Source organism: Numida meleagris, chromosome 11 (genome assembly GCF_002078875.1).
Source record: "Numida meleagris isolate 19003 breed g44 Domestic line chromosome 11, NumMel1.0, whole genome shotgun sequence".
Classification (NCBI taxonomy): Eukaryota; Metazoa; Chordata; class Aves; order Galliformes; family Numididae; genus Numida; species Numida meleagris.
In genome coordinates, this window is record NC_034419.1 from 8,870,434 (window position 1) to 8,932,034 (window position 61,601).

At 50.2% G+C, this 61,601-nt stretch overlaps 2 protein-coding genes across 2 annotated transcripts; both read left to right on the plus strand.

The window, feature by feature from the left end:
- IP6K2 (inositol hexakisphosphate kinase 2) lies at nt 718-20,287 on the plus strand. Its single transcript, XM_021409411.1, has 6 exons — nt 718-861; nt 12,733-13,029; nt 15,152-15,374; nt 16,088-16,263; nt 17,917-18,092; nt 19,509-20,287. Exons 2-6 carry the CDS (start codon nt 12,828-12,830, stop codon nt 20,004-20,006), a joined length of 1,275 nt encoding a protein of 424 aa, XP_021265086.1. The 5' UTR covers nt 718-861; nt 12,733-12,827; the 3' UTR covers nt 20,007-20,287.
- Nucleotides 25,427-60,516, plus strand: NCKIPSD (NCK interacting protein with SH3 domain). The gene is made up of 13 exons (XM_021409472.1): nt 25,427-25,693; nt 36,407-36,519; nt 37,217-37,418; nt 40,730-40,817; nt 42,845-43,473; nt 46,912-47,082; nt 48,031-48,117; nt 49,010-49,148; nt 54,066-54,146; nt 55,378-55,506; nt 56,947-57,039; nt 58,208-58,380; nt 58,946-60,516. The coding sequence occupies exons 1-13, from the start codon at nt 25,523-25,525 to the stop codon at nt 59,147-59,149; spliced, it is 2,280 nt and encodes a 759-aa protein (XP_021265147.1). The 5' UTR covers nt 25,427-25,522; the 3' UTR covers nt 59,150-60,516.

Here is a 61,601-nt window from a genome sequence, read left to right on the forward strand (position 1 = left end):
TTCACAGATTAAAACAAGCTGATAATCTCCTGCCACAACTGCCAATTCCTTGGGTAAATTACACACGCGTTCGCTCATAGCTAGCTTCAGTCCAAAGAGACCCATACTTAAAATCTTTAAATACCCATGAAAATGCCCATGCTGGGCCGCTCCGGGGCCGGGCCGTGCTCCCAGCCTGCAGCAATGCGGCTGTGCCCCCGGACACAAAGGGTCCTTCCTCCTGCTGCGTGCGCTGCAGAGCACAACTGTGTTGGTCTGCACAGCGTTTAGCTTGCTGACCTTTGTTTAAATGCAGCGTGCAGTAATTTGTGTCTAAGAGGAGTTGCTCTGTCTCATTAACGTGATTAAAGCGGTGGCAGGGCGTCGCTGAGCTCACTGTCAGAGCCTGCTGCTCAGTAATTTAAACCATAGCACTCGTCGTTCACTCGACGGTGGCCGCACCGCCACGGGCCCAGGAAAGGGCTGCTGTGGCGGTACCAGAAGCTTCAGGCCACCGGCCCCGAGGAGCCACTCTCCTCACGGGGAGGCTGGGGAGCCCCCGAGGGGCCACTGCTCCTGAGTGAGGGCCCAGGACCGTGGCATGCCGGCCGGTGGAGCGCGCCCCGGCGCGCTGAGGAGCCCTAGGCCTCCCGGCCCCGCGGCGCCCCGAACCCCGGCCCCGGCTCCCCTAGCAACAGCGCCGCCGGCGGCCGTCCAATCAGCGCGAGGCAGGGCGGACCGAGCCAATAGTGTCGGGCGGGCGCGATGGCGGGGCGGGGCTTCGGGCCGGGGTGGGGGAGGGCAGGCCCCGCTCCGCGCCGCCATTTTCACGTCTGAGAAACAAAAGAGGCGCAGCCGCCACCGGCGCCGACTTGACCGCAGGTAACGGCGTGGGCCCGGGCCGCCCACCGGGGGTGCGGGGCTCCGAGGGAGCCGTGCTGCCGGGGGTGGGGGCGCGGTCCGCGTCGGGACTGTGTGGCGGCGGGGGGGCTCTGGGCCGCGGGAGGTGGGGGCCGCGGCACTGCGGGGGCTCCGGGCCGTGGGGAGGGGGCGGCCCGCGGCTCGGCGGTGCCCGTCCGTGCGAAGCGGGAGGTGCCGGCGTCCCACGGGCCGGGCGGCGCTGCGGGCGGCACAGGAGGATGCGTTGCGTAACGCTGCGCCGGCAGTGCCCCCGGCTGCGTGGAATCGGAAGTGCGCGGGGCGGCCGGCACGGCGCTGGCACGGCTGGCGGGCGGGCGGGCGGCGTTCTGCGTAGCGGCGTTACCGCTGCTGGTGGTAACGGCCCGGTGCGGGTTGCGCCCCGATGTGTCCTTGGCCTCGTTTCCACCGTGAGAAGTACACGAGTTTAGCGCACGTTTCTCTCCTGGCACGGACTGGAATTTAATTGCCCTTTGCTTCTGGTCTGTCAGCTTTTATTTTTTTGGCCCGTGTCCGTGCTCAGGGATTCGGGAAATGCGCGCTGCGCCTGTGTGATTTCGTACCTGTGTGCATCTCTGGGGGCCCTTTGGTGTCAGGTGTTGGAATAAGAATTTAGCATCGAGTTGTGAATGGTTTTGAACCCTCTTGAGACGTTGGTATCCTTGCTCGTCCTGGCACGTTTTCAGGGTATAATAAAAAGTGGAAACGGTCTTTATATACAAAAGCATGCACACGTGTGTACTTTAAGATTGAGTGATAACATATTTGTTGTTGTTTACTGCATTGCTTTTGTAATTTGTAAGTGGGAAGACCCAACAATTTAACTGCCAGCATCTGGAAAGTGATGTTTCTTCTTCTTAAACACCTGAAGCGATCAGAAGTGTCTGCTGGTAGGGGCGGCTGGAAGGGTTTTGGGGAGGAGGAGTCACAAGGTGCTTGGTGAGGATTACGGCCATCCAAATGGACTCGTTTCTAATAAAAGCAACGCCTTAAATTTGGCCAAGTATTTTTTCATAAATCGAGATGCATTAACTTAATTGAAAAGCTCTCTTCCTGTCTCTTCTGTTGTTGCTGTTCATAGCTTGCTGGAATAATAAATTGTCCACAGTGCTTTGGTAATACAAATAATGCAGTTTGTATTGCTGTTTATTCTTGAGGCGAAGTAGATCGGAATCGGCGTGAGCATGTGGTACAGCAGCTGGGGATGGAGCTGGACAGCTGGGTAGCGGTGGGATGTGAGCGCCGGGCTTTGTGCTCTCCAACATTCCTGCCCTACCAGTTGCTTGCGGAGAATACTTCGCGTTTGTCAGGCGTGCTGCTTTGAAAAAGCAGGGTGAGGGAAGATGTTAAAGAGAGAAGCACTTAGCTGCCTGTCGGTGGTTGGGCTTCCAGCCAGGTCGGTGCTGTGGTAATGCCTCATCATTGTTCTCTGATAGCTGGGGAGCCAGGGAGGATGTTTTGGGGACGGTTTTGTGTTCTGAAGAGGTTGGGGAAAGCAGGTGAGCCTTGTTGTAACAGAGTGCCCTGCTGTGGTCACGGGTGTCTGCCTTCTTGCTTTGGGAGTAGGTTACTCTCAGTCTAATGGTGAAAAACCTACTGGTGATAGAGCTTCCCCAAGGAATAAGCTAAATATGAGTTGCTCTTAATCATTAAATCTTTATAGTCTAAATAGACTCGATTAGATAGGGTTTCAGATTTGGAGTGAACAGCAGCTTCTCTCAGTGGTTCTGATCTGAGGGTGTGTGCCTCTGCGGAGCAGAGCGGTGTCCCCGTGGGGAGGGTGGGGTTGGGAGCGAAGAGCGGTTTGATGTGGCTTTAAGCGCCGGGCTGAGATGTGACTTCTTTTCTGAAGAAGTTCATTGGTTTCCTTACAATTTCTGCACCAGTGCTTGAGTACGGATCTCGTTTTAACAGGTGGAACATGCCACAGTTGAGTTTCTGCAACAAAAGGTTGAAAGAATGGAAACTGAGTTGCAGGTAAAAAAGAAATGAACAAACAAAAACAAAATAAAATCCACTTGATTGCACTTTCTGCTCTAGGCATACCTGTAAGTGTAGAGGTAAGAGCTAAGTATGATGGATTCTAATCTGTTAGGCGGATATCTCTGTATTCACAATGGTTCTTGTGTATCTAGTGAACAGGGGTAGTGCCGTGATATGGAAGCAGTCAGGTGTTTTACAGTAGCGTGTGGAAAAGCTCGCTGTCTCTTTCAGTTCATCCACTTATCAGCTGTGGGGTTTGCTGATGCGTAGCTTGTCCCTGTTGGCAAGAGGCTGTGCTCGGTGTCTAGGCAACGCTGGTCCGGCTGAGCATCTCTGTGGCTTGCTTGAAGAGATGAAAATTTTCCATTGCAGAGGAGAGGATTTTTCCTCTATCGCTGGTTCTTCTACCTGTCTTCCTGTCTTGCCCAAGGTTAATGCATCTTTGAAACAAAATAGGGATGGTTTTCAGATACTAAGAGACTACATTTTGTAGTTTTAAGATGTAACTGTAGATAACCTTTTCTGTAGCTTTTCTTAGAAATATCTCATGATGATATTATTTTGGGCCTTTCATAATAACTATTTTGTTTCAAGATCATTCTTTTCTTCAATTTTGGAAAGAAAGGGGAAAAAAATGGCGACCTAATGTAATGAGCTGTGAGTAGCCATACATTTCTGTTGCAGAGTCTGAAATACTGCAGGCATAATGGAGATAAAATTGTTCAAGTGAAGATTTGTGGGTGGTGATGTTCAGGAGCTTCGAATCATCATTGATGTTTTTTGGCACTTTTTGATTTGTATGATGCAAGTCCTTGAGGTCCTGAGCATGCCTCTGAAAGATGGGATGTGTTAAACTGACAATAACCTTTATCATAGGTACAGGAGGTACTCTGTTGTTGTACTGGCTGTCAGATAGGCGTTACTGAAGATAGGTGGAGCCAGGCAGTGCCCAGTTTTGCATTGGTTTACTGGAAAAAATAAAGGTTTGCTCATATAGCTCTTCTGATCTCTGAGAGTCTTGCTTGATGAGGACAAGCTCTATGCATCTGCCGTGACGAATGGTTGGGAAAGAGTCAGTGCACAAGCTGTGGCTGGTTTGAAGCTGGGTATGTGCTGACCAGCCAGTTAATAGGCCAAACAGGAAGGGTAATTACTGACTTCACGCAGTAGCCTTTCAGTGGAACTGTATGACTTGGTGCCTGCATTCTGTTCCAGCTGTGCTGACATTGAAAAAGATGGAAGGAACTAAAGAATTGGGGTGACTAGCTGGAACTGGCTAACGATGCTCCAGGTTGTTGACATCTAGAGCTTGGGGAGCTCTGCGCCAGAACGAAATACTCATTTCACAAGCGCTGTTGAATCTGTTAAGAATGAGCGCTGGGAAACTGCTGGGTTTATTTTCTTGAGGCGCAGATGGCTTTGACGACAGTACCCAAGTAGCAGTGCCGTGCTGTGATGCAGAAGGCTTCAGTAGTGCCTGAAACCTTACAGGAACTGCGGGCACTGCCTAATTTTGTGCTTATTGACGATGACAGTTTCCTTCTAGCAATTACTCTTTTCATTTATTTTTGCCAAAGAACGGCACATTATCTGTCTTGTACTTTGGATATATGGTTAAGAACATGATGGCAACTTATTTCACATTATGTGATTGACGTTACCTAATACGCCTTGTTTCAAAGTGGAACTGCTGACTTGATAGGCATCGTCTTGATGTCTCTGAGGTATTAGCTCTTTCAGAAGGTTGGTTCAGTGTAGGTAAAGGTATGAGGTTGAGCTGGATGGATGTGATGTGTTCATACTGAAGTAATCAGGGAATAAATTTAAGCTAACTTAAGGGAAAAGAATGGGTCTGACTTCATACAATTGATCAGATTTGGATGAGAGGTTTTTGAATATTAAACCAAGGACGCAATTCTAGGTGAGCAGGGAACAACGTGTTCTTGTAGAATCATTTCAGAGTTGATGGAAGTGAGCAGCCTCTCCAGGACGAAGAGTGGATGGAATAAATGCGGAGGTAGCCACACTGAACTGAGTGGTGGGGAGGGTCCATCTTGCACTTGTTCTATTGAAACAAAACCTTTCACATATTCAAACAAATTTTGAACAATGATTTCTTGTGTTTGAGTGAATAATGACTTAACATCGCTGTGCATGGTTTGATTTCAAAAAGCATAGTCTTCCATGGCCTTCCATAAGCTTGATTTCTCCCTGACATGTTTTGTTTTCTGACAGTGTTGTTTTTCAGAAACACACAACGCAAGTTGGAACATGAGCGGAGCATGAATGATGGTGGAGGGTTTTGAGGAGAAAATATGTTTTTGGCAGTCATCCTGCCTGAGTCCTCCTTCTGGCTAGTGGATACACTTGTGCCAGCCATGCTTGCTTGTGTTAGAGTGTCACTGGCTGGCACAAAATCTTGCTGTAAAGCAGCAGGTGTCTTGAAGGGCATAAGAACTGCCACGGTTATGCCCCACTACCTGGGCTAATAAAATGTTCTTTTGCATTTCTGAATTTCAGACTGCTGAGAGGTGTGTGATGCATGCATGATCCAGTGGAAGCTTCCTTTTCTAGGTTACTGAAGCTTTGAATATTTTCTTCAAGTGTTCTTGTAGCACTGTTTGCCTACATAAACTGTGTGAGATTAAAATGGATTAATTCTTTGACAGCGATTGATACATTGAGGCTGTAGTTGGCCCCGCGTGGTGTGCTGTCACATCACCAAAAGGTGAAACATGAAATACATGAATATTTAAAAAACAAAACAAAAATTCTTAAGTGCCAGCAGATACACTTTTACAAAAGACTGTGGTCACTTTTATTGAGGAGAAACTGTTCTTGAATGAGTTGTGGTTACTGGGAGAAATATTCCTGATTTTTTTCCCTTGATTTTACTGTGCCACATCAGAATTTTTCTTGTAAAGCTGCCTTGAACTTACCTGTTTGTGTCCAGGCTGGTGTAGTTCAGTAAGAAGCACGGTGAGATTACTCTTCTGTGTGTTTTGGGAGTGAACTTCTTTCAGAATGTTGAAGTGATCACAGGAGCTCTGCGTTCAAGGTCTTGGGACCTAACCTAATCCCATGAAACAAGCACGCGGGGGAAAGAGGAGCATGTAAAAGTCGCTCAGTCATACACGATCCCTTGAGGATGCAAGCTCAGGTTGTGTGGTTTGGTTAGAGATGTGTTTTGGGGTAGTTCAGTGCATTCTGAGACAAACACAGCTAAAAGGATATGGTGAATGACCTGCACGAACCTTCACTGATCGGTAGCAAAAGCTCAGTGACCATGATCTGAGGTAAAGTCTCAAACCCAGTGTTTGAGGAAGCATAGGATGAAGTGTGGATGGGCACGTCACGTCTTACTGCTGTCTGCCTTGCGTTGCTGGCGACTGCTTTCTGCAGAAAGGAACTAAGCTTCATTTAACGTATGCTGATGGTATGAATGGTATACACATAAATAGGAGACGTGAAATATGTAACTGTGGATTGTTGGCTCCGTTCTTCTGGCGGTTCACTTACAGGAGGTCTTTGGTGCTCCTCTGGAATCTTTCTCTCAAGGAGTTAGAGTGGATTTTAGGATTTGGACAGTGAAGCGTGAGTTTAACAAGCTTGTCCACTTGTTGAGCCGTGGTTTGAAAAGCATTAGGAATTGGGATTTCTGAATGGGGTGTAGACAGAAAAATCTTCGTGTACTAAAGCAAATGCAGCCTTTGTGGAAGAGTTGGCAGGTGCCCTTCAGAGCAACTTTGCATGTAGGGCAGCTTAGTCACAGCTTGAAGGGCTGTTCAGAAAGGTACCGTGTTCTTTTATTGAGGGGTTAGAAGTACCAGGCTGCTAAGTTTGTGGTACCAAGAAAGGTGTATGCACGGGTTTATTTTAACCTTGATGCTTGAATTTCTGGGTGGTTTTTTTTTTGTATCTTGAATAGCACTTGGGCTTGTGTAATCCACGTAATTTAGCTTTTGCTGTCATATTTTCAGAAGATTAAAGGCTGAATGCTATTTCAGTTTCTCCATGACAAAGGGCAGTATTGTCTTTTTATAGCAGCCGGTGTTTTTAGCCAGCGGTGCCAGAATACTGTTCTAGGATGGATCAGTTTCTAAATAGGAAGTTTAAGTAGCTTAGTTTTGGTGGTTCAGGTTTCTTAGTTTCCATGGCATTTTCACTTGGAAAAGAGACTCGCTCTTAAATTACACAGTCCCTGGAAATACTGCATAGGTCAGAATTGCATGCTCTTTTCTGGCAGAGTATGCTTAGTAACCTGTAACTTGGCTTTATTTTTGTTTCGGGGAGATTAAATAGCTTTGAGACATAAAGCTGGCATTTTGCTAGAGCTTTGTTTATGTAATTGTTAAAACTTCCAGATTACAAAGGGCGTACGGTGAGCCGAAAGCTGTTGCTTTTGGTGTTTCTAAAACTTGTTCAGAGCACCTGACCTCCTTGTCGAGGCTTAAGGAGTTCCCTCCCTCGGCTCAGTGGCTTCATCTGCTAAGAAAAAGCTGTAGAAGCTCTGGAGACTGCCTTGGCTACTACATTGTGTTCTAAGGCAAAGCAAGAGGGCACTGGGTTTCTCCAAGCCATGCGGAGCTGGCTTAGGCACGATGAGGGACAGCAGTTGTGCGTGAAGAACAATGATGGAACATGTTACAACGCAGATTTCTTATTGACGTGTTTGTGCTGTTAGTGTGTTACACATAGATGTGTGCACTCTGTAATTCTTAGTTACATCTGTTCAAGTCCTGCTGATACTTGCTGCAAGAGCAGCTCTGCAGCTGTTTCAGTCTTACAACTGTAAATGCATGTCTCAACTTGTGGGGCAGTGTTTATCTCATAGTAAATATTGCTGCTGATATTTAGAGGAAAACAACTCCATGGTTAAAAGGAGCAAGCAGAAATACTGCTTTTTGTGTGCTTTATGCTCAAAGTGTGCATCTTTATACATGTATGGGCATTGGAATGGCTTATCTTTTGTGTGTACACTGCAGACAGCGTTAGCCCTGGGTAGGGAGGGCCCGGTGCTCTCCTTGCAGGAAGCGGGTGCTGGTGTGCACGGCTGGCTCCTGCAGGCAGAGCTGCACTGCCCCTCTCCTCTGCCTGTGGGTGTGACACACCTGGCTTGAGGAACCTAGGGTATTTCCAGGTGTTCTTCTGTGCTGTAGTTTTAAACAACCCTGCCCTTTCTTTTTAAATGGAGTGCTAATTTTGAAGATCTGTAGAGCTAGTAGAGACTTACAAAGAGGCTGAAACTTTTTTTTAGAGCTAAATACTTCAGCTGCTTTTTGCTTGACATGTGCCAGTGATGGATGAACTCTGGCACAGAGCGCGGAACTTTTTTGAAAAACTAATGCCAGTGGATTTGCTTTGGGTTTTATTGCTGCATTTCTCCAATAATACAACAGGAAAATGTGTACAGCTTGAAATAGGAGTTCTTGTAACTGGAGGAGGGAAGTGCTGCTGCTTTAATTTCTAGATGAACAGATACTTTCCATCTGATAATAAGTACACATTCTTTCTTGCTGGGAATCATTTGCTAGTGGTCTGATGTCAAAAATAGGATTAGATTTCTACCTTGATATGAGCAATGACTGCTGTCTACTTAGCTCTGCCAAACATGTTTTGTATAAACTGTTCCTGAATTATGCATAACTCTGGGTTCTAGCTTCAGTCTACTTGGTGTGATCAAGTAAAGAACTTAAAGGAATTTTCTTCCTTTTTGTCTGGTGAAGCTTTTTTGTTGTTCCAACCTACATGAATGTGTTGCTGCAGCTGCCAGCAGTTTGATAAGAACAGATAAGAAAAGAACTGTTCTGTATCGATATTTCTAAGAAGCAGGTGGGATAGACCAGTAGAAGAGACCAAGCACTTTGTGTTCAGCAAGCAGAACTTGCTGCTTTGTAGCTGGTGGTGATGAGCCCATCACTACAGTGTGGGACTCCCACCATCCTCATAACTGACCAGGGAAGGCTGGAGCCAAAGTCTTGCTGCTTGGAAAGCGAATGCACGCATCATCTCTGTGTGTAGCTGTGGAGGAATTGATGTTTAACTCCTTTAAGTGTTCTGCTGAGTATTTTTACAACACCTCATACTTACTCATCTCGGAGTACCTGTCACTGACAACTTAAAGATCATTCTATTGATTGATTTGCTCTAGAAGAACTCAAAAAAAAAAAAAAGTTCACCTGCATAGAAACTCACAGCTCAGCATTTTTTTTCCTTACCAGTATTTATAAGTAATGAAGTAGTGTGGGTAGCCCCAGACCATGGTTTAAAGTTATACCTAATGGGAGGACTTTTCCCCCCCACTCTAGTCAGTCTTTTAAGGCAGGTTCAGTGGAGCAGCCTTCTGAGATGCAGGCCAGAGCATTGCAGGCACCAGGCAAATTTATTAACAGATGTTGGCAGACCAACAACATACTACTGCCATGTGTCTTTGTTCTTGCATTTAGGGAAACCAGGAAGCATTTAACCAGTGCAGTGGTTTTAATATCCCAATGTTACATCCCTCTGCTTTGTAGCTTGTGTTCAAGGAGTATACCTTGCTATTTGCAATAGACTGTGCTGGTAACAGAACAGGAGCCTTGCCTGTAGTGTGGTCACATAAGGATTTGGAATGTGCTGCTAACAATCCCGCTTTGACAGGTGTATTGCAGGTTCTTGGTGTTCTTATGCTGTTCCAGCTGTGAAGGGTTGTTCTGTTTGCACACGACAGTGACTTCCAGCTGAGCTCTGCAGTGAGGTTCCGGTTCTGTGCACAAAGCAGGTGGTGGGTGGATGTCTCACAAACTTCCCATGGTGCTTTCCACATTGATGCTTGCATGTTTGTCCATCCCTTCTCAGTTGGTTTTCATTTCTTGAGGTTGAACCAACTTTCTCTTGGGCTTCGCCAGTGGGTCACTGATTTTCTTCTTTCTTGTGTTGCCCGTCTGGGTGGTTTAGTTTCCTCGGAATCTGGAGGAGGGGCTCATCTTTGGTTCTGTGGGGTTGGGGCGCTTTGTAGCAGCTCAGCTCTGCAAGCAGCTTCCCTTTTGTGCTGTGAGCTGTGGGAAGGAGGGCAGGAAGCTTTGATGCTTCATTTGAGTCTCTGCACAGCTGACTGGGGGCTGCTGGCTGCAGGTGGCACCCGGTGTGTGCAAGTCTGTGCACAGGGGAACCCAGCTTTAATGGGGGGGTTGGGAGGGTGGCTGTGTACCAGCAGTTCTGCTGTTGGGTATTGAGAAAAGGGTTATTCAGTGAGACTGTTAGGAAGGAGGCAGTTGCTGCTTACTTAGGATCTCCAGAGGATGCATTTGTTAATGCAGTCGCATACTGGACTAAGTTAAGAAGCGGTAAGGACATAAAATACCTGCTGAAGAGTGGTGTCACCCGAGATACATTTTAAAACCCTGAAAACATGAGTTCATGGTGGTGTTCTTTTGATAGTCGCTGTCATGTGTGGTTGAGAATAAGAGCATGTGGTGGGGGGTGAAGGGCAGAGCGTGCTGAGTTGGGAATCTGGGAAAAATGCTGAACAACAGCTGTTGTGTGCTCTGTCTTGCCTGGAGAGCGGTGCTAACAAGCTGGTTATGGAATGGGGGAAAAGTGGTGTACAACTGCTGTGCTTGTCCTGCCTGGAATCTCTGCTGTTGGAAGCAGCTAGTCTTACGTTAGAGCTTTTCTTTCAAAGGAAGTAGAACCAATGTGAGGTATTCATGAGGTTGTTTGTGCAAGTAGGGTGTTTGTAAATGGGATGGTACAGAGCGCTTCTGATGGGCCTTACAGTTGTGGTTCAGGTTCAGTTAAGCTGAATGGCAAAATCCCCAATATTAAGTGAAGTTAGAATAGCAGACATTGTTTGTGGTAAAAAAAAATCCTTGGTTTTTAACATTATGGAACAAAATTTTAAGGCTATTTTTGCTGTTACGTGCAAATGAGAAGACCTCTGAAAGCCACTTAATTGCATGAAAACAACGTGAATTTATTAGATATCTTTCATATCTTGAATGGGTAAAATACAGTAATTGTTCCCAATGCGAACTTGTGCTGCTTGATTCACTGAGATCTAAACCATGGGCAGGGGCGTGCAGGCATATTGCCTTTCTGGGCGCTGCTGTCCTGTTCAAACCTTACATGCATCATAGGCTTACAGCAGGACAAAAACAGGAGAGCTTATTTGTATCGGCACAGTGAGCTGTCTTTGCTGCTGTGAGTTTCCCTCTTTCTCTACGGCCTTCACATCTGCCCTGTGGCCATGCACGCTAAGCACACCGTGTTTGACTTGTGGAGATGGTTTTTAACATCCCTCCCCTAAATATTGCATAACTGCTATTTTTATAATATCAGAGCTATAAAAAAAACTTGCTTTGTTAGCCTTTGAATGGGAAGCCGTGCTGTATGGTGTGCTGCCAGACCCGTGTTTTTCAGGAAGCAGCGAGCAGCCCTACTGGGGGCTGTGCTGCTGCCAAGTAATGCAGTGCACCAGGGGCGGGAGGTGGTGTTTGCACCGCTTGGGCATGTGCGAAGCAAACAAGCTGAGCTGCTGCTAATGAGTTCCCTGAAGGTGCGTTGGGTAAACGAGGTGTTGAGTATCGGCTGTGTTGCAGGTGCTTTCTGCTGCGTTGTTGGAGCAGCGTCTGCAAGGCTGAGCTCCTGGTGCAGCTTGTGCAGCAGCAGGACTGGTGCTAACCAGGAGCCAGAGAGCGAGGGGCCGCTTCCTGAGTTCGAATCACCGCTGCCAGTCGGTGTCTCTATATCAAGGATAACTAGGAAGGTGGTCACAGAACAGTGCTGCTGTCTTGGAGTGAGCACCTCTTGCAGTGCCCATGTGTAACTGTAGTGCCAGCGCAGAGCTGTGCTACCCCTGGGGCCTTATGTGCGCCGAGCTGTGCCCCGAGTGACGCCAGCAAACCTCTGGCTTGCTTGCACTGGGAGGCTCCAGAAGCATTGCTGGTGCGAGGAAATCCTGATTACAACTCGCGAGAGATGTGGAAGTGCTGCCGTTGGGAAATGGCTGGGGTGACGCCGGGAGGTCTCGTCCTGCCTGTCTCGAGGTGTCTGTTGTGCTGTTGGTGTCTCTGGGGACACAGAGCTGCACGATGACGGAATGTACTGGAAGGGAAGCTTGCTAATTTGGTAATACCGTTACTGTTCTTAAAAGCAAAGGAGAAAAAAAAAACAGTTACCTGTTGTGTAGTGAGTAAAATATTGATCTGTTACCCGTGGTGCAGGTAAACATTCCCGGAGCTGGAACTGAGCGATCGATCTGTGTCCTGAAGTGGTGGTTTCACTCCAGCAATGCCCCCGAGGCCGGGGCATGCCGTGGGCGGTGTGCTGCTGCCCATAGCGGGTTAATGGAAAGCCGCTGGGTAACAAAGGCAGGCAAATGAAAATAGAGCCGTGACCTGGAACGCTTTGTGGTTCCTTTGAACTAAGTGCCTTATTGTTTGTGTAATGATCTTCAGACAAAATAAGTAGGAGCCTGTTTTTGCCGCAAAAAGTTAATGATTAAAGCTTCGGTCTAAAATTAGAGCGACTCAACTAAAAACTTACAGGCGGCTGCGGAGGCGGACGGCGCGGGCTGAGCTCCGCTCCGTGACCCCGTGCCCGGTGTGTGCAGGGGGCGGCCGCTGGGGGCGCTCGCGGGGGGAGTTGCGGGCGAGCTGCGTGCCGGGGCAGCCCGCCCCTCGCCGACACTGCGCAGGCGCGGGTGGGCGGGCGCCGTTGGCCACGCCCATCTGCGATTGCCATTGGCCGAGGCGCGGTGGGCGGGGCGAGGCGCGGCGTCCTGTCTGTCCGCGTCCCGAACGAGCCCGCAGTCCGGCGCCGGCTGAGCGGCGTGCGGGGCTGAGGCGGCGCGCTCCTCTGCTTGCCTTACAGATCGCTGGGCTGGAGCTCTGCCTGCACGCTTCCAGGACCTCCGCCTCGAAACCGCCCTCACACCGTCACCTCCCTCTGTCTAATGCGCTACAAGGATGAGCCCAGCATTTGGAGCTATGGAAGTGGAGCACTATTCCAAGGGAGTCCTGCTCGAGCCCTTTGTCCACCAGGTCGGGGGACACTCCTGTGTCCTCCGGTTTAATGACAAGACCATCTGTAAGCCTCTTATCCAGCGGGAGCACCAGTTCTATGAGACTCTCCCAACAGAAATGCGTAAATTCACTCCGCAGTATGAGGGTAAGTTACCGAACCGTAGGAAGGGGTTGGGCTGCCGCTTTCCGCAATACGAGTGTGCCGTGTGCTCTGTTGTCTCTGAAATCTCTTCTGTATGGAAGAGATTTTGGGGTTTTCTTTTCATGTATTTTGATGTTGTCTGAGGCAGGCTGTGGAGATGCAGGGTGGAAATGCTTGCCCAGCTGGTGGTTGGGCTGCCTAACAGCATTAGAGTAGAACAGCTCTGCTGGTGATAGCCCATTTACCTTCCTTAGGCACAGGTAAGTCGCTAACAGCTTGTGAATGTTTTTGGTAATCCTCTGCTGCTTTTTTTTTTTGTGGATTTATAATTTATTTTCACCGCTGGTTTAATGTCTGTTTACAGGGATATGCTAAGATGGGTGATGCTGTGTGTAAGCTTAATTGTGGTCTCGTTTATTTTGGGGTTTGTCCTCTCGCTCTCATTTTGATCACGATAAATACACGTCGGTGAAATGTCTTGTTAAATATTTGCAGCGTTGTTTCTGTCATTAAGGAAACGAAAATCCATGGCATTTAGGTAGGCAGGGATCAAATAGCCGTGATGAGGCTGAGTCAGATGTTACGTAGGAGTGGAAATTCCAGTTCTCCTAAACATCGCTCTAGTTAACAGAAATACTGTTCTTTCTCTTTGTTATTCCATCGGTGGCTGGCTGGTGATTAATAAATAATGACTGAAGCATTTTTTTAAATGGAGTTGCTTTTTATGGCACACTGACTTGAACAGCTGTAAGGGTGACCGTTTTTCACCGTTGGTGAAACTGGCGGAAGACTTCAGAGATGTTTCCCTGTAACGCTCCCTGCGTGCTCGCAGAGACTGCCTGACACATCTTACACGAGTTCTTTTGGACTGGAAGAAAATGTGGTCTTTGGTACTTTTCAGAATGTAATAGAACAATTGTACCGGTGTATGTGGCTCTTTGGGGAGTGTGGGAGGGGTTTAGGGGGCAAGGGGCCTCACTTGGGCCTTCTGTTATTTTTTTTTTTTCCAGGATAAAGGCCACTTGCTAGCTGGTTTCCCCCTTTTTTTCCTGTTGTCCTTTCCTTTGTGGCAGCAGGAGTGTCAGTCAGAGCTTCTGCACCCCCTCCCACGGGTGCTGTAGGTGTCAGAGCCGCCTGCCCAACTCAGAAGTGCCCACCTCTCGCCGAGACCTCTCCCTCTGGCCCAAAGATGAGCTGCAAGAACTGTGCAGATGGCTTGATATGAGGATAAGGAGAGGGGACTGGAAAACATAACATTAAAAAACAATTCAGACAACTGTTATGGCTTCTTAAGTGAGCACAGAACCATGCTAATGTTAGCACCAGGGGCATCTGTGTCAGAGCACTCCGCTAGGACTCTCAGAATGCAGTGCAGTACTCCAGAGTCTCTGGAGAGGGAGGATAAGAGAAAAGTGTTTTCAAGGTTCACCATCTTTCTGTGTACCACAGATGTGTTCTGTATTGCATTTTGTTATTTATTTCACAAGACTGCTGCATTACCATTATCAATAAAATATATACCAAAAAGAAGAAAATGTGTAATTCAATGTAGTGATTTAAGGGGGAAGCTCTTGGACTAGTTTTATTGTAATGTGACGTTTTCTTGTTTTGCTCTGCTTGCAAGTCTTTCCCCTGGGGTTCTGCTGACCAAATCTTGTTTGGACAAGAGGATTTTGCTTTGCTGTCATGCACAACTTAGAGCTTTCAGTGTCTGTTTGAATTTTTTTTTTTGTGCAGGTCACTTTTCACTGCAAGTTGTTAACATGTTTTACATCTCATTTAGGGTCAGACAAGTCAGGATTTTAAAACTAATAAACATTTTTATTAATTGAAATTGTCTCCTGTTATTATTTGATTCTTGATTCTGAATTGGAGAGAACAGAATTTTTTGTATTGTTCTTTTGTCGTGATAAATTGTCTTTTTTGAGGTATCGTCTTTGTCTAGGTCTTTTGATATTTGTTAGGCTGGCAGATGAGGTTTGGCCTGTGGCAAGATAGAAACTAAGGACCAGGGTAAGAGGAAAAACGCTAAAGTTGCTGTATTTTTAATGTAATATCGTGTGTTGTAAAAGGCTTGCTTATTGCTTCAGCAATTCACAGCTGCTTATGTCCTTTCTCTCTTCAGGTGTGGTGTCAGTGAGCTTTGAAGAGGATGAAGATGGAAACTTATGTCTAATAGCATATCCGTTAAACGGGGACCACGATAACTTGGAAAACTTAGATAATTCTGACTGTGAACCCAAAAGTAAGCTGTTGCGATGGACTAGCAAAAAGACAGTGTTGTTAGAAAATGAGAAGATATCTAAGGAGTGGGTCCGACAGCACAGGAAAGAGGAAAAAATGAAAAGGTAGGTTTAATAGCAAGAGCTGGGCTGCGAAGTGTTGAAGCGTAGCATTTTTGTTGTCAGACTGGGGTAAGGTCTCCAGAATCCCAGAGAACTCTCCAGAGCTCTGCTTTCAGTTTCTGTTCTCATTTCTTTCTTTTTTTTTTTTTTTCCCTGACCTCTTTGGTGCAGTCAGGCTCAGTTGTGAAATTACCTTGTCCTCAGCCTGATAGCGTAGTGACTCCTTCTTGCTGTGGTTAGCTAAGAAAGGTTTTCCAGTGCTGTACAAGAGATGTATTAGCGACAAACCATCACATTTCAGTTGTGCTGTTCTAGGAATCCAGCTTTATCTGTGCTTGTCGTATACTCCCCCACATTTACATATAATTGTGCCTGCTGTGAAGAACTGTGCTAGAACACTAATCTTAGCAAGGGATAAACCTTGAAGTATCCCTTACTTGTTTGGTAGTAATTCAGATGGGTAAAGAATGTATACATTGAATTACTGTGTGTTTTGTAGCATATTTGGCTGTATGCTAATTTACACTAATGTGGAAGTAGCTTTACACAGATTGATGTATTACTGATGTGCAGATTGTCTGAATGTACAGAAAGAAAAAAACTTAATGCTAGCTGTTAGAGAAGGCAAGCAAAATAGTTTATAAAGTCAAACCTAGTGAGGACAAAGTGCTCGTTTTTGTTTCACTTCTAATTTGATGCTTTATTCTGTTTTCTAGTCATAAGTTGGAGGAAGAATTTGAGTGGCTGAAGAAATCTGAAGTTTTGTATTATACTGTAGAGAAAAAAGGTAATATTAGTTCACAGCTTAAACAACATAATCCTTGGAGCATGAAATGTCACCAGCAGCAGTTACAGCGGATGAAGGAAAATGCAAAACATCGGAATCAATACAGTATCCTTTCCTGAAAATACCTCATTGCAATGGAATGAGTAGGGCTCTGCTTTTTATTTCTTGGATGTGACAGATAAAAATTCAGTGCAGGCTTAACTATAACCCAGAGAGGCTCCATGAAGCAGTCACTTATTTGGCGACTTGGAAGGGATTGCCAGCACTTTCCAGAACACAGGCTCTTCCAATGCGTTGTGAAGTGGCTAAGCTAGGAAATCCAAATAATTTAAATCTACAGATTGGGGACTTAATTAATGGAAAGGTTTTAGAGTGTTTGGAATCTTCCACAAAACCAACTTACTAATGTAAGCATTTGGAAGAGAACAGAAGTTCTGTAACTTTTTTTTCTTTCCCTTGATGAGAGCCATTACTGTGTTGAGTACTGGGCATCTCAAAAACTAGCTGCTGCTTTCCCTTTTCAGCAACTTCTCAATGTTGTCTTAAATATAGGGTAGGATGTTCTGATAAAAAAGAGTTGTCTGTTTTGATAGTCTCTTCGTAGTGAGCCTTTTTGATAAAGAAAAGCTGAATATAAACTGTCAGGATGGGAGGGTAAGGAAAAAAAGCAGTGACTGCATGAAAGCTGAGGCACACTTCTGTGCTCTGCAGCCATAGGCAGAGCATAGGAATGTGTCCAGAGGAGGGCAGTGAAGCTGTGAGGGATCTGGCGCACAAGGCTTGTGAGGAACAGCTGAAGGAACTGGGCTTGTTCAGCCTGGAGAAGAAGAGGCTCAGGGAAACCTCATTGCTCTCTACCACTGCCTGAGTGGAGGCTGTGGTGAGGTGGGGGTCGGGCTCTGCTCCCACATGCCTAGTGATAGGAGGAGAGGTGGTGGCCTCAAGTTAGAAAACATTCCAACTTGTTCACTGTAGGAAGCATTTATTCTCCAAAACAGTGGTGAGGCACTGGTACAGGCTGCCCAGGGAGGTGGTGGAGTCACCATCCATGGAGGTGTTCAAGAAATGTTAGGTTGTTGTACTGAGGGATGTGGTTTAGTGGGGAATTGGTGGTGGTAGGTGGACGGTTGGACTGCATGATGTTGGAGGTCTTTTCCAGCCTTGGTGCTGTCTTTGTGGGTGGAGGTGATCCTGCTGTATGCAGGCTTGTGTGCAGCCAGTAAATCCTGTGAAAATATTGACACCTGTATGCTTTGGTAAGCAAATTCTCATGTGTGAGGAGTTCTGGTGAATGAATTACCAGAACATCCCAGTGACTAATAAACTGTTCAAAGGGAGAGAAAGTTCTTTGTGGCCGGTGCTCTCACTGCTTCACTGCCGATGATTACTGAACTATCTAAGAAATGTGTGATATTTCAGAAACAGATCTCATGTTCTGAACTATTTGTAGGCTGTACTTGGTCATTCTGATTCCGTGGCTCATCTGCCAGATTTTATCTGTATGACCTCAATTACACTGTACCCACTTACTGTAAAAAACAAAACACAAAACACCTGTCTTGTCTGTGTTCTCCAGAGACCAGTGGAACTAGGAGTAGCTAACCACTTTGATACCGTGTGTTTGCAACTAAGTTTTGATAGGCTACTGTTTCCTGGGCGTGCTTATGATTAGAATTGTGACACTAAAATCTGTCTGTGGTAGTGGTTTTAAAATCCTGTGGTTTTACTGTGAGGATTTTCCTTAACTAGCATTTCCAGAATTCATTTTGCTGGAAAACCTGACATCTCGATATGAAGTACCGTGTGTGTTGGACCTTAAAATGGGAACCCGACAGCATGGAGATGATGCATCAGAAGAGAAGAAGGCCAACCAAATCCGTAAATGTCAGCAGAGTACATCAGCTGTTATTGGAGTCAGAGTTTGTGGCATGCAGGTGAGTGGAAAATGAGTTATGTGTAAGGCAACAGACAAGTACCTGTTCCTGTTTTTTTATTTCTGTTTTTTTTTTTGCTTTGATAGTAATCCTTTGTGTTGCTGTCCTTGAGATGCTGTGCTTCATTTCCATCAGTGAGTGGAATGAAGCTTTTGAGAGTGACTTACCAGTTGAAGGTGGCAGCATCTGCAGGAGCAACCTGTAGCGACTGCTGCATCACAGGGACTGTGTTCTCTGAGCAAGAAAAGAGGCTCCTGCACCCTAACACTAATTGAAAACTGTGTAGTAAAATTACTGATTTGATTAACATCTCAGGATAAGCATAAGAAACAGTTGAAGAGAAGGTCTGCTGGCACATGCCCTTTTGAATAAAACATGGAAATTTGCCAAAGTTTTAACTGGCAATCAGTTCTGTCTTGCAGACTTTGAAAAGCTAAGATCTTTTTCTGTTTAAAGTAGGCTCGTTGTGAAGTGGCTTAGAAAGTGTGGTAAGACTAGTGGTCAAAAAAGATGCTTGCATGGACTTTCACCCAAGTTTCTTGTTTACTTGTTTCTGTATTTCCTAGAGTGACAAGTGGGAAAGAACTTGTTTGTTTTTGAGGCTTTTCTGAAGCCTCTCTCCTCCTGTCCAACAGATTCCGGGAATGCCAGCAGTGTTTGCTAGGACTTGTTCCCCAGCATGACTCTTGGCATGATTGGTGTTCAGCTCACTGTTTAAATTCTGAGAAAAGCACGAGACAGAAACGAAAGTGTGGGAGCTGCCTTTTAACCACACTGCTGGGATTTGGGCTGGCTGGCTTGTCAGTTTGCCTTCCAGTATAGACCTGTGGTGGAAAACAAGAGCTTTCGAAGTACCTCTAGTCCTTACTTTAAGTAGATGTTTAGACATTTTTTCTGTGTGATGCATGGAGCACTTTCATAGGAAGCAATCTTCCTGCAGGAGCACCTCCAAGTTCTTGGAAATGGGGAGATTTATGGGGTGGCACACCTTGATTTTTATAAAACAATGTTTGCTGTCCCATAGAGCACAGCATTCCGGGAATGAGCTGGTGTGCCTGTGAGCAGAGGCAGGTGGTGTGTGAGTGGCTGTGGTACAAGTTGTATCTTGACTGGAGATCTTGGCCACAGCTTTCCTAATCCCACTTAACCTCCTCCATCATACATTCCAAGTGGAAAAGCTCAAATCTTAACTGAAGGAATTTTCCACTTCCTCTGAGCCTCTAAGTTCCATAGACACTGCTGGGTCTGTTGTTGCGAACAGTTTCTGTAACTAGAAGGGCGATGTTAAGAGAGCAGTGTATCACCGTGTAAGAGCTTTCTGTAGCAGTCCTCCACCCTGCGCACCCCTCAGCCTTCAGGTCAGCGTTGCCAGCAATTTTAACTCTTCTTTTCTCTTGCGTGTGCTTGAATACCCAGGTGTACCAGGCAGGCACTGGCCAGCTGATGTTCATGAATAAGTACCATGGAAGAAAGCTCTCAGTCCAAGGATTTAAAGAAGCACTTTACCAGTTCTTTCATAACGGCAAATACCTGCGCAGGGAACTCTTTGAATCCGTTATTAAAAAACTGACTGAACTGAAGTCGGTCCTGGAGAAACAGGAGTCCTACCGCTTCTATTCAAGCTCCCTGCTGATCATCTATGATGGGAAGGAAAGACAAGAAGTTGCTGTTGACTCGGACCCGGAGGACTTGGAGGACCTTTCAGAGGAGTCTTCAGACGAGTCGGCAGGAGCGTATGCCTACAAACCGACTGCTAGTACTGTTGATGTCCGCATGATAGACTTTGCCCACACCACCTGCAAGTACTACGGAGAAGATAGCGTGGTGCATGAGGGCCAAGACACGGGTTACGTTTTTGGACTTCAGAATTTAATAGATATTATTAAAGAAATAAGAGACGAAAATAGCGAATAAACAGTGTGAATGCACATCAGTAGAAGGCGCACTATTGTGACTCTGTATTCCAAAATTATTGGCCACTTTCTGGTGGTAGGAACCTTTACAGACTCTGCAGGGATGGTCCCGTCAGAGTCAGACTTGTTCAGAGGGCATTTACTTATATTGGTGCTGGACCTAGCACTGGCGAAACTTAGTATCCTTATTTATTTTAACTTTCTTAAACATTCCATATTTGATTACTCAGATACCTCTGTTATCCCTGTGTGTATACGTTCCAATAAAATTCTTTTTGTTCATTGTAAGTGATGCCTCTGTCATTGCAGCTGACTGAGGAAGAGGTGAAGTTTTGAGATCTTTCTGATGGTGTTACGCAAAAGCAGCATTAGAACAGCAGAGCTTACCTCATTAGACCACGCGTGGAATAATGCATCACTTCTGGGCCTCCCGTCAAGAACAATGAGCGAGAACGATGGCAGTGGAGAGCTGGCACCTGCCTCTGGGGAGCAGGGCCTGTATGGGACCGGGAGAAGGTGGCTCAGGGGGACAAAGGCTGGGTTAGAGACCTGCGGAGATTTCTTCCAACAGTTTTGTGTCTTACAATAGCCAACGCATTGTTTCCTATTTCAGGATCTTGTAAACTGACTCCTGCTGTGTAACCTGTTTCTATATAAGTTTTCCTAATCTAAGATGAGCCAAACCATACGTAAGAAACTCCTCCAGGATTAGCTGTAATAGCAGCTGGTAGGGCAGAGATGCAGAGCCTGCAAGTTATCCTAAGCAGCTTAAAATCTTACTTGGGACGAATAGGTGGGGAAGGAATGTCAGAATGTCAGAAGATGGGTGAACAACTGAAGTAAAGATAACCGAGCATCTCCACTCTTTCTTCTTTGGAAAGAGAGATGTTTATTCATCCGAACATTTTTAGTTGGCTGACTTTTCCTCCTGGGAAGCTTGTAAGTCAGCATGACAGTGCAAGAGCGAAATGGGTGTGGAAGTTCTGAGGAGCACTGCTGCTTATTCCATTTGCTCAGGAAAAAGCAGCAAGGGCATGTAGAAGTGAGGTTTTGGGCAGGGGGGTGGCGCTGGGGTCCTGGCCTTGGCCTGTCCCTTGCTCACAGGTGCCCCGGCAGGGAATCCAGCTGTGGAGCTGGGAGGGCTCCTGAGCCCACTGGGTACCAGCACCTGGGGCTGGAGCAGGTGTGCAATGCGCAGGGGCCAGCCTGCCTGCTGCTGTCAGGTTTTGTTCCAAGTCTCTCCAGTGGCTGTCCTGTGCTCTTTTGTACTTTTCATAGAGGTTTTTTTTTTTTTTTACTTTTACTCTTGCAACATTAGGCTGTGGTTGCTTTTCTTGTTTGTTCCATGGTACTAAGATGCAAACCAATGTCAAAGAGGTACTTTTACATTCTGCAGTGAATCTGCTGTTTCGCAGCCGCACATGGAGATGGGGGATTGCTACATGAGGTGGGTTTGCCCATCATTCACTTGCTGTGTGTTTGTGCTTCATGTGTCCTAGTGCTTAGCACAGCTGACAGAGAGCCCTGCTGAGCTGCGTCTGCCATGGGCTGTGCATGCTCAGGGACTGTTTACTCCTGGCACTTTTTGGGTTGCAAAGTTCCTTGGGCAGCGATCAGTGAAACTTCCTGCTGTCCTCTGCGATGTGCTCTAGGTGTGAGTCAGAAGGCTGGGAACGGGGAGCGGGATCGCTCGCAGCAACGTGATGTTTCCTTTTCAGTTCTGCTTAAATGCGATGCCCTCTGCTAATGAGCTAATGACAGTCTGCTGGCAGGCAGCACTCACCCAGCACTGCTGCTGCATATAAATAAGCCTGCCTGTGCAGATTCATCTGATACGCGGTTTGACTTTGTAGTCTGAAATTAGCAGGGATAAAGTCCTCTAATGGACTTCTGTTACGTATGAACTCTAGGGAGAATTCATACAATCCGATGAGAACAATCGCATTTGCTGTGATGCAAGCTGCCTCCAGAACAAGCCCTCTTTGTTCTGCTGCTCGGGCTGGGAGCTGCTGGGAACAGTGTGAGCGTGGCCCTGGGCTGCTCCCAGACCCCCTTGGTGCCACAGCAGGGACAGGGGCAGCTGTGTGTGTGTGTGTGTGTGTGTGTGCGCGCAAGGACAGCAGTACCACTCAGGTGCGGTCAGTGTGTGCTGGGCAGAGTGCAGGGCAGCAGACCTTGCTTCTGCTCTATGGGTTCTTCTGCTCGTTCTGCCCAGCGCAGGGCAGTGGGCTGGGAGAGCAGGAACAGCACTGCCCTTTATTTCAGTTGCTTTAAAGGACCAAGGTCGGGCTGTTGGAAGGCGTCTCCCGCGCCTGTGTGTTGATTTAAGCCCTTGAGTATCCTCAAGGGTTAACATGGGGGTAACTGGGACAGCGTGTCCCTCTGAATGAAATATTATCCCACAAAGTTCAAGAGTGGGGCTGTTTTTCTTCCGTGCTGCTCTGTGCAGATTCCTCGGAGCAGTTCCTCGTGTTCGTAGAAAGGCGGTTACGTGAAGTGGGGCTCCCGTGGGACTCTGGGCACAGGGTTGCATGCAGGTTGCAGAACTCCCTGGAGCAAGGCAACATTGGGTGCATGTCCCCTGCTGCTTGGGTGCTCTTAGCTCCCCCAGCTCTGCTTCCCCCCACTTCTTCCTGATGTTTGAGGGGCACACTTTTCCTGCTGGCCTCACCAAGCTCCTCAATTCCCGACTCATGCAGTGGCTTTGTGGGGCCTTGCAGGCAGCAGTGCTCGGAGCAGGGCCCCTGCTGTGCCCTGCACAATGTAGGGAGCACTCCTCATGGCAATGGGTCACCTTGAGCCCCAGATCTGGGACAGGCTGCAGGGAATCCCCACGGGCTGCCTGGATGGAGAAGGAACGCACTCCTCCAGTGGTGGGCACAGGACCTTGAGCTGCGCTGGGGAGCCCGAGCAGGGGGACCTGCAGCATCTAGGTGTGGTTTCTAACAGAGCTGGGTTGGAGTTTATGTAACTGGGCGATGACAAAGCAAGGGGACAGGGAGCAGTGCTCTGGGATGGAGCTGCCTTCCCTGAATTGTATGGAAATGAGGGTGTGCCTGTGGCCTCCCCAGCTCGTGGCATGCAGAGCCCATAGCACGCCAAGCACCCTGCCGTGGGCTGCCCCCAGCCGTGCCCCCCGCCAGCTCCAGCTAGGCCTCAGGCCTTGTCCCACAGCCGCTTCCCCTCCTTGGGCGCAGCTCCACAGGGCTGTTGTTGTTCCTCCACGCAGAGCAGGCCACGAGGCTCCCCCCACCCTCCCCTCTGTCTCGGCCGTTTCTAGGAACTGCAGCTGTTGACAGCAGCTGGATGTTCCTTCCCCGCGCCGAAGGAGGGGCTCTGGGCCTGGGCCAGGCTGTCCATAGGCGCCATGCATGCCTTGCACTAAGCTGAGCCCAGGAGGCAGCACAGCTCTGCATTGCTGTCTCTCCCAGCTGCTGGAGGAGCTGGCGGCCGTACCTCCCCAGATCGGGGTGCATGCTGCCGTGACACCCGGGTAGCGCAGAGGCACTGCTGCTACATTCCTGCACCCCAGCCCGGGCCATGTCACGGCCTTGCCTGCTGCTCAGTTCCAGAGCCCCTCTGACTTTTCACCCAGAGAGGGCTCTCTTCTGCACAATAATATTTGCACGCCTAAAAGTAGCAGGATCGATCACAGTGCTGTTTTGCAACCTGTTGACGAGCGGGCAGTGCGGGATTATATAAGTGTACACAGCGCTGGCACCGCTGTGCCTCAATCATATGAGGGCTATTGTGTAATGCTTCCTATCACTGGCATCGTACAATGCGGGGTCACTGGGTACTGCTGCGGCCCCACTGCAGCCCCACACCATGCGGGGCCTGGGAGCTGGTGATGGCCTCCAGGGGGGCTGGATGTGCAAGGATGTAGCATAGCCCGTGGGGAAACGAGCTCGTCGCCTTCAGACCCTGCAGCACGGGGCTGTGGTGTTGGGTTTTGAGGGCAATGGATGGAGGTGCCGTTATCTGAGGTCTGAAGTTCGCCTTCAGAAGTCACCCACACATGACGCAGTCTCCCCACCCAGGCCAAGATAAATTACATGCAGCTTGTAATTAAGAGCCATTTCCTAATCAGCAGCTGCTCGTGGTGAGCTCTGAGCACTCATTGCCCCTCACACACCACAGGCATAGGGGCTCATCCTCACCCCCTGCATTGTGGTTTGGCTACCGTCACCCAACACCTGCTCCAGCTGTGCTTGCCATGTGGACAAATCCTCATGCTCCTACCTAGGGGAGAAGTAGACCTGGCCACCCTAACACGCTCGCTACTGCCCCTTGGGTTGGTGGCACAGGGTCTACATGCTGATAGGTCCATCCCGTGCCCAACCCGTGGGGTGCTGTGCTATGCACCGTGGGGGTAGTGCCATATGGGACACCGAGCCCTCCTGGACGCACTCAGAAAACACATTTGACATTGTGCAGAGCAAGGAAACCTCACCCTGGGATACAAGCTAATCTCAGCGGAAACACAAACCCGTTTCTGTTCCAAGCACCAATCCCCGTTTTTTCTGCTCCCTGCACTGGCACCAGCCTCTTCCCACCACCCCTGCTCCTGGCATGAGTGCCTGCACGCCCCACGGGGACAAGGACATATGTCCTTTAGGGGCCAGAGCCCCGCCCCATCGGCGAGGTGCTGCTTCCCCGCTGTCGTCAATACCCCCCACCTCTGAGCACGAGGAGCAGAGCATCGCCCCGCAGACGGACACTTGTGGGTGCCAGAAGGAAAGAGCAGAGCACAGCACGGCGGCACAGAGAGCTGCAGCGCAGCCGCGGCCATTCGCGGGGCATTGGTGCCCTCTGCTGAGCAGGAGCCCGGCGGGGAGCACTGCACCCTGCACTCTGCTCCTTGCACTCTGCGCTCTCATACCGAATCTTGCAACCTGCGTCTTTCGTTTTGCAGCCTTGCACTTAGCGCCCTGCATCTCGCACGCTGAGAGCTGCAAATTGCATCCCTGCATCCCACTCCCTGTATCCCCACATCCCTGCAACCCCACAACTCTGCATCTCGAGTTCCTGCCTCTCCACATCCCTGTACACGGCAAACTCCGTTTTCATCCCTACCCCTTGGCAGCCCCGCATCCCTGCACCCCCAAATCCCGCATCCTCGCTTCCTCGCAGCGTTCTCACATCCCTGCAGCCCCCGCTGTGGCACATCTGTACCCCTGTACCTGCAGCCCCACACCCCCCCGTGCTCCACATCCCCTGCACGTGTCTGCAGCCCCGCATCTTGCAGCCCCGCACCCCCACCTCCCAGCGCCCACGTTTGTGTACCCTGCATCCCCACGACCCCCAGCGCCGCACAACGTCCCCGCTCCCAGCAGTTCCCCGCCACGCCGACAGAGGGCGCTGCGGCGAAGCACGGCGAGGGGCGTGGTCTAGTCGGGGGCGTGGCCCGACGAATGGGGCGTGGCAAAGGGGGGCGCGTCGGCGCGGTGACGCAAGGGGGCGTGTCTCGGCGCGGCGGCACGGGCGAGCGGCGCGGAGCGTAGCGGTGCTGCAGTGATGTACCGGGCCCTGTACAGCTTCCGCTCGGCCGAGCCCAACTCGCTGCCGTTCGCCGCCGGGGAGACGTTCCTGCTGCTGGAGCGCAGCAACCAGCACTGGTGGCTCGTCACGCGGGCCGGCTCCGGGGAGACGGGCTACGCGCCGGCCTCCTACCTCCAGCGGCTGCAGGTGGGCCGGGAGCGGCGGGCCCCGGGGGGGTGACGCGGTCGCGGCGTGCGGAGGACTGTGCGTCCGGGCGCGGGGATCTACGCGCGTGTTGCACGCGGGCGTGTCGGCGCCGGGGTGGGTGCGGTAACGGAACGCTCCGGCTCCGCGTGCCCGTGGTGCCGCTGAGGTGGTGCTCACGCGGTGATGCCGCCCGGCGTGGGTGCGCGCTGTGCGGGCGGTGGCAGCGGGCCGAGCGGACGGGCCCAGGGCAGCGGCTCGTTCTGCTGCCAGGGGGCACAGCTTGTGTCTGAGTAAGCCCTTAAGCAGTTTACAGGCGCTGTTCAGTTACAGGGCAAAGACCTCATTAAAACGTTGGGTTTAAAGCCCCACGGTGGCACTGCTCCAGGCTGCTGCTCTTGCAGCCCCCGCTCCGGTGCCCGTCGGGCACGATGTGACGCCTGCTGGTAGGCAGCAGCCTTCTCCCCTGCAGCTTTCTGGAGCAGCCCTCCTGCACCGCCCCGCCGTGCTCGCTCTGGTTTCAAAATCTTCCAGGAAAAGCATTTTGCTTTTGAACTTGTGTTTGTCGTTCATGTTGTGTTTTGCTGTAGCCCCAAAGTGCTCGGGGGTCACTTGCCATCTGCTGTGGGTGACCCCAACAGTCTGTTGGTCACCCACTGGCGCTGAAGTAGAGCTGCTCACAACCCTGTAACGCTCAGGGTTCAGCTGCAGCTTCCCCAGTGCTCTTGGAGCTGGTGGCAGGAAACGGATGAGCCTTTCCTGCAGCCTCTCATCTTCATTTGGTGGTGAAGTTTCTGGAGCCAGAACTCTCCTAGTGGTGCATGAGGCAGTGGGACCCAAGCTGCTGTCCTGCAGCTGGTGGTGCTCCAGCTGCGTGATTCTGACGAGCTGAAGTCAACCTGCATGGCAGTGAGGCCCTGCTCGGGAGAGAGCATCCTCTGTCTGAGCTGGCTTGTGGCCATCCACTGAGTGTCAGCCTCCTGACCAGCCTCAGCTTTAAAAGGGCACTGGTACCAATTAGTAACAGTCCTTTGCAAGGCAGTGAGTTCCACCGCAATCGCAACAGGGAAAACTCAGCTCCTGATTAGCAAGGCGAGCGAGTGGCCAACAGGAGTCACCATTGTAAAGCAAGGCATGGCTGTCAGCAGTGCGTCACGTTCCAGGTGAGCGCTGGCAGCAGCTCTGAGCCCTCGCAGTGATGCTCGGGGAGAGCACGGGGCTGCTTTCCTGGTGCCACCCACTGCTGGGAGCGTCAGCTTCCTTCTGATTTGCAGGTTTGCGCTGTCTTCAGGCTGCACTGGCTCAGGCTGTGTTCCCCATGTCAGCAGAGGTGTTAACATTGCTTGGTGAGGAGGGGAATGGTAGCTCTGACCGTTCTGGTGAGAACATGGACACGGCTGAGAGCACAGCGAGCACTTTAAGGATGCCTCTGGTTGCTCTATCTTTTTCTGCAGGAACAAACAGGCATGTGATAAAAATAAGACTGCTTCACGCAGCCTAGCAACAACTTAGAATTCTCCTGCAGCATAAGCAAATGCATGGAGGCACAGCACAGGTAATCCTGGTTGGATAGGCACAGGGATGGTGTTTCAACCCTCAGCTGAAGAGAGGAGAGGGTTTTGGGAAGGAGTGAAGCGTGAGCTCCCTTAGCTTGCAGGAAGCCCCTTCATCCTGATGCATTTTGTAGTACTGACACACGCTCTGGACTAACGTGGCTGCTTTTCTACCAGGGTAGCAAACGGATCAGTTCAGCAGCACGTCCTGGAGCTGGTGTTGACGTGGGATGGGTCAGAACGTGAGCAGAAGACGGGTGTGGGCTGTGGCCCGAATCACCATGTGCCATCAGCTCCAGATCTGCCACAGCTTGTAATGGGCGTGAGAGCTTATTCAGAGTGCTTGCACAGATCCTGAATAAGCACTTAGACTAAAAATAAAGTTTTATTTTGGAGAATAAGCAGCTGGTAGTGCTTTGCAGCTGAGACTGCGCTTCTCAATGCATGTAAGGAGTTGAAAGAATGAGGCATTTTTCTCCAGGCTGCTGCAGTAACAGAGATACTATCGTAGCAGAGCTGCTAATGCTTTGAGATGAAGTTTCATTCTTGAGACTAAATGGCGCAGTCAGGGGAAATTAACCATTTCTAATTACTGCAGCTAAAGGTTGGACATCTTAGCCAGAAGTTGTGCAATCTTTCACAGCTCTGAACGATTAAAGTAGAAATGCACTAACGGTCTTCAGCTTTTGTTTTTGCTTGGTCAGGTATCTTCGGGGGACCATGAGGATCTGTTCTTCTCCTTCAAGATACTTTGATTAAAAATAATTAAGTGCTGTTGTATCAGATAAAAATAATTTGGGGCCTGAACTCCCACATCTGAACAGATCTGTGCCTGTTGGTCCCACTGCTCGTGGTGGCCCTGGCAGGCTCTGGGGTGCCCCTGTGGCTCTCCTTTAGGGTGCAGACTTTAAACCCATTGCAGGGTCTGTTCAAAAGGGCTGAGCCTCGTGGACAGAAAATACAGACATCCTTCCTGTCGCCACATTTGCGGGAGGAACGTCAACGCTGAAATTTGGTAAATGCTGATTGGAGATGACCGATCTCGCTGTTAGCCCATGGGGAAGGAAAGAGCACTGACAAGCAGGAAAAAGGAGTTTGTATTGCTTTTCCTTGGAGGAAAATGTGCTGGTGTGAATGACTGTGGAAAAACAACATACAGATGGGTGAGGGGCTGTCCTTGCTGTAGAATAGTAACCTCTGTGCTCAGTGCACGCCAGGAAAGGCTTTGATGGGAGCAGACAGTATCATGATTGTTGGCTGACCTAAGAAGATTCCCTGCAAGGTCTGGGGCACATTAATTCCTGTGGGGAAAGTCAAATCCCTTGTAAACAGTATTTACATCTCTCAGTAGCTGAAACATTGAAAACAGCTGAATCTCTCTGTTAAGGTCATTAAGAGAGCTCTTTGGAACAGAAACAACCTCCTCTTTTTCTTCCTGTACTTGTATAGCTCAGATGTATGTAAAAATAAACTGCATTTTTAAGAACATCCCAGTTACACTCCCTCACAAAGGAGTTAAACTTTGTCATCCCCTTTCAAGATTATGCATGCAGCACGAGCTGCCAGTCCGGGCCTTGGAAAGATGATAAATTCCAGCAGGGAGAGAATTTCATAAGGAAAGAAGAGCCAGCAGCCTTCATGTGCAACTGTAGCATTAGATAGTCTGTAAGAAAATTAAACTTATCAGATGCTCATGCCCTTCGTGGTCAATGCTACAACCAAAATGTTATAAGCCATGGATTCTGATGGAGCTCTGTGTGCAGGTGGGTTAGGAGATAGGCTGCAGCTCACGCTTGTTGCTCTGTTGCTGAGCCTGTGTGTGCAGATTGCTTTGTTGCATTTGCAGCTAGCTTGTGCTTACATCTGAAGGGAAGGAGCCACTTTCAAGTCCGGCTGTGTGCTGGGGATCACACAGCTGTGCCACAAGGCCTGCTAGGAATGATTGAACGGGATGGATGCTGGAGTGCTCCCAAATGTGCAAGGAGCAGCTTGGTCCGTGCCCTGCGGCAGAGAGGAGTGGTGCCTGCGTATTGCTGGGCCCCAGTGCCCGGCTTCGTGTAGAAGACAGTTAGTTCTGTGCCGCAGAGCAGCTCCCACTGAGGGAGGCATGAAGGGTTTGAGGCCCACGGCCTCGCTGGGGAGAGGAGTGTGGGGGAGCAAGGCTTCAGGTGTGCAGCAGGCAGCTTCTTGGGTGTGGGTTGTTGCCTTTTGTTGTGGCTAGATGGGGTCTTACACGCCATGCCTTCCTGCACAGACTGCTCAGCTGAAGCTCGTGTGTGTGAAGCAGTCTGTGAGACGCTGGCTTCTGTGCCTGCGACCTGGAAACGCCAACGTGCACTGATACTGGGGTTTGTTCGGCTGCTCAGGAGGTTTAATTTGAAAAAAGAGAAAGCTGTCAGTGTGTGCTAGATATTTCCAGGCTGTGGATCATGTCTTGCTAAATCACCAGTTCCACGTTCAGATTAGATCTCTTCTAAATAATAGCTATTAATTATTTCTTGGTTTGTTTGTTTTTTTTTCCAGTACAAGTGAGATAGTGCATTGCAAGACAAAAATCTGAGAGCAAGCCCCAGCTCCTGAGCTTGTCTTGTATTAGCTAAAAATGAAGGGATGAAGGTGTGGTAAGGCCTCTAAAACAGTGACCCTCCTTTGGGGGAGGAGGGGTGGAAGGGTCCTGAGTGCTGTCCTGGCCTCGTGTTTGCTCGATGTCGCCCAGCTCTGCCTGTCCTGCCCTGCAGGCCTGTGCTCAGCCCCATGCCACAAACAGGAGATCCAAATTGCTGTTGACGGATTTTCAAGGTTGGGGACTCTCTGTCAGTTGAGTTCAGTGCAGTGTCTGTGTGCCACAACGAGTGTGCTCCTGGAAAAAACAGATGGCTGCCTGAAGAGATCAAGCCGAAGCTCCCCGCCAAGCAGACAAATGCAAACCTCGGTGGCCTTGCAGTCTCCTGTGGTGACAGCTCCATTTTGGGTGAGCTCAGTGAGTTCTGCACCCGATGAGGCTGCTCACAGATGGCCTTTTTCCATCCGTTCCTGCGGAAAGGATGTGTGTTTGCGGAGGAAAGAAGGGGTAACATGATGTGACCATCCAAGATCAGGTATGTTAGGCCCTGTTCGTGGGTCACACTGAGTCTCACGGGGCCGCAGTGCCCTCCTTTCAGCCCCGTTCCTAGGGGAGCAGTGATGGGTTACCGCTGTCCTTGGATGGAGTTCTGGCTCACTGTATGCCATCAGCACTCATGTACCAGGGAAGCCTACCCTTCTTAGCATGTGTAAGGAATAATTGCATGAAAACCCAGTACATTAAGTAGGAGTAACGAGCGGGGAAGTTCTTTACCTACTAAACATATAAGCTTAGGGATCTCCCTGAGCCTTGCAGAGTCAGTGTTTGTAGCTGAAGGTGCTTCCATGGGACATTGTGTCCCCTGAAGTGCTGTTGTTCTAAGTAACAAAGTTTTGTCTGCAGTAGAATCACCTCTGTTGATTTCGACTAAAAAATGTGTCCCCTTTAATGGCTTTTGGACTTGATTTAGAGCATGCCTTTGTCAGCTCGATGACAAGAGGGAACTGCATCACTGAAGTAACTGTGAAGTTATTATTAAAAGGCCTGTACAGTAGAGTTCTTTACATCAGGGATGGAAGCAAGCCATCCATTTTTGGGAAGCATAATTTTGTCTGTGGCCTTGGGCTGCTAGAAGCCTTGCCCTTGTGATATGGTCCAGCATCTGAGACTTCTGCGTGCATGAACCACGTTTCAGCTGGCTGTATTCTTGAGCTTCTTATTCTTGAGATCTGAATCAGAAGTTTAAGATCTCAAGGTAATATTGAGCTCTGATCATTTCAGAGGCTTTTAAACACAATAATATGATTTTGATGTCTGAGCAAAACATTCTCCCAACAAAAGCACTGTTGGCAATGGTTGGTCTTGTGTTGAGTTGTAGAGGGACGCCGACCCTCTACCAGCTGGGCCATGTGGTATACAGAATCATCTAGGTTGGAGAAGATGTTCAAGATCATTGGGTCCAACCATCAGCCTGATCTGCAGAATCCCATCTCTGAACCCTGCATGAGCATGGAAGGGCTGTCAGCTCCACCTGTAGGAATTTAGAAGGCAAAAAAGGGAAAGAACCACCATGAGCTGTCCCAGCCACACACCTCGAGTGCTGCTGTAGCCCCATGCTGGCTCTGGGGCAGCTTTCACCCCTTCTCTGCCCCACGGTGATCTTGTGCGCTGGAGGATTCTCCGCTGGGCCCCTTTGTTCTGATGGGGCTGAGCTCAGCCCTGTCCATCTCCTATCCCCTGAGATTTGTCTCGCTTTGAGTGGGCGTGAAAGTCTCTCTGGAATATGTTCGTTTTAATTTGTCCTTGCGCTGCTGAGCAAGATGGAAACTGATGAGGGTGAATGGGGCATGCAAAAAGGTGGATGTGAGAAATCAATGCTGTAATAAGGCAAATGAGCTGGGGCGAAAGTTTTGTACGTGAGAAGTGAGCAGTCCAACAAATCTAGGTTTCTCTTGTTCACTGCCTTGGGCAGCGAGGAAAACAAGATTATGGCTGTTCTGCTGCCTTTAGCACGATGTCCTAAGAGGACAGTCCCTTCCTGTCCAATTTCTTCATGTTTTCTGGGGAGCCTGTGCCATTCTAAGCTGCAAAAGGAGATGGGATTATAACTTGCAGCTCGAGCAGTAGGCTATTTTTTTCCTGCAGATAGTGTGGGCGCTAATGAATTGCTTTTCTTCCGTGACCCACCTCTTGCTTTGCTGTGGGTGAAGTGTCAGCAAATCCAGCTGAACTCTTTAATCTCTGGGGGGGGGGGAACAACTTTAAGCAATCCCCGTATCTGCTCTTGAGCTGAATTTGGCGATAACAGTAAGCTAGCCTCATTCCAGTGATAAACACAGCTCAACTTGCAATTCTCAAGATACTTTTGTAGGTCAGCGTGGAAACTGTCGCTGTGTCTTCAGTTTGCAGCCCATAGAAATCGTGCATTGTCCACCCCCACCATCTGCCAGTCAAAAAGCAACTCACAAGGCCACAGGGTCTTTACAGTTCTGGTGGTTGGTTTTTTTTGTTTGTTTGTTTGTTTTGGCTTGTGCTCTGCCTTTATGATCATGCCCATAGCAGTTCTAGATGTGAGATGCAGCTGCAGATCTCCATGGTGTCTTCATTCTCTCTTAGCAAGAGTTAACATTAGCTTTATCATTGTCCCAGGATAGCTCAATTGTGTTGACTCCCTGAATTTGCTGTGTGTCTCAGCAGAAGCATCCGCTTTACCAGGAATAAATATGCTTGCAGCAGCAGCTCTTAACAAATAAGCACATTGGCAGGCCTGGGAATTTTTTCTGAGGCCAATTAGCATGATCTACCCCTTGACAACGCAGCCTGTGTTGTGTATTTCAGCCCTGCTGGTGCCTCTTCCCTTGCTGTCCTGCACCTGCACCCTCCACAGTCTTTAAATGGCTCTGGGCGTCAGTAGAAGCATCGTACAGAAATGATTTTTTTTGGAGTTATCTACTTTGGAGAGACTTTGTAAGCATGTTTGCTGAAATGCCATTAGCAGGAGAAGTTCTCAAGGATCTCCTTTTCCCTTCGCTCCATCCTTGCTGGCGCCGCAATTGAATGCCAGTGGAGGAGGCAGCGACGTGCATGGCTTCCCAGGCTTGTTTCTGCTGGGCTCCACCTTTACCCCTTGTTTAAGCAACAGCCAGCAAACGTGATCAGCTGCAAAGGGTGTTTCTGTGGTTAGGTTTTCAGCTTGCATCCATGTTTTTGCTGATTCCATCAAAACACATACGGGCTGAGATGTGCAGTCTGGCCTGGGCATCTCCAGCACTCTGGGAAGTTCGAAATTAAGCATGACCAAAAACGTAATGAATGTAGATTTTTCTTAATGTGCTTAGGATAACTGCATGCGAGTCAGCTGGGAGCTGTACTGAGTCTCACTGAGAAGTGAGGGGCATCCAGAATGTTGGTTTGGGGCTACTAATACGTCGGGAATCCTCAAATAGCTTCTTGCACATCACTGCAGTGAGTATACCCTGTTCTTAACCCTGAGCCTTCTACAGTATGGAGACTATCTGCAGTTTCCTTTTCAGTATAGATGTTAGCTCTAAAATACGTGTGTGTACATTTTTTTTTGGTTCCCCCTGCACAGATGCAGTGACCATTACTTGATTGTGCCTGATGCTGACTTGTCTTGCAAACTGTGTACCAAAAGGATGCTGAGCAGCCAAACCTTAAAGCCAGGCCCTCTGTCTGCCAGCTATTTACTTGGGACAGACAGACAGACGTCCCCTGGAGAGCTGGTAACACTAAGAGCTCTGCTCCCCAGAGGAGCCAGCGCTGGCTGCAGCCCTGTTGGAGTTTGGTGGCTGTGACCCCTCTGCTGCCCATAGGACTTGGTGTATTCCGAGTGCCGCTCATGCCTGCACTGCCCTGCCCTGGTTAGCACATCTCTTGCCAGGAGCTCTGGCTCCTGTGTTAGCAGGATTTACACAACGGAAGCCCTTTCCCCAGCTCTCCTTTCTCCTCATTTCTCATTTGTGCACGCTGTCTGCTCAAGCAGCTGCTGTCAGCGGGAGCGCACGGGCTGTCTGCGGGCCGGCTCTTTGTCAGCAGGGCTCAGCCATGTCTTTGTTTGCTCACTGCTCGGCAGAGATGCTGCAGGTTGGTTAGGGGCCTTGCTCATCCTCTTTGCTCAGCAGCCAGGGCAGTTGCCCATTGTTCCTAATGCATTTTTATGGTGTGTATTTAAGTGCTGCAAGGCATAGTTTCCTTGTACCGATGGGAGTAAGTGAATGCCTGTCTCTTGGCTGACAACCCAGGGACTGAAACGTTCTGACTGGGGCTGCAAAAAGGGGAAGAGAAAGCATCTGAATTTCCAAAAGCAAACCAAACGGGCTGAGTTCAGTTATTTTTGCATGAGCTGCCTGGTTCGGAAGGGGGAAACTCGTATCTGTACATCACTGTGCCGTGGAGCTGTAGAACAAAGGCCAGCTGGCTTTTTGTAAGTGACTGCAGTGATCATTTAAATCTGGAAGGATTACAGCGTGCAGACAGCCGGGCGGTGACTGGGGATGGACTGCGTGTGACCTCAGAGGTGGTGCTGGTCTCTGGTGTGAGCAGCAGGGAGCCAGCCTGTGCCTGTGTGCACCAGCGGGATGACACCCCAGAACCAGCAGTGTCAGTGCAGCTGTGTGAAAACGGAGTCATCACCGGAGACAAAACTTTGTCTGTCCTCTGTCGTGGTGTTGTGAGAGCATGACATGGTGGTGCAGCCTGCAGCCCTGCTTGGGTGCTGCCATGTGTCCTTGGCTCAGCGTGCAGCCTGTGCTGCATTCATGGGCTGCTTGCACGGATGCGTGGTCTTGCACACGCGGCGCGGCTCAGCCTGTCTGCGCTGGTGCAGCAGCCAACATGTTTGTCTGGAAAATGCCTTTCGGAAAGGTGTGATTATTCTGGGCTACTGGGCAAGCTCTTCTGTGTGACTGCATTTAAACAACGCTGGCACTGAGCGGGGTGGTATCTGCAGAGAAATGCAGGCAATGAGGGAGGTGCCACGCGGGACAGAAGGAAATTGGCAGGTGGCCCCAAGGAGGTCCTCTGTTTGCTCATGTTATTAGCAAGGAGAGAGGAAATAATGATTTATTGATGCTTCTGTAATTCTCCTCTGCTGGGCTATGAAGGGAGAAATTTGGTTTTCTTTCTGATATTCTGGGGTCTAATTGAGATGTAAGGGCCGCCTGGAGGGCAGCAAGTCTGCAGGGCTGTGGGTGCCCCTGTGTCTCAGCTGTGAGCGAGCTGAGGATCTGCCATCTGCACAGCTCAGCGAGCAGCAACTTAATGCTGTGCTTTGATTCAAACCCTTCTGCCAGGGCTGTGTTAATAGAGGGTTGGGTGGGAAAACACAGGGAAGAGCGTGGCAGCAAAAAGCTGGTTGTCACAGTGCTGTTCCATCAGTGTAAGAATGCCATGCTGTGTAGAAAGGAAGCAGTGCCTGCGGGTTGCTGTGGTGCAGTGGGACAGCAGTGTTATGGCATGGCAAGCACTACCAGCACATGAGCAGGGCTCACATAGACCGTGGGGATGGCAGTGTGAAAGGTGGAATAACATCCTTACTACAGAGCTGTGGGTGCCCCATCCCTGGAGGTGCTCAAGGGCAGGCTGGATGGAGCCCTGGGCAGCCTGAGCTGGTGGGGAGCAACCAGCCTGGGGTGGGGGGGGCTGGTGGGGGCTGGAGCTGGATGAGCTTTCAGGTCCTTTCCAACCCAAGCTGTTTTGTGGTTGTAGGAATGTGGCCTTCCCTTCCAATGAAATCATACAGCTGCATTCTGAGTGCTGGGTTTGGCCTTGATCTGATACCTTTGTGAATTTGGTGCAGGTATTTTAACAGACTTGCTTTTATTTTCTGAAGTTTTCCCCTGTTGCTTTCTCTTTTTTTAGTCTGTCTTTCTTAGGAAAACAAACCAACCAAAATACCTCCTAGATTTTTCACGCTCAAAGCTGAGCATTGCAGAGGGCTCCCATCCCCACCTTGTGTGCATTTCTTTCCCACCGTCTGCAGTTGCTGTTAATTCACATTTGGGTTAGTAATTAATCGGGGAATAAATAATGCATTGCAGGTTATCAGAACATGCCGGTGCTGGAGGGCAGCACTCCTGGCCCTGACAGGGAGGGGCTTCATTCTGCTGCTCTGCATCCCCCAAAGGCTGATTTAGGTGCATCCTTGATGAGATTGCAGGGGTCCCAGGTGTGGAAAGCTGCTTCTTCCCATGCCCCTTCACCACAGCTCTTCCCAGCTTCCTGCCATGTGTTGGGTATTTCTTGTTTGAAGGCTGGCGTGTATCTCAGCTGAGCTGGCTGGCAGAGGATTAAGTGTTGCTATGACAGTTTGGGTGTGGGGATTTGGAAAAGCCACCAAGTTGCAAAACAAGCATCAGGAAGAAAACAAGCAAAAATGCAAGCGCAGAGCAAGGCGACTCTGAAGGGCACCAGATTTCAGGGCTGTGATGTTTGTGGCTGCGTGCCTGCCCTGGGGCAGGGCGTTGAGAGCAGCGGGAGCTGGGCTGCACTGCCGTCCCTCCTGCTGTAAGCTCTGACAGTGCACAAGTTCAAGTCCCAGCTGAAGCAGCAGGCTAACAGGTGGGATGTTGCATCTCTCAGGTGCTGGAGCAGGATGTGGTCCTCCAGTCCATCGACCGCGCCATCGAGGCTGTGCACAATGCCGCCATGAAGAACGGAGGGAAATACAACCTGGAGCAGAGGGATGTCCTGCAGTGAGTGCCGCGGTGCTGGCGGGGAGTGGGAGGTGTGACAGGAGGGCATGGGCTGTTCCTGGGGTGGAGTTGGCCGTCACCAATGTGATTCCCTGTGCTGCAAAGTGCTGTGCTTTCCAGTGCTTTTGCTGATAGCTGCTGGGGCTCCGTTCCCCCATGTTGAGTATGGTGGTGCTTCGGTCCTGCCACTCTCTGCGTATAAAGGAAGAAGAGGCTATAGGCTTAGAGGAGAAATCCAGAACCTCTCTGTCTGTTTTCTCCTCTCTGCCGGCCAGGAACTGCAGTGGTGGTTGGCTTTGTGGCACAGGGCCCTTAAACCGTTCTCAAATAATTGCTTGTGAGGAGAATTTTATTTTTTTTCCTCCTCTGACACCTCGCCCCCTGCACTGAGGCATGCTGGTTTAATCTCAGCTGAACAGTGATTCTAAAGTGCAGGCAATTTCTGGAGCTTGCAATGCAATATGTGGCTCTCCCTTGAGGAAGAGACATTTTTCTCCCATGAAGCAATGAATAAATCATGGGCTTCTCGCAAAGCCTCTTCCTTCCTCCCCTCGAAGTGCTTCCTTAGTTGTTAATGAAACTGGCATCAGCGTTCGGAGTAATATAACCCATTCCGGTATACGTAACCCCAGAGCAATATATCATGTCACCCCCTTCCTTCAGCTTTGCTGTTCCTGAAGTCATCGTTCCTTTTCAGAAAACTGATCCATCACCGGAAGGAGACCGTGTCCCGCAAGAGTCACTCTCCCACCCCGCAGGGGATGGTTATGACGCAGTCCTCCAGCGACCACCACCTGGATGCAGCACGGCAGCCCAACGGCGTGTGCCGGACGGGGTACGAGCGGCACCACAGTCTCCCAAACACAGAGTTCGAGGAGGAGGATGAGGGCCCCTATCAGGTAACGGCAGCTGGGTGCCTTTAAATTCCTCCTTCAGTGGGATAATGCTGCTTGGCTTGTTGAATAAGATGCCTTTGTGGGTGAAGTCTCAGACCAAGTGTTGTGTTGCTTGCCTGGGGCTGTTGCAGCGTGTCCCTGGGTGCAGTAAGCTGATCCCGTGCTCTGCCCATGAAGCCCGGCACTGTCCCTCTGTCTTTTACTCTTGTAATCACTTCTGGGATCCTTGAGGGTCCAAGACCTTATAGTGCAAGCTCTGCTCTAGATTGAGTGCCTGTTTCCTGAGGACTTTCTAAAAGAGTTGTGAGCTCCCCAGAGAACTCTTTGCAAAATAACACTGATGTGAGCCGCAGAGCTTCCTCCGCGTACTCAGCACTGCTTTGTTTTCCCCTCGTTAAATCTGCACAGCGATATCTTTGGTTCTTAAGTGTTTATCTGCTGTGGGTGCCAATGTTTACTGCTTAAATCACGAAGAAACAAAGACCCTGCTTTGTCTGAATGCTGCTTGTCATGATAAATTGAAGGTAGGATGCGGGGAGTATGATTTATATGTAAAAAAGCAAACTGCCATAAGCATTATACAATTCCAAGGTTACTGCATGGCGTCGGCGAGGCTTCAGCAAAGTGGCCAAGGACAAGGACGGATGCAGCAGTTGTTCAGGGAGAGTGATGTGGCCGATTATGCCATGTGGGTACAGCTGTGTTTTAGGGGTAAAGGCTAAGCAGGACTGAGCACAGAGATTTTTTTTCTCCTATAGATGAGCATGTACACTGTAGTTTGTCTTCATCTCCACGTGATTATCTGAGATAGGCAGTGCTTATAAGGCACTGATATGCTGTCACTGCAGCAGATGAGGCTGCTTTTGCACGTAAAGAATTGCAAGTACCCGGAGTGGAAAGGTAGCTCTGGCTCATGTGGGATGCAGCAATCCCTACAAACTCCATTTTTCTTAGTATTAGTTTTCTTCTCTGGGCAACCAAACCAGCTCCATTCTCAAGGCTCTACATTATAAGCTCAGGAAATGGAGCACCTGAAGGCCCATTCACCACACTGATTTCCCATCTCTGTCTGGTCTGTGCTTTGGTTGCTTGCCAAAAAGGAGCAGGATGGACTCTCTGGGTAACAGAGCTGTTTCTGTCTGATGGCACCAAGGAGGCAGCCAAGAAGATTCCAAAGCTTTGCCCTGTGCTGAAAGCGCTTGTTGAGGTTATAGCTGCTCAGCAGAGGGGGTTCCTGTATGCTTTGGAAATAGGAAATGGAGGAAACATCACTGCTTTCTTCCACTATGTCTAGTTGTGCAGCTGTCTGAGAGACCTGCTGAAAATTACATTTTCTCAGCAACTGCAGAAAAGCAGAAGTCAGGACTTGCTTTCCACTGGATGCATTTTATGTTTGCATATAGAAAACACGAACAGAATTTGAAGTGCAAATTTCCTCTTGGTAGCTTTGTTCCCTGGAGGCTGAACTGGCTGAAATGCATGGAGGTGGCACCATGCTGAGTCTCTGCTCCTTCCCCACAGCAGCACAGGATGGAAGATGCTTCCTCCATTCTCTCCTCCTTCCCTTGGGGTTTTGATGCTGCCCATCTGCTGCTCAAACCCGCTCTGGAGCATGGGACCAGAGAAGGGATAGTCATCTTTCACCCCGATGGCTGGTGGCAAAATGCACTTGATGCTTCGCATTCCTCCCATGGCTTCTGGGGCTGTCTGCACAGGGCTGGAGGGCTGCCTGCGTGAGGCTATGCAGGGCTCTGCACTAACATTAGTTCTGCATCTATTAATTTACACATGAATCTGTAATAGTTGTGTTAAACTCGCGTGGTAAATTTGGAAAGGAGAATGAAGCCCTGGAAATACTCCAAAATGTCCCAGCCCTAGCAGCCTCCAAATAATGTCACACCACTGCTTTGAACTCCACGCCTGCCTGCTAAATCCTGCTGCTGCTGTAATTGTGGCTGTGCCATGCCAAGCAGCCCCGACTCGAGTTGTTATCTGCTGCTTCGCCTTTAGCACAGCTGAGTGCGCCGCGTGTTGGAGTGACCCTCCAGCTCTGCACTGTTTGGTCCCTCCTCATCTGCTTTGGTGCTCTCAGCTGTGCGGGCTCTTTTTGGACCAGTGTGGGTCATTTTTAAAGGGCAGGCACCTACTTTGTGGATTCCAGCCAGTTCTGGATGCACATATCACGTAGCATTCCCGCAGATAAGGGCGGGAGATGGATTGACAATAACAGCAGGGCTTAGCCTGGGTGTTTGCAGCAGTATGTCATTGTACTCGGGGCTAAAGGCTCTTGGAAAGGAGGGACCTGCTGTGTGACACTAAGTACACTTTTCCTTCCCATTGTTCTGGAGCTATTCAAAGTAGACACTTCTCAGGACCCTGTCACCATCTCTTGCTGCAGGACGGGCAGTGCTGCCTTGCGCACCTGGGCTGTGCTGCACTGCTCTCTCTGCCCAGCTCACAGGAAAACTCTTCCAGGGCTAGAGAAACCTAGAAAATCATCACCGTGTCATGGTCCAAATGCCTCTGTAGCAGAGTCCAGCTGGTGCCAGCCTGGGCTGTCGGGGACGTTCAGCCATCACCTCCTTCCCCTTCCCATTCAGAGCCGAGTGGTTTTGTTGCAGGCTGCAACTGTAGTACTCCATAAAAACAGAGGCATGTTGCGGGCAGCCAGCTGCTGAAACAGCAGTCCCATGAGACCCAGAACCTTGTCTCCTGACCCATTGCGATGGGATATTGATGCAGCGTGCTCCTTAGTCCTCCTGTGGGTTTTGCTATAGGTCGTGTGGAATTGCACAGAGGGTCTACCCTATTTTCTCCCTCCTGCATGAGCAGGAATAGCGATGAGAGTGTGGAAAAGGCATTTACACATTGCCAGTCCTTGGCTTTGTCTTTCTGCAAGGGTATTTGTGGCTGATGTAATGGATCTCTCCAGAAGAGTGCCTAAATACGCGCTCTGTTTGCAGCCTCTGTGGAGCTATTGAGAGTAATGTAAAGCCATAGTGAGTGTGTGGGATTGCGCGGGGAAGAAAGGAGGAGTAAATGCTTGACAGGTCTACACGACATGTGCTGTGTGCTGCTGAACGCAGCAATTAAACAAGGGCTGCTCCTCCTGTCACAGGGAGGGGATGGAGCGGGTGTGAGTCCTGCTTTGTTCTTCTAGGAAGCTGCCTATTAATAATCCGTCCTCCTGAGAAAACTTCCCAGAACGATGAGAGAGATGTAAGGGCAGATTTACGCACGCAAGGAAGGTGGTTTCATAACAGAATGTCTTTATTGCCTGCCTCCACTGATTGCTGTGCAACCTCTCCTTGCAGATCCCGCCGCAGCCCCGACGTGCCGCTCCCATCACTCCCCCTCCTCCCGAGAAACGCAAGAACACACAGATGGCTGCGTCCCTTAAAAGTAAGGGCAACCTGCGTGGTCATGGGTGAGAAACCTTTGTGGTCCTGCCACTGCAAGGGCCCTGGCAGCCTGGCACAGCCGTCCAGGTATGGCTGGCATCCTCCTGCCTGGGAACGCAGCGCAGGCTTGCTGCCTGCTGGCCTGGCTCACTTGGCCAATGCAGGAGCGGTGGGGCTGTTTCTTCCGTAGCACTGTGGAGCTCTCCCAGACAGGCAGGGGACTTTATTGGGGCTGTGCTAAGTGCACTGCTTCACCAGGGGGAGCTCACTGGCAGTGCTTCTGGGACAGGCTCAGATCTGCTTTGGGTTCCCACTCCATCATGCACTTTCTTTGTACAGTGGTCAAATGAGGTTTCCACAAAATCAGTTGGTCTCTATATGAAGCAGAAGTAATGCCAAGGGCACAGCTGTGTGTGTGTGCCTACAGAGCCTCTGAGCAGGGCAGCACCACGGGGCCAGTGCAGGAGCTTCTCCATTCTCAGCACATTGGGGCTGGAGGGGAAACAAGCAGTCATGCTGCTGACTTGCTGCCAGCCTGCCCACCTGCTCTCCTGTGCCATGATGGATATGTGGCTGATGACACGTGGCCTATGTCAAGCTCACCTGTGTTCCCCTGTGAGAAGTAGGGTGGATTTGTTGAGTTGTTCGTAGGTGATGGAAACCTGCTGCTGGCACCAGCTCCCTGAATGGTACTGAGCCATTTTCACTGTGGCAGTGGGAATTCACAAAGGCCAGTTCACTTGAACTCATTCTCTTGATTTAATGAAATGTGGTGAGGAGGAAGGAAAAAGAGAGATGCTGAACCCCTGTGGGAGGGAGGGGGCCTTTCTGCACAGCTCGTGCTTGCTGTGAGATGGAGCCCTCCTCCCAGTGGACTCCAGAAACGGCCTGGGGGCAGCAAGGAGTTGGGGAGCTGCAGGACGGATTGCACAGTGGGAGACACATGATAGGTGCTCTGTGTGGCTGTCCTGCCGGTCACTCACTTGGTGTCAGGGAAGGACGCGTGGCCCAAAGGCAAGGGGAGCTTCGTGGGGACAAGTAGTTGTATCAAAAACAAACAAAAAACCTACCAACAAACCCAAACCAGACCCTGCAAGGCTGCAGGAATACTTGGGCAGAGTGAAGCTGCCTTCCCTGAGAGCTGAGCTCCCTGTCATGTGTGCTCCACCAGAGCCACCATCAGCTGTTCGCTCCAAGTTCTAGGTGAAGACATCCCAACGTCTGCCCAAGTAGATGTCGATTTTCACAGTTAGGGAAGGGCTCAGTTACATTTCTGCCCCTAGAAGCTGCTGGGCAAAGTTTGGTGCAAGTATATATTAGACTGGATGCTGGGAAAGAAAAGTCTTCATGTGTCTTTGGTTGGCTGTAGTGGATTTTTTTCTAGGAAGTTCAAACAGCTAGAGTGAGGCAATGCTGGAGAAGTGTGTAGAAGTAGAGCAGAAAATGTGGTGGCTTGTGATAGCAGCACGTGCCAGTGGGGCTGTGGGGTTGTGAGCAAATGCTCAGGAGTGCTGAGAGGGAGGGACTACAAATGCATGTCAGCCAAATATTTCCCTGCTCTCTGTGCTGGCTGCGGTGTGCACTCAGTGCCACAGGGAGAGGTCTGTGCAGGAGGGAGATGCTGACAGCTGCCCGTGCCAGCACGCATCCTGCAGGCACCGGTGTTCAAAGGGATGGCTCATATCCTGAGTGCAGGAAAAAGGCCCTTGCTGTGCCATGGGGAAAAGGCTTGTTCTGTCCCTTAGTCCTGTTTCTTCCTCCCTCCAGTCCCCGGTGTGAAACACTAAGCCCTTTGAAGGATATTCATCTCAATAGAGCAGTTTTCCCCCTTCTAAAGAGGTGATTGTGTGGGAATGCTCCGGAGGGAACTCGGTACAATTTTGCTTTGAGATAAGTGAGGCAGGAAGAGGAGTTAAGCTGCTCTGGTGCATGCACAATGAGCCTTTTAATGGACTGCGCTGTAGCAATTTGTTTGTTCTTTTTTCCCTTTGATGCTGTTGCTAAGGCATTTTAATTGTTCCCTTTCAGATGCCGTTGAAATTATCCCTGGGTCAGCTTCCAGTGCCTCCTCCGTGAGCACGACGTCCCTGGACACCCTGTACACCCCTTCCTCCGCCTCAGACGCCGCTCTGCCCACGGCCGCCTCCAGCCCTGCCACTACACCCCCACCCGTCCCCAGCCGCAGCGTGCACACCACCATCACACGCAACCTGGACACCGGCTCTGTGGCCCACTCCCGCTACACGTCTTCCCCAAAGGACGGGGCTGGCAAATCTCCCCAGGCCAAGCGGGCTGCCCCAGCACCGCCATCCGAAGTGGGGGCCCCAAGGTCCCATGCTGCAGATGGGGAGAAGACTCTGCAGGGCAAGAAAGCCGCCCCAGCAGCCCCCACAAACCTGGATGCGTTCAGTTCTCTCTGTCTCGAAGATAAGAAGGCGGCCGCGGTGGAGCCGGTGCCACCAGAACCCAGTGGGCTGGTGGCGTCCGTCCCCAAGACCATAGGTGCCGAGCTGATCGAGCTGGTCCGCAGGAACACCCACCTCAGCTACGAGCTGTCGCGCGTGGCCATCGGCGTGGTCATCGGCCACATCCAGACCTTGGTCCCGGCAACCAGCGGCATCATGGAGCAGATCCTCATCTCTGTAGTGGAGAGTAAGGTAACGCACGCAGGGCTGTGCTGGCTGGCTGCTGCCAAGGGCCGGGGTAGTGCAGTGAGCACAACACAAGTTCCTTCCTGATGTTTGGAATGGGAAGTGCAGGAAGATGCCAAAGGGAAGGTGATGGCTGGGGGTAAACAACTAGCTGGGGAGCCCGAGGGCTCAGGATTGTTGTTAATCCATAGAAGCATAGAATCATTACGGTTGGAAAGACTGCTAAGCATCTAGTGCAGTCATCAACCCATCACCACCGTACCTCATAGCCATTAGGGTTGGAAAGACTGCTAAGATCATCTAGTAAGGGATGCAAAGAGGCATTAAACAACTCAAGAGGGAGTTTAAAAAATAAATAAAAGGGCAAGGAGATTGCCATCAAAGAAACTGGGAAAAACCTAGAGCAGACATGCTGAGTGTGTAGAGTGAATTAGCTGTACCTGTGCAGAAGCACAAAGGGGAAAAGGAACTGTTCGAGCTCTTGGCTGTGGCAAAAAGATGGATTGGGACTGCAACAAATCAGCAGGCTTTTACTCTCTTTGCTTCTTTTTTCCCTGACACGTGGCATTGGGTTGTGGGTTGTGAAAGCTCGTGGAGAGCCGTTGTGGTGGTGTAAAATCAGAAAGAAATCAATAGCGATTTTTTCAAGAGGTGTTTTCTGTTGTGAGTGCTGCAAACAGAAGCTGCAGAAAATGGAGCCGTAGCAATATGTGCCATTTAATAAAAGCACTTTATAAAGTAAAGCATTGTATAAACTTTCTTCTACTGTGCTGCACATACTCAGCGTAGATTCGGCATGCTGATGCAGACTATACATCTGCAGGCGTTTTTTCTCTCTTGCCTGTGGAGCACCCAAAGCCTCCATTGCCTGGCTTGGTCCTTCGTCAAAACGAAGAGAACTGGTTTTCCACAGGGCGTTCTTCAGTTATTCTACAGCACACTCCTCAGCTCCTTTTGCTTCTTTTTCTTTACAACCACCAAAGAGGAAAGATTGCTTTTTTCATCCACTGAAGGAGGAGGATTATCTTGACCTCGTCCTAAACCTTGCACCAAATGATCACGTGTTCCTCCTTCCTCTGTTATAGGCACACAAGGGGGGAAATAACGGAATGCTTCCTGCAGCGGTTGTTAAAATAGCAAAGTGCAGCTGGGTGGCCCTCTGCCTTAGTTGGAAAGAGAATAAATTTCAGCTCCCACTTGTTAAATACAGCCCCGAGGTGTGCACTTCATATCGACATCTGAGATTGAGTTCCACCGCTAACGGCAATTTTGTAACGCACCGTTCAGAGGCATTTGAATATGAAAACTACAGCATTCAAATTTTAGATGGAATCATAATCTAGTTAAATGTCTCACTGAATAGTGTCCTATGAGCAATCACCAATGCTCAGTTTGTGGCCATGACCCAGTGGTTAATTGCTTCCCTCTTCAGTAACAATGCGGTGTCAGTGTGCGATCTACATTCAGCAAAAATTTGTAGCTGTTTCAAGCAAATGTTCTGGCTCTGACTCATTTTGGAGGAGTTCCGTTCTCTGTTATTAGGATCTTGGACAAGGGTCAGATATTATTTTTATCTTTAGCACCTGTTCTCAGGATACAGTAAGCGTAATTCCACGGAAGTCATTTTGTCACGCTGCAGATAGCACCTCCCCTGGCACCAGGTTCTTGTGTTCCTTCTGGTGTTAAGAGACCAGCTCTGCCAGTTCCAGGGGCTGCTGCGTGTCGTTGCAAGTGGCTGGCTTTGTGAGCATCGTGTAGTGGTACAGGTTATTATTGCAGACTGTGTGTTGTTCATTATACCAAACCATTCCATCGTCTCAGGGGTTCCCACGCAGAATTGTTGCTGAGTCGTCTGTTCTAGGTCAAGGGCATTTTGTCTTTAATTTGTAACTTCTGAAATCCCCCTGCACCCCAATCCATGCAAATACGTGGTTGGTGCTTCTTCTGCACATTTTTTCAAGGTTGTTTTTTCTTTCTTTCTTTTTTTTTCCCCCCCCACAAGTGAGATATCGCCCTTGATTAAAACTTTGCTCTGGTTACAGCAGATGTCATACCTATTTCAACCTCTTGTACTGCAGTCTTTAATTAGTTATGTCCTTCCTGCTCCCGTTCCAGTCTTAATTTGAAGTCAAATCACTGGTTTACTGAATCAATCTCAGAATCCATTACCTTGCTCTTATTCCCAGTGCACTCTGAAGGTGGAAGCGCTGTGCCATTTCCTTTTTATTTACACTGCTCCTCATCTGCCAGGTGCCTGCCTAGAAGTAGGCTTTGAGGAGGGAGAGAAGGGCCTTCTGCTGGGGCAGCATCACACCCTCTCTTCCACTCTGTTCTTGAGTTTGGCTGTGCTTAAAGAAAGAATGGCTTTAACGAGCCACAAATGCTTCTCTGGAGTTTGTCTTTCCTCTGAGGGAGCCTTTGTCCCCTCTCTTGCCCGGGATAATGGCAGCCAGCAGTGTGCACTCTCAGGACTGACTCATTTGGCTGTACCCCTTAGCAAGATACTGGAAGAAATGCGAGTGCAGAAGGAGGAGGAATGCATCAGTGCTTTGACGGACCCTTTGCATGCTAATTGCCGGAGGAGCAGCCCTCATGCCGTCCGAGCCCCAGCCTTGCAGCTCTCCCCTTGCCGCTTCCCATGGCATCACTCAGGCAGGGTCTGCTGTTAAAACCAAACTGCTCCTTCCTTCCTTCGTTATCTGCTCGGCAAACGTTATGTAATGAGCAGCCCCGACAAGAACGCTTCTTTAATTATATAATTGAACCACTGAATCAAGGTCTTAATTAGTTCACACCCCAAATACCACAAAGCAAATTACCAGCAATCCTGGCTCTAATAAAGCAGATTAAACGTTGCAGTTAATAAACTCAGAGCTGTTCTCCCCGGAAGGCTGCAGGGCTCCCGATGTGCAGAAGGCTGTGTGCCCCTTGGCTTGGCGGTCACAGCATGGCCGTGCTGCTCGTGCCCTGGTTGTGCTGCCCTGTGTCAGTGGCTACAATTCTGTGATCCAGAAAAGACTCGGGTACAAGTTCCCATGGCTTTGGGAGCCTTGGCTTGGCTGGCTTGGCCTTAGGTAATGGCAAGCAGTAAGCAAAATGGGGTGCAGCTTGTTTGAGTGAGGCTTCTTGGGTTCTTTAGCATCCTCAGAAGCCGGCCAGAGCTCCAGCAGGGTGGTGACAGCTTGGATTTAAAGACTTTGACCGTGCACCAGTCCTGGCACCTATTTTTGAGGGCAGGAGTCCAATTTGATTCATTCACTGCACTAGCAGTGCAAGGAAAGGAGGGGGAGTAGAGGCCCAACAAGTATGAAAGCTGAAATAATGGCTGTGTCTTCGCTGCCAGCTCTTGACTGAATGAGGTCAGCTGCAGTCCTCAGTCAAAGACCGCATGGAACAACAGCCAGCTGCCAGGACCCCAGTAACCACTGTTCTGCTGTCCTGCAGGACCTGAGCTCGGGGCTGCCCTCAGGACAGATCTGTCACGACGAGCAGCGGTTGGAGGTGATCTTCGCAGACCTGGCCCGGCACAAGGACGATGCTCAGCAGCGCAGCTGGGCGCTCTATGAGGACGAGAACGTTATCTGCTGTTACCTGGAGGAGCTGCTTCGCATCCTGGTGAGCCAGCTGCTCTCGCTGTAGGCACAGCACAGCAGTCCAGCACTGGTGAAGTTCCTGTTTTCTGGCTGCCTGTGTCCTTGCGTTGCCATCAGACTTGCTGTTTCAGAGAGTGGAGGTTTCATGTGTATCCCTTAATGGTTGTGGGAAGCCTATGTGATCCTTCTGCTCCACCTTAGGAAGCTCCTAAGGAATTACAGAACTCTTATTTACGGTGGTTGTGACATTTCCCTATTACAGGAGAATAGAAAACCTTACTTCTGAGCAGGTATAAGACATCTCAGCATATTTGTATGTATGAGAGGTACACTGTGGCAGTGGGAAATGCTGTCCCAGCACTCTCTAGCATGTACAAGTCTGTCTGTACAAGGAACACGATGGCATGGGAGCTGTCCCCTGGTGCAGTGACATGGTCTCTGCTACGGATGCCATCACCATCTTTGTTGTAGCACCTGTTTGGTACTCTTCACCAGTTCTAACATAAGCAGAACAGATTTATTTTTTGTGTAGCGAATGCCCTTGGCTCTGTAACTCAGCACGTGACCTCCCTTCTTGCTGTGAGGCCTGCAGGGCAAGGCAGGGGGGGATTGGTGCAGCCATTTCCTCCTGATTTGGTGGGAGTCTGGGGGCAGGTACAATACTTCTCAGTGTGGGAACACTGGAACAGCTGTAAAGATGCTCTCATTGAGATACTGCTCAGGTCCTGGGTTTTTCAATGCTTTCAGCCTAAGACATGCTGTAGGCATGTCTGTAAGGCAGAGTTCTGGTGCAGAAATCTCCACTGTGGCAGTTCCTGAGCTGTTTATGTTCTGGCTTCAGTTTCTTTGAAAGATGGTTGGGGTGGGGCTGCTGAAGCCAACAGGCAGCTGGCCTCCCCAGAGCTCTCTGCAGCAACCACCTCACTGCTATCCTCTAACACTGGGCTGACCTGCCCATTCCTGCTTCCAGACAGATGCAGACCCAGAAGTTTGCAAGAAAATGTGCAAGAAGAATGAATTTGAATCCATCCTGTCCCTCGTGGCATATTATCAGATGGTAAGGTGGCAGCATGAGTTGCATTTCTCTTCTTTTTGAGGTTTCCCTGATGGTGCAAAAGAGCAAGTTTACGTGATGAATATGTGTTAGATGTTCCCCCTGGGTAGGGCAGTTCTGTGAACGCAATGGAGTTGTAGCTTGCCCCGTTTGAGAGCTGGGAAATGCCACGTTCTGCATACAAGCTGTATGGAAGAGCAGAGAATGCTGCAGACTCTGAAGCAGTAGCTAGCAGTGTGAAGGGGAAAGCTTGCTGCTTTTGATAGCTCCACTGAGGAGCAGAATCAGCATCTATAATATGTAGAGGAAGAACTTCTGAGGATGCCTTGGGTAAGCTGACAGGCTGGGACTGCTCCTCTTTTAATTGATGCACTCCTGTGCATTAGTAAATAGCTCTGCTTGGGAAAGTAGGCTGTGAGTAGAAGCCTTGGGAGTCAGGAAGAAAATTAGTATTCAGAGGAAGAAGTGGAAGTTTTGCCTTCAGTGCTTATGCAGTGTTGCTTTGCTCTGCTTCTTCCTGGACCTGGCTGTTGTAGGATGCTCTGGGGGTCGGAGGCTTTCCCCCATCCTGTCCCTGAGTCCCCAGCTACGGCACAACAAGCCTCGTTGCATTCAGCTTTCACTTCTGTGTCTGAACCCAGAGCTCAGGGCTGGGCACTGTGTGTATCTGAGAGCAGTGGGCGGCAGGCCACAGCCTGCACCAGCCCAGCTCTGAATGTCATCTCGAAAGGACTCCTGTGACACTGTTGAAAGGGCAGTAGAGCTGTTGGGGTTACTGTTACTCTTTGAGGGTCTGCAGCGTTCCCAGCAGCGGGAGCTTCTACCAGGTACGTGTCTCACCTTAGAGTGAGCCCTCATCTGGGACATCATTTGATGTAATGAACTGGTTTTGCAGGAACACAGGGTGCCGCTGAGGCTGCTGCTGCTGAAGTGCTTTGGAGCCATGTGCAACCTGGATGCTGCCATCATCTCCACGCTTGTAAACTCTGTGCTGCCGATGGAGCTGGCGCGGGACATGCAGACTCACACGCAAGGTGAGCTGGGGCCGCTGCCCTCGGTTTGCTGAGGACGTCTTCCCATGAGATGGATTACAGCAGCCGTAGTGGCCTGTCACTGCTTGACTGCTCTGTGTGCTCTGGGGACGTGGATGCCTGTTTTTACAGTTACTCGGGTTATTACAGCTATAAATGGAGAATGCATGGGAGAGGATGTTTCAGCCCAATGGTGCAAAGCCCTCCACTTCTTGAACGTGCCACTAGTGATCTGTGTCGTTGCTTGGAGAGGTCTTAGAGCACACCTTGAGCTGCTCCAGTTAGCTTCATGATGCTGACAGGAGGCACCTACAGATCTCTGCAGCCCCTCATTGGCAATTTTTCTGTGCGTTCTATACCAGGTCTTGGAGGTGTGTCTTGGTGACAGTTGAGATGTGTTTTGCAAAGGAAATTACCTCCTCTCTGCCTGTGTACCAAGAGGGGTGGTCGTGCTGTTAGCTAAGTTGCAGAGCTGCCACAGCCCTGCTTTCCCTAGCTCTTTGCCTTCCATACCCAGGCTGTGCTGTCACGTTCCTCCTACTTTGTGGTCCTACTCCCTGTGTTAGGATGACCTGTCCCTGCTGTTAACAGGAACATCCTTCCTTCCCTTTGGGCTTGATGTGTTCAATATCTTCTTTCCAAGTAGCTGCTGAGTGACCATTTGGATCAAGTCAGAATGTGAATGTTTGGAGTCTTGCTGCCTGTCCCCTGATTGCAGTCTGTCTAATGCTGGTTTGCTGTGGGTGTTGTGGAGCATGGAGAAGTGCAGTTTGGTGATGAGACTGTAGGATATTTCTGCTCAGAACAGGGACTGTCACATCCATTGCTTGTGAGCCAAGTAAACGCCCAAGAAGACCACCGTGGACGTGCATAATAAATGTCCCTGTCCCCAGCATGCTGCTGCAGCCTGCATTGAACATCTGTGCTGTGGACAGGAGCAATGGGGCTAATATGGTGCCTGGATAGGGGTGTGGGTTGGGAGCCAAGCCTGCTCCAGGAGGCTTCGTGTCACCTTTGCTTTACAGCATGGGCATTTCATAAGTGGGGGGTGGCTGAAAAGCACTGAGGGCAGCACAATGCACATTGGGTTAGCATGGAAAGGGACTGAGATCGTTATGCCTATGTTGGCTTAGCTTTCTCTTTGTGTTACCGCAGCGTATCAATTATATGCAGTGAGCCTGTCACACTGTTGGTGTTTTTTCCTGGGTATGCGTGAGAAGCCTCTTCTCTAGGCTGAGGCTTTTCTGCTTGAGAAGCAAATAATACTTGGTTACAGAACTATGACTGTGCATCTCTGACAACATTATTCCTGATTTTTGTGCTGCCAAAAATAAACTTAGTTATGCATCTGTCACTAATTCATAAAGATTGTCTCCAGGTGAAGGTTTTCTGTGCCACGCTGAAGCTGGTTTCTGTCTTCTGCTCTGTTCTGCAAGCTGCCCTCATGCAGGCAGGGTGGGCTGATGCTGGGTTCTCAGAGCCACTTGCCATGCCCCACCTGGTCACTGCTTTGCTGTCCTGGACACTTTCCAGGGGCTGCGTCATCCCAGGCAGCACAGCTAACTCTGGCTTTGGAGCATCGAGCTCTGGTGTAGGAGACTTCTGCACATCTTTGCTGATCTGCACGTGGCATTTCTGCTGAATCAGACCATCACCCAGCAAGTGTTAGACTCTCCTTTGGGGACCCAAAAGCAGCCCAGCAGAAGTGGGTGGAAAGTGGCTCAGCTGCATCCCCTGGACTCCCAACCTGCAGCTGTGTGATGTCCCTTCTTTCCTTATTTTTTTTTTCAAGTGAGATGCTTTCTGCCCTCTGTGCTGTAACACTCAGGCAGTACAGTTTAAGGGTTAAAGGCTGCTCTTCCTCTGCTCACAGGAGCTTCCCAAAGTCATGTCCTGATGCCGTGCTGCCTTCCTCATGCTAAGACTGTGGCAGGCACTTGCAGGCATTCCATCTGTGCAGTGTGCAGTCCTCCTGGCCTTCACAGCGGGGCTACAGAGAGGTAACCATCCTTGACCCAGACGTGTCTGTCCTTCAGAGGTCACTTAGGGCATCAGTGGTTCCCTCCTGCCATCCTGGTGCTTATTGCTTCATGTCCCGCTGCCACATGGCAAGCAGTGCCTTGCATGAAAACACGACCTTCAGCACTGGAACGACTTGAGCTTATTTTGGTACTAGGAACTGGGGAATAGCAGCTGATCCGTGACTTGCCATGCACTAGCTAATCCCTTCAGTGGATGGCAGGAGCCAGAGCAATCGGTGCCAGCACGAAGCCACTGGGGACTGCTGAACTGGCTGCACAGCTCTGCAGGATCCCTCCTGGCTCGTTGCTGAGGAACAGCCAAGGCCAAAGCTCTGTGCCTGGATGCTGGGTGCCTTTGATGAGAAGGAGCTTTACCCTGGGGCTGAGGCAGGCATGTTGGCTGCTGGCCAGTTCTGCTGCCAGATGCTTGGGTCTTATTGCTTCTGGATGGCCACTTCTCTCTGATGCGGCTGGCCTGCACATCTATCAGCATTAGAAGAGCTTATAATAAGGCACAGCGAGGCAGAATTAGCCAGAACAATTCCAAAGAAAACAGACGGGGATAATCCACTCTGTAATTGTGACTTTCTCCCCTGTTGCAGCTCAGCGTACGTGCAAGTCAGCTGCCAGGCTCTCTTTACTTGAGTTGTAGACAGCTGTGTCTGCTCCTGCTGCCCTGGCTTTGCCCCGCTGTGTTTGGAGGTGGAAAGCAAGGTCTTTGGTGGCCTCTGAGAAATCCCTGTCAGACAGAATAGCAGCCCTCCTGCCAGTGCTTAGGGAACGTGGTCTGGTGAGCAAACAGCCACATCTCTTCTGTCCTTCATGGCCACTTGAGTGACACTTACCAGTCTGATGTCACCTAAGTCCCACTGCTTCAGGAGAGCTGTCTGAATGCTATTTATTCACTTGCTGCCACCGGTGCTGCTCTGGAAGGAGAAAAAATGCCACGCTTTGTCTGGCAATGACTCTGTTCTTCAGGATGATGTGAACACGTTAGGGAATGCAGCCTTGGCTGAGCCTCATCACAGCAAGAGCACTCCAAACACTTGCAGTCTGTGCTGAGTGAGTGCACCAGGTTAATCCAGATCTGCTCAAAGTTCAGCTTTCCAACTGTTCTCAGCAACCTCGCATCCTGCATCCGTAGCAGTGGAGCCTGCAGTCAGCTGCCACGAATGGACATCGGTTCATGGCAGATTGGGCAGGGACATGTGGAAACACCCTCCTCCCCCATCCCATGTCTAATTAATCTCTTCCTCTATGTTTGCTATAACCGTGTGTTCAGCACTGGCTTCTGGTTCTCAGATCGTTTCAATGGTTCTCATGCAATGAGAGAAAAGTTTTGTTTGTGAAAGCCTTGTAAAGAACACGGGAAGAGCAGCTCCCGTATCTACCTGCTGCAGCACCCTGCCTGGGATAACCAGCTCCAGCCACCTTGGATGAAAAAGTGAAGAGGTCTTGAACAGTCAGGAAAACAGCACGGCCAGACATGGAACATGCCCACAGCGGCTGGGTGGTGGTGCCTGGGAGCACCTCTTCCTGTCAGCTCTAGCTGTGCAGGTGCCCATTGCTGCTGTCAGATCCTTTTTCTATTACAGTGAACTTTGCCATTGCTGACACCTTGTAGCTGTGAGCTCCTTAGATACGAACAAATTAGATTTAAGTTACTCAGTGTCCTCCCTCTCTGTTTAACAGGAGGAGACAGCAGTTTCCAGCTTTCCTTTGCTGCCACATTCTCTAGGCAGCTCATACAAACTCCTAATCTTGTTAATGCGTAGTATCTCTAGCTGAGCCCCAAATGATACGTTTTCACTGAAGTGTTTGCTATTTCAAAGCTTGGGCGTCTTGTGGAGCTCTGACAAGGTCTGCGTGCTCTTTGTTTGTAGAGCCTCTGCGGATGGAGGTTATTGGGCTGAAATGATTCTCTAGCATTTCTTCTCTTGTGCTAAGAGTAAATCTGCAAGCTGCCAATTGCTGCAAGTCCTGTGGCCAACTCCAGGAGCATTAGGAATGGTGAAGGCACCGGCCTGAGTGGTCAAAATCAAATGGAGCTCCCTGGTGCTTAGAAATGGGTTGATTTTGTGCACAGAGAGGTCCTTCTGGGTTGGAGGTGGGACTGGAACCAGAGAAGCGTCATACATGGAAGGGACCTTTTTCTTCAGCCTCACTGCTCTGGATGAAGGCTGCATTTTATTATCACACGGATCAGATTCTGTGACTTCTGTTTCCCTGCAAATATCTGCTGAGGTGTATCCGTTAATTAACATTCAGGGAAGGCACCGGCTGTGGAATATTCACTTGGAGCTGCTGCCAGCACAAACGGCGTTGGACCGGCGGGCTGCGGGATGTGCTGGTGGTGGAGATGTGTGTGGCCTGGGCAGTGGGCAGAGGCACAGCCGGAGCCGTGAGCAGGGATCTGGTCTCCCCAGAGACTTTCCATCCCTCCAGGCAGAGCTGAGGTAGCAGAAGTGGAGCAGAGCAGAGGTGGTAACGAGCAGCACGGCGCTCCGGGGGTGGTGGTGGTTGGAACAGGCGGCACTTCAAGGTGGCCAGATGGATGCTTTTTCTGGGTTCAGTAATTACATAACTACGGGCCGCGTCCTGGGACTGTGCAGGGGAGGTTTTTAATTATTCACGTGGAGTTTGCCCACGTCCTCTTAAGCGGAGGGAAAAAGAATTGAGAATTTTGTTGTGATTATTTTTAAATTAATTTAGGAATGCATGGTGCAGAAGGCGTGTGCTTAAACAGGGGAAAACACCCTTACAGTTCAGTGAATACAGGAACAGAGAGCAGTGCAATCAGCGTGAAATGTCTGAATTAAATATGTGTCTTACCAGCTGGGGGATGGTGCACCACACCCTGAGAAGAATCGGTGGCAGGACCTCTGGGTTTCTCTTGCAGATCACCAAAAGATGTGCTACTCTGCCCTGGTGCTGGCAATGATATTCTCCATGGGGGAGCCCCTTCCATACCATCATTATGGTAAGAGCAGCCTGTGCGTATGTCAGAGCTGGTGGTGGGACACCTGGGGATGGAGCTTTTGTGGGGACAGCTTGGGGCAAGCTCAATGTCAGCAAGGCGAGACTCGAGTCTCCTTTTCACCACTGGAGTCCCCCTGCTGGAAACACTGAGCTGACATGCCAGGTTTTCAGAAAGAGCAGCACAGATCTGGCTTGGAGCAGGAGAGGACTGATGCCATGCAGCAGAAGAAGCAGTTTGCCCAGCACTGTGGCTCAGCAGCATACTTGTCCAAACATTTTGTTTTCCTGGTGCCCTGCACTACAGCACTCACCTCTTATTTGTCTCAGACACATTCTGTCTGGTGCTGACTCCTGGTCCCTCCATGAATGTCTAGTAAATCCTTCAGCTGCATAACATGGCCTCTCCCTTGTAACAAAGTGGCACAGCCCCGTGAATTTCAAGCTCTTCCTGAGAGTGGAGATGCTTAAGAGTATTGCAGTCAAGTGGGAATTGCAGACATTGCTCAAGATCTGCCTGTTTTACCCTTTCTTTCATTTCAGCCTTCACCTAGAAAGTGCTCTCTGCATGCTTCTTCCCCAGCTGTGTTGTGTTCCCAATTCTTGGGAAGCTCTGGGTTCAGTTTTCCTAGAAATGCAGTGAAGATTTTTATAATTATCTCCTCAGCAGCTTCACCTTAACACTTCAGTAACCACGGACAACGTTTAAGCTGGTGCAGCAGGGACTGAGGAGCGAGTCTCCACATCTTCTGCTTTTCTCTCCTCGTATAACCCTGGCAATTATTTCCAGCAGGTGGACTTATTTGCATGAGCTCCCGAGCTTTCCTAATAGCTAAATTGAAAAATGAGTTATTACTAATGATCTGGATGATTACTCTTTTTTTTTTTAAATAGATGGATTAGACCAGTGGTCAAGAATACAAATCTCTTCCTACCTGAAGCCTTCATTGGTGGCAGTGGTGCTGGAACAGCAGCTAAAGTGGAATTTGGCATTCTGTGTACTCAAATTTTAAAAAATGCCAGTGGGAAATGAACATTCAGCATTTGTCTGAACTGTGGGTAATTCTCTGAGTCATTTGTCTCTTGCACAAAGCCATTTGTTAATTTCCTGGTGGCTAACACTGGCACTCTAGTAGTGGCATTGAGCCTAAAAGCACGGAGAAGTGGCTCACGTGGTCCCTTGTTGCTTGGTTTACTTTCCCGATGATGTAAGTGCCATCTTTATCCTTCTGCAGAACACCTCAACTCTCAGTTTGTGCAGTTCTTGCTGGATGTGATTGAAGACGGGCTGCCCTCAGACACCACCGACCAACTCCCTGACTTATTCATCAATGTCCTTCTGGCCTTCAATCTCCACATTCCAGGTTGGTTTGGCGCTGGTCTGCCTTGGCAGGAGATCAGTGATCTGGAGCAGTGAGGGGATGCAGAATCTCACTGGGACTTGATGGGGCTGTGATAACCTGTGCAGCTCCCTCAGCCTCTGGCACTACACTGTGTTTCTATGAGGGCTTGTATCTCTTTAAGTACTGTACAAAACTAGAGGGAAAATCAGCCTGAGTGCCCGTGTCCAACCAGCTGACCCTCTGGAGCACAGCAGCCATGAAGTCTAGTGGATTTCTCTCTATACTTGCAAGCTGGCTGGACGAAAGCAACCGTTGGGCCGCAGGACATGTGTATGGCTAACTTGTAGGCACAGCTATTTTGGAAGAGAACATGCTTCTATGGGCATTTCTTGGTATCCGTCCAGAAAGAAATTTTTTCGCGTTATGAAGGTCTTTACAAACCTTCTGGTTACCCAGCTGCACTTCTTGAACCCTACTCAATGCTCACACGTTGGAGTTGAGATTATTATCCTTAGCCTGAGCTGCACTCTCTCCTGCTTTCCCTCACTGTCAGTCCTCCCTCCTCTGCTGAGCTCCTCAATAGACAAAGCTTCTGCTCCCCAAGACCAAGCTTCAAAGCTTGTTGGAAAACTGGGGAGTAGTGCCAAGTCCTGCCATTTGTTAACCCCAAGTGAGTTTGCAGAATCTCCTGTTGCTCCAATTGTATTTAATTATTTACTGCTGTTCTGCTTCATGACCTTATCTGTGGCTTTGTGGAGAACGGGAAGGATAAACCAGCAGGACGTGTCCAGTAATTTACTTATTATGAGTTGTACTTCATTAAAGTTCGTGTGAAAGTTTCTAATTTCATGTGGAAGTTGATTGCACAGAGGCTGATTAAGTATAGTCTCCGCTGCTTTCATTCATTACATTTTTGCACAGTTACCCATAGAGTTCCTGGATGCAGTAATTGGGCAATAATGCGTGACAGGCAGTGTGTTTCTGGGGGATCATTGCCTACCTGCGGTGTAGCTGAGAGCAGTGATTTGTTCTCTGATGCTAAGAACCTGTTAAATGATGCTCAGGTTGCTTATCGGTGGATTGACTTGTTATTTCTGTGCCTGCGAGATTCGTTTGTCCTGCACTGCAGTTGTACAGAGTCGGTTCAAAAACTCTGCTGAAACATGTTATGTTCATAGAATCCTAGAAAGGCTTAGGTTGGAGGGGATCTTAAAGATCTCCCGGTTCCAACCCCTGCCATGGACAGGGTTGCCAACCACAAGATCAGTTGCCTAGGGCCCCATCCAGCCTGGCCTTGAGTGCCCGCAGGGGTGAAACCCTGAAACCTTTCCTAGCCCTGATGGAACCCCACAGTTCCCCAGAGCAATGCTGTGAAGTAGGAGCCCCGCTGCTTTCCTTTTTTGTTTTGTTACTGTTGTCTTCAGCAAACAAAGGGATGTGCTGAGCAGGTTTCTTCCCTAGTTCCAGAACACAGCGTGATCATGACAACAATAAGCAAGCACTCCAATGTCAAGACTTTCACAGAGAAGCTGCTGCTGCTGCTGAACAGGGGAGGTGAGTGCGGCACCGTCACCTGCCTGGCAGGGGGTGCAGCTCCTGGGAATGGTGCTTGGTAAGAGCTGGGGGTGCTGGGGCTGCAGGCAGCTGAGAAGCTGTTGGCTCAGGCTGATGTGCTGCTCAGAGTGAAGCTTCCCATTTCAGACTCGCCAGCAGAGGGTTAGCTTTTTGCCTGCTCCAGGCCTGGAGCGAAACCTGCTGTAAGCATAGAGCTTGTGCACAGCAGATTGTTAGAAAGCTGGAGATCACTGCAGGTGGAGCAGTGCCAGGTATTGCTGCCTGCGCTGCATGCCACTATTGTGCTTTCTAATACCTTCTGGAGCACAGGGGCTTTGCTGCTTGAGATTTGTTTTGTTGATTTGCTGGTAAATAACTCCCTCTGTGATGCTTGCTCGTCTTACTCAGGCTTCAGTTCTCTTTGGGGTCGCAAATCAGTTTCCACGCTATACCAGCTTGAGGGCAGCCTGCATTTCAGTGCTTCTCTGTCTGGCCCTGTCCAAAAGCCTTTGTTTAGCTTTTTCCATACGAGATTCCCTAAAAGGATTGCCTTACTTTGCGGAGTAGGAGGACCACAACCAAACAAAAATGCTTCTCTTGTGCTGACCTCCTGCAGTTCCCCACAGCCCTTTCTGTGGTCTGCAGGGCCATGTTTTGATAGAAAACAGGGTACGGTGGGTAATTTAAACTTGGAGGTGTTTCCTCTATTGCTTCCAGAACAGTCCTAGCCTGGTCTCCATGGTGAAAGCTTGTTTCTGATGCAGGCTCTGGTGGGCTTTTCAGAGAGGTCATTGGACCAGACTTAATAAAGTAGGGAGAAAATGAGCGGTGGCTGTTGAGCAAGGAGGGGAGGCACTGGGAGGTAATGTGCTAATGAGCTTTCACCTGGGATGTTAGGTGAAACATAAACAATGATTAATGCTAATACTAATGAGTTTGGTCTCAGCTTGGTGCCCTGCAGAGCTGCCATCCTGATTACGCGGCTTCATGCAAGGCACTAGGGTCTGCTGGCACACGAAAGCTAGCCATGGGCAGGGAGCAATGGGCTGAGGCGGGGGCAGCCCCCTCCCCAGAACCTGAGGGGAACAACGCAGGGGTTGGCACTGAAGGTGGAGGAGGTGGGCAGCAGGGAGCGTGTGGCTTAACGCGATCTCTCTGCCACCCCCAGATGATCCAGTTTGTATCTTCAAGCATCAGCCTCAGCCGCCGCACTCAGTGCTGAAGTTCCTGCAGGACATCTTTGCCAGCAAGGACACAGCCAGCATCTTCTACCACACAGACATGATGGTCCTGATCGACATCTTGGTGCGGCAGATTGCTGATCTCTCCCCTGGAGACAAGGTGCTCACACAAAGCCATGGGCACCGAGAGGGGAAGCATGGTCCCAAAGCAGTGGTGTTTCTCCTCACCTGTGGGGCTTGATGGTGCAGGCGGGGGTGGAGTCCCAGGGTGGGCAGAACATTTTTGAGAGCTCAAATCTGTCTCACGGTCTCAGGAAGGCAGGATTTGTCCTGCCTGGCATATGGCAGTAGGAAGGTGTGGTTGAAGGAAGGTCTGCCAGGTTCTGGTGGTCTATGCCCTTCTGTTCAGAGACCTTTGGGAAAAGGGCCCCTCTGTGAGTAGCAGAAGAAGGAGGGATCTCCTGTGTTTTATTAGTGCTAGAGGCAGGGAATGAGTCTATGTTTGAGAGTGGATCAAGAGCATTATTGAGGTGCTGAGGGAAAAGCACAGTTCTTCATAGCTAATGATGTGTCCTCCAGAAAAGCAGTGCCTTTGGAGTTCTCTCTGGCTGGTCATGCAGCAGCAGCTGCTCCTGTGCTCATGCTGTAATGGAGGCTGGCACGCTTGTTTATCTCATTTTGAATCTTTCATTGTGCCCTGTTTTTTCTCCCCTCCCACTTGGCAGCTGAGGATGGAGTATCTGTCTCTGATGCACGCCATCATCCGCTCCACGCCGTATCTGCAGCACCAGCACCGCCTCTCTGACCTGCAGGGCATCCTGCAGCGCATCCTGGGGGAGGAGGAGGAGGAGCAGCAGTGCCAGATGGACAAACTGATCATCCTGGAGATCTATAAGGAGTTCCCAGAAATCTCCCCTGGTACCAGCTAACCACCCCTCGCCTCGGACTCGAGTTTGAACCACTTGGATCAAAGACGTCTCTTGTTGACACTTTCTCCCTGTTCCTTTCCAGTACAGCTCATACCTTATCCTCCTTTGCGCGAGGCCTAAGGTTTGGACAGTGTTCACCGGCCCTGTAGGAGTGTCACTGGGGTGCCCTGGGGCCTGGTGCTCCAGGGAGGGCAGCGCTGGGCAGAGCGGGCTGGGTGCTGGTGCTTGGTTTGCTCCCAGCGCTTGAGCAGGAGGCACTTGTCCAGCAGGAAGGGCAGAGCCCAGAGGGACTCGGCAACCAGGTGGGGTGTGTTTAGCTGCGCTGGTGTCCCAAGGTCCCAAAGCGAAAGGCCTTTGCCTTAGAGCATCACTTATTTTCCATGTGCATCTCTCCCTGCAGTGACCAAGTGGAGTCTGTTGGTGCTTGGAAGAAGCTTTTGTAACATCTGTTTTGTTTCTGCTGCTTGTGCCAATGTGCTGCAGCGCTGCCCCGGGAGGCAGCGGCTCGCTGCCCAGCGCCTCGCCTGCGAGCCCGTCCCTCCCTGCTGGCCTGCAGCTAACGCTTGGGGCAGCACTGCGCCTGGGGTCCTAGAGCTCTTAGTGCAGCAGCTGCTTTGTTCAACCTGCTTTCTGTAGTGACATTTAGACCCGGGTATCTTGCACACTGCTGCAGCCCAGAACTGTGACGCCTGGGTGCTGCTGTTAGGAGCTTTTGGTGTGGCTGCGGCACAAACAGTGCCCTGTGCAGCCACAGCTGCTGCTTGCCGCCTCCGCAGCAGCACTGCCCCGGGCAGAGGGGCAGCATGTGGGCAGTGCTCTGTTCATAATGCCTGTGGGTTTCTTGCCTTGAGCTTCGCAGTAGCTCTGCTCGCTGTCCTCCTGTCCGTGAGGCAGCGTGCGCCTGGTGTCCAGTGGCTGTTTGTGACCATGCACGAGTGTGGGGAACCCTTATTTATATCTCCTCTAGGTTTCTAGCCAACAGGACTAACCTGTATCCCTGTTACAGATAGTCACACACTAACGTGGGTCCCTTAGGTATCCGTGCGCGCAGTCTGATCGCTCCTGTCCCCAGCTCTTCCTCTGCGGTACCCTGTGTAGGAGCTATGGGCATTTGGAACTGGAAGTGCTGGGCACTGATATATGGCTTCAGGAGACAACAGTTGAGCTCTGCTCGCAGGCCTGGGCCCTGGGCACTGTCATGCTCAGGAATGGAGAGGTTTGGCCTGGGAATGCCCGAAGCTTAATAACCACCCTCGTAGAGAAACCTATTTTTCCCCTGTAAAAATGTATGAATGTCAAAAGGGATCCTGTATTTTCTTAAACACTTGAGTGTAACATGCAGAGGAATAAAGATGTCTTAAACTGGATTTGTGTGAGCCTGTCCATCCTATCCGGCTGCGGTGAGCCCTGCGGTTTGGCACTGTGGCTGTGGGCTGCTGGCTGGGAGCAGTGCTGCGGTCGCTTTTCCCACACTCCTAGCACCACGTTGTTCCATGTAAACGCATCATCCCACAGCGGCTCTGTGCAGACACTGCGTGTGCTTCTGTTGTCATACCAGGCCAATATCAGAGCAGTATCCCCTCATACTGGTGTCCTGGCACAGGAGAAGCAATGCTGCCCTGGACCTGCACCTCTGCCTTGATGTCTGGAATGATTAAATCACAACTACTTTGATGGATTCCTCATAGAAGCACAGAATGGCTTAGGTTGGAGGAGACCTTAAAGACCATCTCATTCCAACCCCCTGCTGTGAGCTGGTTGCTCCCCACCAGCTCAGGCTGCCCGGGGCCCCATCCAGCCTGGCCTTGAATGCTTCCAGGGATGGGGCACCCACAGCTCTGGGCAGCTGTGCCAGCATCTCACCACCCTCTGAGTACAGAATTTCTTCCTAACATCTAACCTAAATCTCCCTTTGTGTAGTTTACAGCCGTTCCCCCTCTGATCACTATCAGACCGTGTAACAAGTCAGTCTCACTCCTGCTTGTACTTAGAGCACTGGAAGGCTGCACTGTCTCCCCAGACCCATCTTTCCTCCAGGCTGAACAAGCCCAGCTCCCTCAGCCTGTCTCCACGTGAGAGGCGCTCCAGAGCATCCTCCGCTGAGCTGCCCGCTGGTAACTAGCCCAAGCAAACTCGAAAGCCGTCGTCATGTTTTAAAAGCCTCTGCTGATGGGGCTCCACAGCGGCAGACGCTGCGGTGCAGGAGGCGCGGCGGGGCAGCCCGGGATGCCGAGCGCCTGCGAGGACGCGAGCCCGTCCCTCCTCGGGCTGTTACACGTACGAGGCCGCGATCTTTGCTAGCCGGGCCCTAACAAGCCCCTCACGGCGCTGCGCTTGGCGACACGAGACCACGCGTCCGCCCGACGGGACCCAGTCCCCCGGCCGGCGGCAGGCAGCCCCGCGCCGCCGCTCCTCCCTCCCCAAGATGGCGGCGGGGCGGGGCGGCCATGTT

Excerpts from the sequence above, each read along its gene's own strand:
- IP6K2 (XM_021409411.1), top strand. The coding sequence starts at position 12,828 with ATGAGCCCAGCATTTGGAGCTATGGAAGTGGAGCACTATTCCAAGGGA. Across the intron at positions 15,375-16,087 it reads AAAGAGGAAAAAATGAAAAG|TCATAAGTTGGAGGAAGAAT; the intron begins GTAGGTTTAATA and ends TCTGTTTTCTAG. Across the intron at positions 18,093-19,508 it reads TCAGAGTTTGTGGCATGCAG|GTGTACCAGGCAGGCACTGG; the intron begins GTGAGTGGAAAA and ends TTGAATACCCAG.
- NCKIPSD (XM_021409472.1), top strand. The coding sequence starts at position 25,523 with ATGTACCGGGCCCTGTACAGCTTCCGCTCGGCCGAGCCCAACTCGCTG. Across the intron at positions 40,818-42,844 it reads GATGGCTGCGTCCCTTAAAA|ATGCCGTTGAAATTATCCCT; the intron begins GTAAGGGCAACC and ends GTTCCCTTTCAG. Across the intron at positions 58,381-58,945 it reads ATCTCTCCCCTGGAGACAAG|CTGAGGATGGAGTATCTGTC; the intron begins GTGCTCACACAA and ends CCCACTTGGCAG.